The sequence below is a fragment of the Schistocerca piceifrons genome, chromosome X (genome assembly GCF_021461385.2).
Source record: "Schistocerca piceifrons isolate TAMUIC-IGC-003096 chromosome X, iqSchPice1.1, whole genome shotgun sequence".
NCBI classification, from domain to species: domain Eukaryota; kingdom Metazoa; phylum Arthropoda; class Insecta; order Orthoptera; family Acrididae; genus Schistocerca; species Schistocerca piceifrons.
Window position 1 is genome coordinate 953020640 of NC_060149.1, and position 72089 is coordinate 953092728.

At 39.9% G+C, this 72089-nt stretch overlaps 1 protein-coding gene and 1 pseudogene across 1 annotated transcript; one reads left to right on the forward strand and one right to left on the reverse strand.

Annotated features, from left to right (window-relative positions):
* The first annotated feature begins 22567 nt into the window (after positions 1–22567).
* On the forward strand, positions 22568–48058 carry LOC124721687 (annotated as a pseudogene).
* Positions 48059–51930: 3872 nt separating this feature from the next.
* On the reverse strand, positions 51931–52765 carry LOC124722802 (piggyBac transposable element-derived protein 2-like). The gene is made up of 2 exons (XM_047247933.1): positions 52359–52765; positions 51931–52291 (listed from the first exon to the last, which is right to left on the reverse strand). The coding sequence occupies exons 1-2, from the start codon at positions 52763–52765 to the stop codon at positions 51931–51933; spliced, it is 768 nt and encodes a 255-aa protein (XP_047103889.1).
* Between the last annotated feature and the right edge of the window lie 19324 nt (positions 52766–72089).

The window sequence follows — 72089 nt, forward strand, 5'->3', positions numbered from 1 at the left end:
GCATCAAACCAGTCTCAGGACTGAAGACCACAACAACAACAACAACAACATGTCAGCATACGACACTCACATTCTCTGTTTTCCAGTAACACTTTAGCGTCCATTTCCTTTGTTCAAACGATAACGCCATGTTCGCTGACAATCCTGAAACAGAAGAAATCATTGTTATGTTTTTCACCGCCTTCTTAATTATTACCCATAAAAATTGTATTTCTGTCTCCTTTAATTAAAGATATTCTCTGTTTCAAAGAGCGTATAAATTATTTTGGGACACCCTGTATATTGAGTGGTAGCTAAAAAGCTCAAAATACGTGGACAATCCTATAAAGGACAGCCTGTAATCAAAGTGTTGGTGCAGAGGATACCTTACTATGTCAAGAAAGATATATAATATTTTAGCAGATGACGGCAATCTGTTTATTGACATTTATCAAAGGTATTGATATACTGAACAAAGAATGAGGAGACTACGCACAAGGTGACAACTGCCAACCAGACAATAATGAAGAGAAAGGTATCCACACACATTTTAACGAAAAAGTAATACGAATTATTGTGAAGTAAGGATGTGGAATAATAATAGGAGAAATAATCAAGGAAGTAACGAGGCATAGACAATTCATTCTAGTAATGTAAACAACATCATCCGAAACTAGGTTGACACTTAGTGTGGTGGCTGATGTGAAGGTGGCTGATGTGAAGGTATGTCCAGCAGCTGTCGCTCTCATCAGCCACCGTGCCAAGTGTCAGCTTGTTGCGTGAACAGTAATGTAAGTACTAATATGCTGATTGACTGGAGAACACCTTGCAGTTTTTATTGATCAGATGAACACGAGCTCAATGCAACTCACTTTGCTTATGTTGCACAATAGACAGGGCATCACACAGTTGAGTACCATCAGCTTACAGTCATGTGATGCCTTTTGATACCACTGGAAAGTTGGCGTTGTTTTGTAAACTCACGTCACCAGTTTTGTAAAGGGCTCGTCGATACTGCTGTGGAGGCCGAGTTGCCACCGTGTTACGGCAGGCTGAGTTTGAGAGTTTGTGGAATGGCTTCTGGTGCAGTACACCACTAAGACAATTTGTCCCTGCCACTATTACACAACTGTGCCCCAGGGTCAGGTGACAGGATAGGTGAATGAAGGTTCAACAACACTCCAACAAATTAGCAACAAAGTCACACAAATTAGTTAAAAAGGTTTACTTGTCTTTGTGACTTGTTGAATGATTAAGTCTGCAATACTGCATATAATATAAGACAAATGAGGCCCTCAATGGCTAAGTGCAAATGATTGAAGGTAAACTTCACAATACATAGCAAATGAAATTTTTACAAGAACTGTCTGTTCACTTTTAAGAGTTCACTAAATGACGTTCCCTGTCCGAGTCAGCCCTGGACAATGATCTATAAACAAGTGGGCGAGAGCTGCTCTTCTATCGTCCGAGCAGGCTTCTTTCCGTTGTCGTCTGGTCATTGGCGGACTGTAATCGGTCAGCAATTGGCTGAGGCGAGGTCGATATCTTTACCCTCAGCGCCATGGAGGTAAGAATAAGGGGAGATGGCGCTACGTATCCCAGCCGTACTACGTTTTGAAGCCATGGGGGCGTGGCTCGCTGCCATGTCACTCTGACCAAAACATTGTCAGTGTGCTATAGCGCTGCGTGTATTACAGTGGCTAATTGCACCATATACGCTTGTAACGTCATCAGACTGGTTGTTTCAAAGTTTTTGTTTAAAATAAAATCTCGTAAAGGCGAAATTCCGCATGTCTTCTGATTAAAAATAGTTTTTAATGTAATATTACGTACAATGTTGTTAATTCAGTAATATACGTGTATCACAAACTAAATAATAGAAACTGAAAACTAAGTTAGCTATACCCTCCCTCCAAAGCCCCATAAATACATCTTGTTTGTAATACGTACTGGGACATTTCAGTTACGTTACACTACTGGGAAACACTCTTCATTACCACCAATATTTACTGAAATGTGGTACATAGAATGGCAAATCTACACAGTGTCCTGTTTAGGCCAGTTAATGTAGTGTTAGCTTTTAATTTGGTACATGATGAAGACAAAGTGAGTTACTCAACACTTCGATTATCGACGATACGTACATATTATACTGAAACGTGAACTTGAAAACTAAGAATTTAATTCTTTGAATTAACATACCTTTTGCAAATGTTTTGGGTGTGTAGGGAAAACTGATGGTACAGCATTTTCTCGGAGCCTTACTGTTGAAACGGAAGTTCGGTCTATGTCCTCTTCTCGGAAATGCTGAGGACATATAGTGCTCCATTTAGACGCACACCAATTCTTCCTCCTCACGGCATTCTCCCACAGAGCTTTCCGACTTTCATTTTTAGGAAATCTACAGGAGAAAAACACGCTATAGTACAAGTACCGATGCAGCACACGTTCATTCACAATGAAGTTGTAAAATCACACTTAACGAGACAACTTACACATGAAATGTTATTCCCTTCGATTTCGCATCACAATCAGAAAGATTCGTACATCAGAACACCACGCAAGTCACCATAATAGCGCAAAATCCTTCCAAAAGTGAGCGACAAGCCTATGCACACAAGCTTACAGCAGCAATGTTTCGGTCGGATTGAGATGGCTACCCTCAGCTTCACATAGCTTCACAGCTGTGACGTCACGGCGTATCCCTCTATTCTTACCTCCATGCTCAGCGCCGACAGTGGCGCAGGTGGAACTCGCGCAAGTGGAGAGTCTCTATGGCACTGGCACCAGCTCCCATCTTTGCACCTGTGTCTTGTTCGGACGACACAGCGCGTTGATGTATGTCAAGTTTAGAGACAACGTATCTGTAAAGAACTCTTTCGCAGTTCTGATAGCACTTTATTAATCACTATCAGGCTCAGAAAAGATCGTCTTGTTTTGGTGTAATAGGTACAGTAATACTCAACAACATTAACCCAAGAACCTCATTGTGTAAGTACAAGCTGAGGGGGAAATGGAGGGAAGCTCCTGTTCTATAACTTTTGTACTCTTAGTGGAGCTTTCACATAGATTATCTTGCTAGAGGAGATCGGTTGACTCACATCAGTGCAATTTAATTTCACCTCTTCTACAGCTCTGTACAATGCGTGTGCAAGGCAAGTGATGTGTGCCACACTGGGATAGAGACTCTGAAGTCTGTAGGCTGCTACAGCCATGTATGAAGCACCATTTATTGGTCTCTATTCACACCAACTAGCGACAGTAGCTTCATTGAGTTGTCAAACGCAAAGGCAGTTGTCGAGCTGTTTATTCTGCTGAGAGCTTCACACCCTTAGGAGAAACATTTCTCCAGGTCCGTCAACTTTAAGAACACCAACAAAAGTATTTACAATTTAACCCCTATCCAAATTGGTGATTTCCGATAGACGCCCTAATCTCTTGGTCAACAACTTTAGTTCGTATTTTATCGAGCACTTCCTCGTAGCACACAGATAAATAGTCGTTTCTCAGCGTAGCTTCATCTGGAACTGGATTTATTTTGTACTTCAAGAACTGTCTGAAGCGGGGATTCTTCAGCTTCTCCAATAGGACATTGCAAGACACCACCATCTTAAACAAGTTCTTGCACCTCTGAAGATGGACATGTCTACTCAAATAACAGCGTTCGTCTGCTGTCCTTTTCAGCACTTATCTTCGTGCAGCTACTGTGTTTGGAGGTGTTGCAGTGTTTTTACACGATAAAGCCGTTTCCCCCATTAACCTTAACTTCATATAGTTTATAAAATAATATTTCCTTGTCATTGCTGAAGAATTTCTCCCCTGGTTTCGTCGAATAGGACTAAGTTTGTATTCAAACTGAATGGGGCGACTACTTGTGCTACGTTTATTACGCCAGAAGCCACCCTTGTTGGCTTCGAGAATGTTTTGTAGACTCTGTGCAACAATCTTTACATCAGTGAACGGACTACATAATGTGTTACACTGCTTGTCTACTATAAACCCGATAAATAAATCTTTGTAGTAATTGTGTTTAATTGTGACAACATTGCCTCAAACATTGTCATGTGAGCAAAATTTTCGTGTTTATATTCTTGTGTACTTAAAAATACGACAAATATTTGGATTTCTGGAAAAAAATTTGGTCGAAATATGATTCATTATGGAAAAAGTTGTCCGAAATTTGACCTATTACTAAAAAAGATATAAACATAATTTTTGCTACATTAAAGCTTTGTGGATGAATTGTTGTAAAATTCACCCTAAAGTTCAGGAGAAAGATTTGACACTAAGATCCATGCCAAACTAATAATAGAATAGTAGGCCCTCATTCAGAGAAGACAGTAATCCTCACATGGCTGAGACCTATTCTTGAGTAGTTGTTTAAAGAAGGAAAAGTAACAGCTAAGGAAGAACATTGTAAACCAATAGTAGTGAGTGACATTTTTGGAAAGAAAGTTGATGTTCACCTATATTCTGTGCATAAAATATCATTAATCTTACATCATGGCTAGCGCTAATGAGGAAGAAATATTGTTGCCTCCTAGTACCAGTAATGGGAGTGTGTGTTACTAGAACCACCTGTAATAAAGGGAAGCAAATTAAAAAAGAAATATGACTACCAGTTACGATTAAAAAGTGGAACTTCGATCAAACATTGTTGCTGGTGCCATAGATATCCTGTTAGGATAAGATTGGTTACTTGATAATTATTATCGATTGGATTTCAACCAGAAAATATTTGTGTGGAAAATAGGTAAAAAGGTAGCTAGCATAGCTTTCCAAAGTAATCCATTGAAATCTAAGTAAGGCCCATCATCAGAGGAGCATATTCATTTAGTTGTGTTTACTGATATTATTGCAACAGATGAAAATAAACAAGAAAAAGAAGGGAAGTATTAAATCAAGAGGAGTTGGCATTTAATCGATAGCAAGAGAATCACCTGTAGTGCCAGAAGAACAGAAATTTTAATTAGAAGGTATTCTGTTAAAACGTAAAGATGTGGTCACAGATAACTTGGGACTAATGAACGAATACTTCTGTAACTTTAAAGTAAAAGATGACACAGTTTTTTTCCTTTTGCAAGTCATATCCACTACCAATAAACCTTCGAATTGCAGTGAGAGATGAAATACGAAAGGAGATAGACAGCAATATAACTCAATGTATTTTTAGGGTCTGTTGTGGGTACTTAAGAGACTTGTGGTAGGTGTTCATTTAGTTTTAGATTCATGATCACTCCATAAACACAAAGAGACAGAAAGGGTTAGAACCCTGAGTACAGAAGAGATGTTATCTAACTTTGATGAAGCTGAATTTCATATTTCCATAGATTTCATGGAAGGATACTGGCAGGTAGCATTACATGAACACTCAAGGCCATACACAGCCTTCTTATTTGAAAGAAAATCTTTACAGTTTAAAGTAAATGCCATGGAAGTATTACAATTCGCCTTGGGTTGTGAGCTGTACCAAGGAGAATGGAATCCAGGAGAGGGTGATCACAGAACAATAGCTTTCATTAGTTGAAGTCTTGGCAAGCATGATTAAATTACTCCATTACCGAATTGGACATTCCTGTGTCGGTTTTCATTCCTGCTCAATATTTATTAGGGAGGGAATTAGTGCAAGAATTAATAATGTATGTCAATGATTTATTAATAGTCTACAAGACTTGGGAAGACTGTTGACAATTATTGATATATATTTTGAGGTAACTGGAAGAAAAAGGGTTACTAATAAAAGTTTCTAAAACATACTTTTGGTGACAAGAGTTGACTTTTTGGGACACAGTGTGGGAATAATGGGAATACAACCACGTCCAGAAAGAATGCAAGTTATAAAAGACTGTCCAGAGACTAGAAATATTAAGCATCTATGATCACTTTTAGATTTGGCTGGATTCTATAGGAGCTTTGTAAGAGGCTAGGCTGTGAAAGATGCTCATTTATCGAACTTATTGAAATAGAAAACTATCTGGAACTGTGATGAAAGTACAAAAGAAGACTTTAGCAATATTAACCAAGCTACAGCAAAAGCATCATCCTAAAGTGAATCAGGTGTTCAAACTAGCCATTGATGTATAATAATTCAACTTGGGTTGTGAGCTGTACCAAGGAGAATGGAATCCAGGATAGGGTGATCACAGAACAATAGCTTTCATTAGTTGAAGTCTTGGCAAGCATGATTGAATTACTCCATTACCGAATTGGACATTCCTGTGTCGGTTTTCATTCCTGCTCAATATTTATTAGGAAGGGAATTAGTGCAAGAATTAATAATGTATGTCAATGATTTATTAATAGTCTACAAGACTTGGGAGGACTGTTGACAATTATTGATATATATTTTGAGGTGACTGGAAGAAAAAGGGTTACTAATAAAAGTTTCTAAAACATACTTTTGGTGACAAGAGTTGACTTTTTGGGACACAGTGTGGGAATAATGGGAATACAACCATGTCCAGAAAGAATGCAAGTTATAAAAGTCTGTCCAGAGACTAGAAATATTAAGCATCTATGATCACTTTTAGATTTGGCTGGATTCTATAGGAGCTTTGTAAGAGGCTAGGCTGTGAAAGATGCTCATTTATCGAACTTATTGAAATAGAAAACTATCTGGAACTGTGATGAAAGTACAAAAGAAGACTTTAGCAATATTAACCAAGCTACAGCAAAAGCATCATCCTAAAGTGAATCAGGTGTTCAAACTAGCCATTGATGTATAATAATTCAACTTGGGTTGTGAGCTGTACCAAGGAGAATCGAATCCAGGAGAGGGAGCTCAAAGAAAAACAGCTTTCATTACCTGAAATATTGGCAAGCATGAGTTGAATTACTCAATTACCGAACAATTTGGAAGCAAGACAAGTCACTATTTCACACTGACTATGAACTTCGCTACATAATAGATGAGAATAAATATTTTGTGAGTAATATCTAGATAAGTATGCATTAGAAGATAGCATTTACTATTAAGGAATTACTCATTACTCACAGAAGTCACCATAATTTACCACAGCTCACATTTAAAAAGAACAAGAGATCAGAAGAGACATCAGAACTGAATAGATTCTCTCTTACATGCATAGCCATCACCACATAGAGAGATGGTAATAAATGGCAAGAATATCCAGATTACATTCTAAGTCCAAAAAGGCTACTCTGTAAAAGGAACAACATATATTTTGTCAAGGACAACCTTGTTCTGTAAGTTCTAAGCTTTTCGATCTCTGATAGTGGCAGGAGCTGAAGTGGTGTAATAAATGAAGAAAATCTTAATATCGGTCTAGATGACTTTACTCAAAATAATGTTTCTTGTTCATGCTGAGTTGAACAAAGAGTAGTATATTTAAGAGACAGTCGTATATTTAAGAGACAGTAGTATATTTAAGAGGAAACTCAGTAATAAGGTGTGAGTTCAAAATACAATAGAATTAAGGTAACTAAAGTTATAAGAGGGAAGACGAGAAAGTAGTGGTTTAATGGGAGTGATGTAATAATGAACAGGCTATGATACGCATATATACATGAATTATATTATGAATAGTGCAGGTGGGATAAAGGGATTATTACTTAAGTTTAAATGGAGGAAAAATGGAGGCATATATATATAGGGCCAATACAGCTATAAAATTTGAATGGTCTTTATGAAGGATTTTTCTGTAGGAGGAGGAGTATTTATGGGTTTCTGCAGAAGTAGGATACTATTAGCTTTGAGGATTACTCCAAAGTTGCCAAATATAGGAACGAACCTGAGTTTTGTGGTCTAATTCTTATACTCATTTCAGAAATGGATAACTAGGACAGAATTGTCTTAACTTTGTGTGCTGCTCTTAACACAGAAAGTAGGAAGTTAACGAGTTTACTACACTAGTTGTTCTCAACATTTATTACATTTGATTGTTTGGAATTGACAGATTAATATATAAACTCCGAAAAGCTCGAAGTGTCTATGGAAAACTATAATTTGCTGTCAGAACTGAATGGATACATCCAACGACTTGGGATGTTTGCGTGTTTCACAACTATTCCTTAGAATGTTTCGTACTTTTCTTATGGTTAGCAGTACCTTTGTTTGCTAGGAGCTTTTTACGAGGGGAAGTTTTACTTATTTTGGATGGTTAAATCACATGATTTAGTTTATACACATTTTTAGGGAATGTTAGCTTAACTTAGAATAAGTAGGTTAACTGCCTGCTTACCTTATCCTACTTGAAGGAAGTGTAGAGGAAATAAGAAATGAGGCTCCTAAGCCTATGTTTCCTCACAAGTTTAGTTGGTAATCCAGATGAAGATACAACTATGATCAATTCATAATAGGAATTAATAATTACTCCATGTCCAGTCAGCATGACTAGGCTACGAATACTCACTGTGTCTGAATAGACCATTGATAATTAAAACAGAGGTACAGCTGGTTTACCAGCCACCATTGTGGCTGGTCCACATACATAAATAGAGACAATGAAAAAATAATATATGGTCATAACATTTTAAGACTATAACTTACTTCAAGAATTCAAATTCCTATTGAAGAATGGTTACTTTGCACCAGTGTTTATCCGACCTCAAGCATAGTATTTGAGATCAGATACATTGAAATGATAAATTTTTACTGAGTCTTTGTAAGTAATCCACAAGTAATCATTAAGTAAGGTTAGGGCTATATCATGAGTAAAGATGTTTTGAAATGGAATTATATGAAATATTACTTAGTTCAAATACCATAAGTAAAGGGTTTTTATTTTACAAAGTTTTAACAATTTTCGTTTCTGAAGACAAATGTACAATCTGAACTAGCAGTATTATTTATTTCTCTATGTCCTGTGGTTGTGATGACATCATTTACATACACAAAAAGGTGACATACAGTATAACATACCACTTGGGTAAGGTAATGTGTTGCACAATGTCTACCAGGCCGACAAATGATGAGTATCATAGTGAGCATACCGGTTTTTTATAAGTATGTTGTTCTAGAATAGCATGTTGTTTGGAAGTTTATGACTGTCTGTGCATGTACATGGGTAAGGATGGGCGCCACATGTCTGCAAGGTGGAATGACGGCAGCTGCTTTACTTTACTTTTGTGGTACTTGCTGGTTCGGCTGTTTATTCCATCGGAGATGTGACTTGCCATGAAACTGCATACTCTGTGACAATATGAATTATTGCACGCAGAGAAAAAGACAAAACAAACATTTTTTATATGTCAAAATGGATTAAGATAACTTTCATTAAGGTTAAGCAGAATGCATGTAACGTTACAGCTCATATTTGAAAACAAACCTTTATCAAGTGTTTTTGCATCATATATGAATGGTCAGTACAATTGTACTTCCAAAGAAATGCTATCTCCTAATTAGCACAAAGTTACTAATTTGAGAAAAATATACAGCTTACAGCACCAGAAAAGTTACAGTGAAGAGAAATCCATATTAACAAATAATTACACAGACCAACAATGGAAAACTTTTTGGTGAAAATACCTTATTCTTTTTATTGTTAGGATGGGAAATCTAAATATGATACTTCAAAAACTGTATCACCCACCATTTCTTCACACTTTACAGTTAAATTCATTAAATTAAGCGATTTTTTAAAGAATTTAACAGCTTTTGTATAGTTAAAATAATTTAAAATGAGGTGTAATAAATGTAGATGAGAAACATTTGCTGGCACAAAAGGTCAATTCTATTTTTGTGTTAACAGATGGTGGTTTGTATACTGTCAATCTAACTTCACTTTCTCGTTTCCTGTACATGTGCTCAATACAGTGTTTAATCGTGGTTGTAAAAACTCTGCTGACAGTTTTTGTTATATTTGTGCTGAATTTGTGATTAAAAACACCAAAGAAACATTGTTGACTTTTTGAAAAAGGTTTATCTATCATACTTTCGATCTAAACTTGGTGATCAAGATAAATTTTAGGCGCCACACAAGGTATATTGTGTGTGTGTTGGAGACCTGAGAAAATGGTTCAAAAAGGAGAGAAAAGCCTTTAGATTTGCTGTTCCCATGATATGGAGGAAGCCAAGAAATCATTCCGATGATTGCTACTTTTGCAGTGTTGATATTACTGGTCATTATGCAGAAAACAAAAAAGGTAATAAGCTACTATAACCTTTCATCTGCCATCCGACCAGTAAGGTATGGTGTAGATTTGCTGTTTCGTGACCCACCAGATGATTTAAATTCTGTTCTAACAGAAGTATTTTCTGATGCACAATGTGATTTAGATGAACCAGATGATGATGAATTCCAATGTAATACAGAAAGTCTAGAGCCCAAATTGTTTACTGAGACCGAGCTTAACGATTTGGTTAGGGATCTGGGCTTAATGAAAGAAAAAGTTGAATTGCTTGGCTTTAGATTAAAAGAAAAGAACTTATTGGCAGTTGAAACCAGCATATACATGCATAGAAAGAGTGAGCAGCAATTTTCCAACTTTTTTCAACAAGAAGGTGATTTAGTGCACTGCTCAGACATTCCAGGTCTGATGAATGAGTTTGGTATTGAATACAGCAAGGAAGACTGGAGGATGTTTATTGATTCATCTAAAACTAGTTTTAAGGCTGTTTTATTAGACAATTGTAACATGTATGCATCTATACCTGTTGGACAATCTGTACACATGAAAAAAAGCTATGAAAATCTAGAAATAATGTTAAATAAAATAGGCTATTCAGCTCATGGTTGGATGATATGTGGCGATCTAAAAGTAACATGCATGCTCCTTGGTCAGCAAGGTGGCTTTACCAAATTTCCATGTTTCTTGTGTGAATGGGACAGTAGGGCTAGGGATGAACACTGGTACAGAAAGAACTCGTCTGTGAGGAAGTCTTTAAACCCTGGTGAGAAGAACATTCTACACAAAACCTTGTAGATCCAAATAACGTCCTCCTGCCACCTCTACATATAAAGTTAGGCATAATGAAATAGTTTGTAAAGGCTTTGCCTAAAGATGGACTACTTCTTTTTTTCGATCAGTCGATAATAGCTGACGTCGAGAGATTGTCAATAAGATATTGGCCACGCCTTCTTTGCCAGCCTCCTCCACTTTCGTCTCGCACGCCGCTGCTATGTAAGACCACCTTCGTTTTACAACTTATTGTTAAACCTAAATCGCACTACACTGACTTGTGACCGCTTTGAGTTTCCCGTCATTTCGCCTCAGACAAAACTCACACACAGGAGTGGGTATGATGACAGTTTTTCATACCGGATATTATCAGATTTCTAAATTACCACGATTAGTCGTAATTTTTTCTTCATACTTGGTGTTTATTCACTCATGCCGTAACTACGGCTATAATGGTTCTGCAAACAAATATGCTGCATGAGTGTGGAAAACCACAGGATGGTTGTTATTTGTCATGATTAACATTTTTTTAAAAACTTTCGAGAAATCGTGTTTTCACTAATAGAAGCAATAGATTTCTTTTATGTTGCCTCATTTGGTAAGAGGGTTTGAGTTGATTTGGGGTGAGGGGACCAAATAGCGAGATCATCGGTGGTCGCATCGGATTAGGGAAGGACAGGGGAGGTAGTCGGCCGTGCCCTTTCAAAGCTGTCACCCCGGCATTTGCCTGAAACGATTTAGGGAGATCACAGAAACTTCAATCAGGAAGGCCGAACGCGGGTTTAAACCGTCGTCCTCCCAAATGCGAGTACAGTGAGCTAACCAATGCGTCAGCTTGCCCAGTCGTATGGCAAGAGTACTGCACAAAAGAAACAGGAAGAACAAAGTCCTGTAAGCTGCCGTCATTCCGTCGGTCACGTGGTGACGTGCTGACACGGGATTGGCTGCCTTGAAGTGGCGTGATACTCTCATAGCAGTACAGAGCAGGGTGTGGTCGCATCCACGTCATCTCAGCACACAGATCGTTGGAAAGAGTGATATTGTATTTCTCTAAATACAATTTTAATAACATTCTCGGATTAACACATCAATTCAAAAATGCAAAATTAGCCTCTCAGACAGTGCAATCTTTATGGTTAAAGCCTAACACAACTGTGAAGCTAGTAGCGGTATCCATTCCCTTTGTTTCTAGCGTCTCAAGCATAGCAATAAGGAAAATATAATAATAATAATGCTACCAATAAAACGTGATGTAGTTGTTGATGTGGTCTTGAATCAAAGACTGGTTTGTGCAGCTCTCCACCTTACTGTATCCTGTGCAAGCCTCCTCATGTTGGCTAAATACAGCAACCTCTAATTGAAACTGCTTAACTGTATTCATTGCTTGGCCTCCCTCTACAATTTTTACTCAGCACACTTCCCTCTACTATCAAATTACCGCTACCTTCATGCCTTGGGACATGTAGTACCAAATGGTCCCTTCTTCTAGTCAAATCCTTCTATAAATTTCTTTTCTCCCCAATTAGATTCAGTACCACCTCATTAGACACTCGATCTACCTATCTAATTTTCAGCATTATTCTGTAGTACCACATTTGGAAAACTTCTATTCTCTTCTTATTTGAACTGCTTGTAATGCACATTTCATTTCTGTAGAAGGCTACACTCCACACAAATAGCTTCAGAGAACACTTCCTGACACTGAAATTTGTATTAGATGTTAACAAATTCTGCTTCTTGAGAAATGTGTTTCTAGCTACAACCAGTCTGCATTTTATATCCTCTCTGCTTCCGCCATCCTCAGTTACTTTGCTGTCAAAACAGCAAAAATCAACTAAAACTTTTACGCGCCTCATCAGTAAACCCATCACCTGATTCTTTAAAGATTCAAACTCATATGTATGAAACACCTTCAAACGTCTGATTAATATGCGAATGAGGTAAGGTGTTAAATATTCGACACTAACCATGTAATGGAGAAAAAATTTAACGAAGATTTAAAATTACGTTTAAAGTTATGTTTCATGCTCTTCGATTTCATAACTGCAATACGGTCTGTTCGCTAGAAGTACATAACCTTCTGCTCTCTGTATTTTATCCCAGCTACCTTTAGAATTTAAAAGACTGTATTCCAATCAACATTGTTGAAAGCTTTCTGTGGGTCTACAAAATTATAAATGTAGGTTTATCTTCATTTAAACTGTCTTCTAAGATAATTCGTAGTCTCAGTATTGCTTTGTGTGTACCTTCATACTCCAGAACCCAAACACATATTCCCCAATATCAGCTTTAATGGTTTTTTCCATTCTTCTGTGAATATTAGTGTCTGTATTTTGCAACCATGACTAAATAATTGATGGTTCGGTAATATTCGGACTTATCTGCAGCTGCCTCTTTTGAAACTGGAATTAATACATTCTTCTTGAATTCTCAAGGTATTTCGCCTGTCTCTTACATCTTGCACATCAGGTAAAATAGTTTGTCATGGTTGGCTCTCTACAGCGTCTAATAATCCACACTGAATATTGTCCACTACAAGGCCCTTGTTTCCACTTAAGTCCTCAGTGTTCTGCCAAAATTCTTCTTCCAGTGTTATATTTTCAGCTCATCTTCATCTAATTTCTTTTCCCTTTCCATAACATTACCTTCAACATAATTTACACTGCATTGCTCTTCTGTGTATATCTTCCACCTCTCAAGTTTGCCTTCTTTGATTAGTACTGGCTTGCCATTGAAGTTCTTGACATTTATACAGCAGCTTCCCTTTCTCCAAAGGACTCTTTAACTTTCTGTGGGCGGAATTTATCTTGGCCTAGTTATACATGCTTCTTAATCCTTGCATTTCTCATATAGCAGGTCCTGTTTAGCCATTTTGCACTTGCTGTCAATCTCTCTTTTTGGACATCTGTATTTCCTTTTCACGGCTGCAGTTGCCGTATTTTTATATTTTCTTCTTTGTCAATCATTTCAATATCTCGTGCATTATCCAGCTATTTCTACTGGTCCTTTTCTTTTTACTTGTTTGATACTCTACTATCTTCACCATTTTATTTCTCAGTGTTACCCATTTGCCTTCTGTTGGGTTTCTTAAGCTTCTTTCAGTCGATAGTTGCCTACTTCTTCCTAGATATTCTCATCAACCTCTGCTTTTTTCGACTTATCTGTGTCCCATCACGTTAATTTCTTACCTTTCTGCAGTTTCCTTTGTTTTAATGTACAATTCATAACCAATAAAAATATTTGCAGAATCCATATCTGCACCTGGAAATTTTTTGAGTTTAATATCTGGTTTCGAGATCTCTGTCCTACCATCCGGTAATGTATTTGAAATCTTTCTTGTGTCTGCAGGACTTTGCCATGTGTACAGCCATATTTCATGATTTTTAAACCATCTATTAGTGATGATTAAATTATGATCCATGCAGAATCTACCAGAATTTTTCATTCTTTCCCCCAGTCCTTGTCCTACTACTCTTTTCCCTTCTTTTCGTTTTCCTGCTACCTAATTCCAATCCTCATCAAAGTTAAATTTTACTCTCCCTCAACTATCAGAATAATTTATTTTATCTCATCATAAATTCTTTCAATCTGTACGTCATGTGCAAAGCTAGTTGGGATATAAACATGTAATTTTGTAGTGGATGTTGGCTTCATTTTTTTCTTGACTACGATAATGTGTTCACTATACTGTTCATAGAAACTTAACCTACACCCTTATTTTCTTCTTCATCATTAGACATATCCCAGCATTATCCCCAATTGATTTCGTATTTATAACCCCGTACAGACCTGACCAGAAGTCCTGTTCTTTCTGCCACTGCACTTCACTAATTTCAAATATATCAATCTTCAAGCTATTCATTTCCCTTTTTAAATTCTCCAAACTACCTGCTCGATGCACCCCACTTGCAAACAGCACTTGGCAGACAGGGACAGTGACACATCCGAGTGCTAGCCAAGCTCTACAGCGCTTAACTTGGGTCATCCAATGGGGATCGGTGTTACCACTGTGGCAAAACCATTGCCTACATGTAGCTATAGAGTTATGAACCCTGAAGTGCAGTAGGCATGTTGCACAATATTGTGACAACCTGGGGTTAGAGTATCATCTTGTTTCTTCAGTTCTAGGCTGTTAAGTCAGTTCTACTGGTTAACTTGAGTTTTTTGGGAGCTTAGAATGCTGACTGTGGGTTGCACATTATCCAAACAAACCAAAAAAGAAGCTTCATTTTACTTTAATTATGCAGGTCAGCCCGAAACACTGGATGGTGTGAAAATAATCTAATAAATCCATTCACATGATCAGACTTTACATTTTGTAAGCCAGATGACTTCAAATTTACTATTTTAATCAGTCACTTTTTATTGTTATTTTTGTGATATTCAACAAGGTTTATGTAGCCTGTCTGACTTTTTCGTTCTATTGCCGTATTCAGTGACAATCTAAACATTATAACTATATGAACGAAAATATCTTTAGTGAATATTGTCTGCCATAATTTCCCGATTTGTTGAATCATATGCAGATGTCATTTTCGATCGTTTAATTGAAAAGAATGTATCCATATTCATTATTACTAGTACAAAAAGATTTACTTTGCATTTATTTATGAAATATGCTTGCCTTTTGGGTTATGAAAGTAGTGTGTTCTTCAAAATATACAGAGTCAACTACCAATGCTTTGAGATACAATAAAACTGATAATACCATGTTACAATTTATTCTTAGGGTATAATTGTCTGCTGAGGGCCATATCAAATACGAAAATTTTAAAACCTTGACCACTCCTGAATAAATTTCTGCAAACATCCACGTTTGTTGCATTTAAATATGGCTGCCATCAATGTTTGCACCATATCATAGCTCAGAAAAGAAAATACACACTGTCATCTGAAGCTGTCAAACCAAACAAATGTGTCCCTTATTAGTTGGTTAGTAGATAACTGCCTATAACAGCTAATTTTACAATGGTGATGTGTAATGTCGTTCTTATGGCGTCAGGTTATAATTACACGATGACTTTTCAATCAAATTATCGTTTAAACAATTTCAAAGACAACCAAAATGATGTTCAGGTATCCTTACACTCTGTCTCTGTCGTTTGGAGGCAAATCGTGTTTGTAATATATTGACTAAACTGGTTTGGTGTGGGGACAGAAGGGCTAAAAGTTACGAAAACAATAATTACTACAAAACCAAAATTGTACATAATTTAATTGGTATATTAAAAGACTGTATCTGATTAGCACATTACGTATTAGACGTCGGATTTTGTAAGGTTGAGTTATCTCGAAATTTGCTGCTACATCCTTATTTCTGTTTTAGTTAATTAATAATGACTAAAACATCTTCTTTTAGATTAATCAGATCACTTCCATCACGGCATTTTGACCTCACAGTTTGATCAATCTATCTCATATGCTTAAAAACTATATTTAACAAAAGTACCAAAAAGCAAAGTGAAACACACTTTCGTATCAGAGTTAGTGGGATTAGTCCATAGAATCCATCCTCCACACACATAATGTTACTGTGGGTGGTTCTGATTTCCACTAAGTGTTAGTAATTCTGATGATAGTTTCTAAATAAGAAAACTTAAATTACAAAGTGAAAGCTGATAAAGTAGATATAAGTGAAAAGATTTATATGAAAAGACACAATAACTTGATAGCATTTTTATGTTGTATTAGGGACTGTTTCTTATGCTATGAGTGACTGAAATCAGGAAGTACCACAGTGTGTGACTGGCATTTGCATGAAATCAGACTGTGACATGATGTCTTTCTCCCACAGTGTAATGTGCTCTTTGTCTTGACTACCACATTTATGAAAGCGCTGCTAAAGATTCGATCATAACTAAATATTTATGACAAAACGTTCAAATATGTGTGAAATCTTATGGGACTTAACTGCTAACGTCATCAGTCCCTAAGCTTACACACTACTTAACTTAAATTATCCTAAGGACAAACACACACACCCATGCCCGAGGGAGGACTCGAACCTCCGCCGGGATCAGCCGCACAGTCCATGACTGCAGCGCCTTAGACCGCTCGGCTAATCCCAAGCAGCATTTATGACAAGCAAAACTATAAATATGGTTGCTGCTCATTTCATTTGCACCAATTTAAGCTGTGCTCTTTGGTTTGTGTATAACCACACTCTCAAAAATCGTGGCTTATTTCAAAGAAACCACAAAGTATTGGTAACAAGCAAGACTATACATATGATTGCTGCTCGTTTCACTCGCAGTAACTTAAGCTTTACTTGTAGGTTCCCACCTAACCACACCCTCAAGAATCACGACATATTAAAAAAAAGTCAAGTATTTGTGATAAGAAAAAATATAAATTTCATATGATGTAAATGTCTTTACTGCTTGTTTCACTAGCAGCAGTTTCATCGTTCATTTTTTAAGCTTGAAGCCATGAAAGAGAAGAAACTCATTTCATGTAAATAACATCGAATATTGTGGGACATGCTTCTATTACATAAATAAGAAGACCCAGAATGTGTTACAAAAGCAAAGCTGGAGAGAAAAGGTATTAGTGTGTTCTAGGATATTATCCTACTTCTTTCAGTTCTGTAACAATACGTCTGTAACCACAGTGAATGCATTTCATCTTGAAATCTCTTAAGGACTGATGTGTCTAAGAGATATTTAATTATAACAAATCGTATATAGAGTGATGTGTTTGTGATAAATCTTCTATTTGACGTTGCCTTCAAATTGCATACTGTCAAAAAATCCAAGTTATAACATGGAAATTAGTGAGTGAGGAATGTCACATGACCGATTTCTGATTTCAACCAAACACTAGCCACTAATTTCTGATTTCAGCCAAATGCCAGCCACATAACATAATACTTCCTAATTTTAGTGACTAACGATACGTTATGTCATAACCAGTGATTAGTATGTGAAAATTTATGTTATGATGGTACCACTTTTGTTCCAGCTGGTAAAAATTGAGGAGCATTAAAGCAGTAAAGTAGGGATCATTTCAGTGCAGCCAGTAAGTGGTTCCATCTCACTGAATTTTGTATTAATACTGACAAACTGTAAATATTCTCTTTACCTTATCAATTAAAGAGGATGAAAATAACTGCTTCAGCTAAACTTCTTGACTTCTGTCTTCACACGAAATTAACATGGAAGAATTATACCAAATATATCTCTACTAACTTAGTATGTGTTACATATTTGTTAGGTAAACTAAGGTCATGTGTTAATGATAAGCTATTGCTAAATGCATACTATACCTTTTTCCAAGCACAATTGACATGCCATTGTGTTATTGAGAAATTTCCCTGGAGCAAAAAAAGATCACATTTGGCAAAAATAAGGAGTTCAGATGCATCTGTGGGGCTATAAATAATGAGTCTTGGAAACCCTATTTAAAAAAAAATTAAAATACCAACAGCTACATTCCTCTTCATATTAAGTTGTCTAATACATACAAAAGAAAACTAGCATTATTACAAACTAAACACTCTACCCATTGATGTTATTTTGGAAATTTGTGGTACGTTCCTATTGGGACAAACTGCTGAGGTCATGAGGTCATTGGTTTACACACTACTTAATCTAAAACTATCTCACGCTAAGGATAACACACCCATCCATGCCCGAGGGAGGATCCGAACCTCTGATGGGGGGGGGGGGGGGAGCTGCAGGAACTGTGGCAAGGTGCCTCGACCCCGCGGTGGTGTAGCCACGTGGCCCGTCAATATAATACACACCTAAAACAGAAGACAGACATCACAGTCGCTAGACTTAAGGAAACAGTTACAAATACATGAGGGTAAAACAGTTTAATATGTTGTCACTACAGGTACACAATGTGTCACCAATATGTTTAAAGACGTCGCACAGATGTGGCTTTGAGAGAAAAAGCATTTTATACAATAGAGGAGTTCGAAATAGGCTTTAAAAATTATCTCAGACAGTAATATAGTTTCATTACATTAAACTTATGTATGTGATTCTACAGAATACATCATACGCAGTATGATGGACAATTTAATGTCGAATAGTAATTACGTAAAATATTTTTTAGTCTGTGCTTGTTATTTATGTAATTGTATTGCTATGTCTGTGTACACAAAAGATTATGTTGGTTGCATTTTTAAAGGTGTATAATAAATAAATAAATGAAACATCCTTCATCTGAAGCACTTGATTAGATAGAAAGTGTGTATTTGTAATTGACCTTGATCTTTTTTCCTTTCAGATGATTTTGCAGTTACAGTCATTTCGAATACAGGCTGCTGTGGCAGACTTATATCCATTTATGGAATTTACCAAACTATTCTATTCGTTATGTTTGGCTGACGTAGAGACCCATAAATCTTCCTGTCTATTCCAGAAATTGGGAATCTAGCACTTTCTGCAGTGTTTGCTTATTTTTACATGACATCCATCTTCTCACTGTCGTTTCTTGGGGTGGTAGGTTTCATATTTCCACAATATTATTTTCCAACTAATGAGAACTAATCAAGTAGATATATATGCAAAACAGAACTAACAGCCCCTTGGTTTCCAGAGCTCCTACTTCCATAACATAAGGTGTGCAAAGTTAACGTATCTATAGAAATACCAGTAACTTGATGTTTTTAATTTCTGGATCTGCGTCGTTTACCAGTCATGATTGGACAGACTGTGTGAAGATTAAATATGCAAGAGTTATTTATCATTTTTCATATATATAAGGAAATATGTATGATACACACACTGAAGAGCCAAAGAAACTGGTACACCTGCCTAATATCGGGTAGGGCCCCCGCGAGTATGCAGAAGTTTTGCAGCATGACGTGGCATGGACTCAACTAATGTCTAAAGTAGTCATGGAAGGAATGACACCATGAATCCTGCGGTGCTGCCCATAAGTCTGCTAGAGTAGAAGGGGGTCGAATCTGTTCTGAACAGCTTGTTGCAAGGCATCCCAGGTATGCCCAAACATGTTCATGTCTGGAGAGTTTGGAGGCCAGTGGAAGTGCTGGACGTGTGGGGTGTCGGATTGACCTGCTGGATTTTTCCAAGTCCGTCGGAATGCACAATGGACATGAATGGAGGCAGGTAGACATGATGTTTACATATATGTCACCTGTCAGAATCGTATCTAGAAGTATAAGGGGTCCCATTTAATTCCAACTGCACACGTCCCACACCATTACAGAGCCTCCACCAGGTCGAACAGTCGCCTGCTGACATGCAGGGTCCATGAATTCATGAGGTTGTCTCCATACTCATACATGTCCATCCGTTCGATACAATTTGAAAAGAGGCAACATGGTATCAGTCATTGTTGACGGGCCCTGGCGAGGTGTAAATCTTTGTGTTGTGCAGTTGTCAATGATACACAAGTGGGCCTTCGACTGCGAAAGCCCATATTGATGCTGTTTCATTGAATGGTTTGCACACTGATGGCCCAGCATTGAAATCTGCAGCAATTTGCAGAGGGGTTACACTTCTGTCACACTGAATGCTTCTCTTCAGTCGTCGTTTCTCCCATTCTTGTAAGATTTTTTCCAGCTACAGCGATGTCGTAAATTTGATGTTTTACTGGATTTCTTATATTCACCATATGCTCGAGAAATGGTCATATGGGGAAATCACCACTTCATCGCTACCTCAGATCTGCTGTATTCCATCTCTCTTGCACTGACTATAACATCATGTTCAAACTCACTTAACTCTTGATAAGCTGCCATTGTAGCAGTAGGTACCGATCTGACAACTGCTCCAGACACTTCTTGTCTTACATAGGCATTGCCATATTCTGTCTGTTTATATATCTCTGTATTTGAAATCACATGCCTATGCCAGTTTCCTTGGCGCTTCGGTGTATGTGTGTGTGTGTGTGTGTGTGTGTGTGTGTGTGTGTGTGTGAGAGAGAGAGAGAGAGAGAAGATTACTCTTTCATATCTTGTGCAGTTGTCCTTTTGAATGGTCCTGGTGACAGGAACTGCACTTCTGGGGCAATGAGTTGAATATTTTTAAAGCAACCATTGTATCAATGTTCCTTTCATGATTATGCATGTCCTGCCTCATGCAGATAACACCTTGGTTTTCTTTTACTCTGATGTGGTATAAAAACACGTAATGGATGTAGATTTCATTATTCCTAATTGGGTGAACATAGGCCTGCAGTGCTGCAGTCTTTAGCTTGATGCAAAGATTCTGACTGCTTTTTTTATGTAGCACTGCCACATTCTTGCAGCCTTCAGAATATCCCCATAACAGTAGGCCATGATTGATGCGGCTATTAAATATTGCATAATGCACTGTTATAAGGTATGGGTCAGCTAATACACCTTCTGTTCTCCTCAGAAGGTATATTACTGTACACACAAACTAAGTTGACACTCGGCGCGGTGGCTGAAGCGAGTGACAGTGGAGGCATCTCCCATTTACAGTCATTCCCATAAGCCACGGCGCCGAGTGTCAACTTACTTTCTGCAGACAGTACATCGGAGAGCTGGGAGCACACATACACTGTTTGTTCATTCATTATTAATTTGCTGTCAACCAGGAATCCCAGCAGTTTGATAGCCTCCATATTATCGGGGTATGCAACATTCGTAAGGCTACATGTAAGATTTTGTTGTGTTATTTCTCCATTCGTTTTCATTTTATTGTCGAAGAACCATTGTTTGATGTTTTGTAAGATCACATTTGTTGTTTGCAGAGCTTGTGCAGCAGTTTTTGTTTTCGCAGATACTAACAGTGCACTGGCAAAAAAATAAGTTAAAATCTATGTGAATGATTGGTGCTGTACAAACAAAACACAGAAGGAAACGTATACTGGAGACTGCCCAACCGAATGAACTGCTGGACAAGGAAATATGCATGTGTGGTTGGACATTTAAAAAAGTAAAATTCGTAATGTCCTGTCGGTGCCGAATTCACTGAAGACATGATACATGCACGGATTGGAGAAGGATAGAACTGTCTCTGTTATTTTCCTTGAGTTATTTAGTGAGATTACAGAATGCATAAATCTGGCAAATGAGTCGAGGATTATACACTTCAGAAAAGTTGCAGTAATATTTTCAGTGATCAGACCACCGCTACGATCGCAAGTTCGAATCCTGCCTCGAGCACGGGTGTGTGTGATGTCCTTAGGTTAGTTAGGTTTAAGTAGTTCTAGGGGACTGATGACCTCAGAAGTTAAGTCCCATAGTGCTCAGAGCCTTTTGAACCATTTTTTGAAACTAGTAAAGAGTATAGGAAGGTGTTTTGTACTGAGTGACTAAAACAGTTAAACAACACTTCGAAAATGTGCCTCTGTTTAATGGTTTTGTTCAAATTTAAATAAGAAACTCTCGTGTTACAATGAGCCAATAATAGCAACCAAAGCATTAAGCCGTAAAAATCATATGCAAAATTTACTATAAAGATAGTGACATTTATAATAAGTATCCTTTACTTCCAAAGCAATTCGTATTTTCTCCTTGAGTTTCATTCTTCTACACATTTTTCTAACGCACACTGTGGACATTTTTATAAGCGGAGGTAAGTTTCTGGAAATTTCTTGTTTAGTTATTAGTGTAAGATCTACGGTCTCTATTGGATTGGATTGGCTTTGTCAATAATGATTTTTAATTCTGTCATCAAATGCCCCCACTTTCGAAGTCAGTACTTTAATCTAAAAAGCCATGGATTCATGTCAGCAAATAACAACTCTGCTTTTTCCTTCACATTTTAAATTAATCAAATAAACTGGCTTGTTCTAGTGCGTAGTTCTGTTGCTTTGTTGTCTTTGGTTGTCGGTATTATTAAAATCCACTGCTCCGGTATGTCTTCATTTATTAAAATACAATCTCTGAAAAGTAGTTTGTTTGGAGGCGTACGAAATCCAGTGCTGTGTTTATCTAGGTTTGTTATTTGGAGTATGCGTATGGTGTCCATTGTCATGTTATCGTATCGGGTTAAGAAGTTATTTGTGTGTTCTAAGTTTGGTTGCGCGTTGCGCGATTACTTGCTAGTTGCAAGCAGTTATTTTTATCGGTGTACTGCTACAAATTATTCGATTGTTATAAAAGACGTCTCCAGGGCTATTACGAGTCATAACATCTCAAAATTGATGAAAATACGTCCTAAAATAATCTCCCTTCGTTGTCTCATACCATTATTATATATACTGTCTGATGTTTTGGAGCATTAGTAACATCCAGTACTGGTATGTAATTTCACTGATAAAATAAAACCATTACCGTCGCACCCCTCCAGTTCTGTAGGACTACGGTTTTGTTGAATACAGATTTTTTAGTATTGAACTGTATTAATCATCCCTTTTATGTGTAATCATGCTTATTTCTAGACCTCGGTATATTTATTTTATTATGCATTGTATCGCAGTCATGTTTTACGTGAAGTTTCATTGCTCACATCGAAATAATTGTGACGCATTGGCATTATTTCACCTAAACCAAGTATGTAAAGATCTGTATTTACGAATACCGGTACATGAAATGTGTAGATATTGTAATTGGAATTGTGAATAAGTTTTGTTTTAATTGTAGCGTAACTATGACTGTGTAGCTAATATCTAAACCCCAGAAAGCACCAAGCTGGTATTCTGAAGGGGGTGTGGAATCTGAGAAACAACCAGTATTCAAGAATATTGCTATCAAAAAGATGTTTTTGGGAGTTAATTTGACAAACTTAACCATGATAGCCTCATGATACTTATTCAAGAAACTGGACTAAGCAATAAATGCTTGTGTGTGAAAAAATAAACGTGTTTGGAGTCCAGTGAACAACATGAGCCATAGGTAGTCTATATGAACTGTGATGTCATATGGCATCTATGATATTTTGTTTGTTTCAGTGAAATATTTTGAGTGTGTGTTTTGATCATAATATGAAGTTTATTTTTTGTGGCTGGTAGCTTAGACTGTATTGTTTGCTAGGTGTACTTTAAGTCTAGGCCTACTGGAGATGGTGTTCGACTGGGGGAATGCTTGTGGCATACAAGATGTATATATGTGTTCATTTACATTGACAGGCTGATCTGTAGACTAGTGTAAACATATATCTAGGATAGGTTGGGTTGGTAGGTCATTCCACAGATACATTTAAGGTAGGTCATTCCATAGATACATTTAAGTACCTATGTGAGGCTCCATTTTCGAATTGTGGTCTGGTATTTTCAAGTTTTTAATATATTTGAAGGACTAATAGAAAGAACATCATGGGCCCAAAACTACCTTTTCTCACAGAGATCCTGTTAGTCTCTAGCATTTTATTTCGCTAATGTTTTCGTGTTATTAGTTATGTGAGCAGTTGATCAGTTCTGTGTCTTATATCTCCACCACGTTAAGGGTGTTGTCGTTCATAAGCTTGGTATCACATTTTTAACTAATCCTGTTGCTGGCATTTCAAAGATTGATTTGGACACAACAGTTCATAACCAGTTCTTTGTCTTGCCTTTCTCCAACCAGTCAGTTATAGAGAGGTCTGTGGTTTAACATGAACTCTAAAAACAGTGCAGTTTTTATATTAACAGATTGTTGCCAGAGGTTAAAGAGTGGTAAATGACAGAAGAAAGGGGTTGCGACATTTTGAAAACTTAAAGTAAGTGCAATTTTAGGGTATGCCTTCTTAGTCACTGTCCACGTTCTCAGACTAACATGTAAAAATCTTTTTATGTACCGTGATATCATGTCTTGGAGTTGAAGTTCGTTGTCTAGATAACAATAGGGGGAACAACCTTACACGTGAGGTGATATCAGTGCAAGAATCCAAATATTAAACAATGAAGTTATTAAGGAATTGTTTTATAAAGAAACAGTATGGCTGGTCACTACTGATAGTCAAGGAAGCAAGATCCCAGGAGGCCCTACTGCTGATTAACACTTTTAAAAGTGAAACACTAATCTTATTTTTTCAGAACTATTCATTCTTGTCCTCACATCCTGTCTGTCTGCGTGAGGTAGGAACTAAGTTAAGGGGCCATTGGAAGTGTTCTATTCCACCTGTCTCCTTTGACCCATGAGATAATGGTGTTGTGTGTGTGTTTTTGAATTGGTTTGTGTTTGTTGAGTTTAACATGTGATATTGGGTTCATTATCACTATGGTAACATTGGTTTATTTGAGTCTGGGTAGCCAGTGCTGCAATGTGGATTTGGAAATCTTCATTTTTCAGTGATGGTTATTTATGTGTGTGGCATTTTGTTAGGTTTGATTAGTTTTGTGTGTGTGTGTGTGTGTGTGTGTGTGTGTGTAGCGGCAGTCAACCTAGGTGATTTTGTTGCATGCTTTTGTTGGTAATAAACTTTTATTTTTGTTTTAATCTGTAGTAATTCTGATGTTCTGTCTGTTTTACATTTATCGTACTTTGGTTGGTTTTAATTGATCTGGTGTATATACAAGTTTTTGCGTTTTCGAGTTGTTGAAGGTTTTGGTTTTTGTGGTGTTTTTTGTTATGTTGGTGTGTGAAGTTTACATTGTTTTCATTATTATTATTATTATTATTATTGCTGGTAGGTATTGAGAGCTGCATTTGAGCTACATAGGTCAAGGGCAATGTCTGATTCCACTCTTCGGGTTGTAGCTATTGGTTCCTTGGTATCTGGGCTTCCTTTCAGCTGTATTGGTTCCTTGCTATCTGGGCTTCCTTTCAGCTGTATAGGTTGAGGGAAACATCTGATTCTGCTTTTCGTGGCACTTATGCAGTCTAGGGAGTACATGCGCTGATCACGAGAAAAGTACCTATTTTTGAAGGAAACACGTGTTTCTGAAGATATAAGCATATATATGCGCTGAATACCAAAAATTTTTTTATTTCAAAACTTGAGTGTTACAGTCATATCTGACGCGCTCTTCACCAAAAAAGTACTTATTTTTCATTTGGATGCAAAAAAAAAAATCAGTTAACTGTCTCAAAATTTTTTTTGTATCAAAAATGACATATTGCATATGTATGCACGGAATTTAATTTTTTTTTTTTTTCCTCTCTCTCTCTCTCTCTCTTCAAGAAAGGTGGAATTAATAACAAAATTGTGGAATGGATTTTCCCAAAACATTGACGCCAGAGAAATTCCGCCAGGTAGTTATTCAGCATAGCACGGTGAGTTCTGAAAGGCGTTATAGGATTTTTTTCTTTAGCTTTTTGCCAGACTGACTTCATGTGATTTGTGGTTGCGTTTGTAAAGGGATCGAGAAAATAAAGCGAATGATTAACAGCCAGATTATTGTAGCCCAAGTTACCTATGGTGTTGTAAGTTGCCACAAATCAGAAACTGCTGTGGTTCCAGTAGCAAAACATACTGTTGCAAAATTGGCAGCAAATGGGTAGCATCACGTTGTGGCACAGCAACCATAAAGCTTTGCTTTGTCTCAACGTCATAACCACCAAAGACCCATTGCTCTCGCACCTATGACTTCGATGGTGCTGACGAAGCAGCTCTCGTCTATTTCAACAGTATGGCCAGGGCTGCCCAAAACTATTGGCTCAATTAAGAAATATTCATGGCAGATATCTCTACAAAATTGGCACCAATTGACCACAGTGTGCTCACTGCCAATTTTGAGCTCCCTCATTAAAAACTTTTGCCTATTGTGTTCGAAAACCCACATGTAAGACAGTTGCAAAATTTTAGAAATGTCTAAATGACTGCCAGCAAAAAATGACATTTTCCTGATTGAACATTTCTTTCTACAGTCCCTGCCAATGGAGCAGCTCCAAATTTCGCCATCTTTCCCTGTAGTTTTCTCCAGCTTCATCTCGTTGTATCCAACACAATACCCATTTTCACACACCATATCGTTCTTCATAAGATCTTGTTGCCTAGCCCATTGTATTGAGCTTCGGGTGTTCTCCATAACATGGTATAAATCTTCCATTACAAAGTCGCTCAAATCTGGAAAATTTCTCGCCATTTTGGCACACGCAGTAATATACGATACTTCAAAACGGACAGCCTCAACAGAAAAATATAGGTTGTTGGGCGCACTGATCAAGATGCATAACTGTGAGCAACAGGGACATGTACCATATGCAACAATATGCAAAGCCAACAATAGCTATCATGGTTAGGATGTATGAAACTGTAAGCATTACCTATGGCTAAAGAACTCTGTGAAGAAATATATTAAAGTGTCTGCAGCATATTGGCATAGCAACATGAATAAGCTGGTGAAAGCAGACAGTTAATTAATCTTTTTTTTCCCCCACCTCCATATGAAAATAAGTACTTTTTTGGTATTCCGCGCATATATATGCTTATATCTTCAGAAATATGTTTGCTTCAAAAATAGGTATTTTTCTCATGATCAGCGCATGTACCCCCTAAACTGCGTAAGTGCCATTTTTGTTATTGCAGATGTTGGTTTTTTGGTATTGTGGGCTTGGTTTGAGCTATATAGGTCGAGTGAACTGTATGATTCCTGCTGGCTTTGTGGCTGTAGCATTATGTCGTAGGTTGAGACTTTTTTAGGGGTGATGTGATGTGATGTTTTGTATTGTTAAAATTAGGTTGTCCTTGCCCTAGACCCCCTATTTCCCGCAGTTGCTCTGTAGTTTCATTTTATCATTGAAGTAAGATTACTTTCACTGTTTCTGTTTTCCTGCAGGTTTGTTGGCATGTGTACATAGTGACAATATTGACGACATTTTGTATACTCTGGACGTAGGCGTTTCTGTCATATGGATGACGTCATGGGTCAAAGCAGATGGATTAAATCGGATGCTTCCCTAATGCCGAGTTCCGAAGGTTTGATTGGATCTACTGACACTGCCTTTGACTGGTAGCATGCTACTGATGATGTGGTGTGTGTGATATCCATGCACAAAACTTCCACACAAACACATGGGTCGTTTCACAATGCCGTAATTAGTTTCAACCAGTCAGTGGTAGTCTTCAGACGAAAGGCATATGCTGAAGCTGACGGTAGACAGAGATTAGTTTCTGTTGTGTTCAATGTTGTTGAGAACAGAATGGAAACCAGTATGTGCCTTTACCCTAAAGGCGCTAGCTGGCTTGTCAAAATTGGATACAGCGTTGTGAAATGCTTGTGAGATTATGTCAAAAAATATATAAAAGAATTTTAGATCCCTTATCTCTAAAACAGTATGTCATTTTTTTCCATATTTATATTGCTTCTGCATTATTTTTAAATGCAAGTTGGGGAGCCTATGATTGTTTCGTTATGAGAATAGATAAAATTGTCGTTGCAGTGTGTGGCTGATTTCGATGAGTGATTTATGTCCAGCATTTTGATTATGTGATAGGTGAAAGCAGACGGTTGGTATTGATAAAAATCAAAATTTCTGTTATGTAAGCTAGGACTAGTGGGCCAGGGAAAAAACTAACTAGTCGCTCGGTCATTTCAGAAAAAAATTGATATTTGCTGGATGAATTCCCGAATGTTTAATGGGTTTAAAGACATTTTTTAAAAAAATTTATTCTCAACATTTAGAAACAGTGGCTATTTTTTGCTTTTACAGGCATCTGTTTTTCTTTTTTTTTTTTAAATTATTCAGTACTGAGTTGAAGAATCATTAACTGGACTATAAATTAAAAACCATGATAACCATGCTGAATGTATTCCTTAATATAGGCCCTACTTTTAATGGCTCAAACTTGTTGATTGCAAGCTAAAAAAGCGTATTCTTTAAACTATTTAATTGGATAGATAAAAATTCTACTCATCAAGCAGCGGCAGAACACATACATAAAAGACAGCTGTAATTGGCAAGCTTTTGGAGCCAGTGGCTCCTTCTTCAGGCAGAAGGGTGGAAGGGGAAGTAATCGAGTGAAGGAGAAAGACTGGAGAGGTCTAGGAAAAGGGGTAGATATTGGTTAAGTCACCCAGAACCGCGGGTCAGAGGAGACTTACCGTACGGGATGAGAAGGAAAGACATTACTTACGGTAAGTCTCCTCTGACCCGCTGTTCTGGGTGACTTTCCCGATATCTACCAATTTTCCTAGACCTCTCCAGTTCTCTTCCTTCACCCCTCTTCCGTCTTTTATGTGCGAGTTCTGCTGCCACTTGGTGAGTAGATTTTTTATCAATCCTAATTGTATTTTTCCAAAGTAAGAGTAATTTCTCAGCCTTAATATTTATTGTGCTATTACACTATACAGTATAACTACTTCTTATAGTGAGAAGCTTACACAAAATGTACACTATTTTAAAAAATTGATTTTTTGAATTTTTTCGTTCTTTGACCTACAATATCTTTGTAAGGAGAGCAGATAAAAGTCTGAAAATTACACACTTAATGGATCTTCATGATATCAAACTTAAATTGGAAGTAACAAACAGAAAATATTGTGGGGAAGGCTAACCAAAGACTGCAATTTATTGGCAGTACTAAGGAGATTGCCTACACTACGCTTGTCCGTCCTCTTTTAGAATTCTGTTGCGCGGTGTGGGATCCTTGCCACATAGGACTGACAGAAGTACATTGAAAAAGTTCAAAGAAGGGCAGCACATTTTGTATTATTGCGAAATATGAGAAAGAGTGTCACAGAAATGATAATGGATTTGGGCTGGACATCATTAAAAAGAAGGCATTTTTTGTTGCAACAGAATCTTCTCATAGAATTCCAATCACCAACTTTCTCCTCTGAATGTGAAAATATTTTGTTGACACTGACCTACATAGGGAGAAACGATCACCGCAATAGAATAAGGGAAATCAGAGCTCGAATGGAAAGATATAGGTGTTCCTTCTTTCTGCGCTCTATACGAGATTGGAATAATAGAGAACTGCGAAGGTGGTTCGATGAACCCTCTGCTAGGCACTTAAATGTGATTTGCAGAGTATCCATGTAGATGTAGACAAGCCTGTACAAATCTGTGTGTTGTCATCCCCCTTCCACCAACATCTGTTCACTAACACTTAGTTAATAATGAGCCCTTGAAGTGTGCAGTTGAGCAATGGAGTCTCAAAATAACGAGAATAGTTTTTCTAAGTGTTGGTTACTAACCTTGAAAACTCAATAGTGTGTCATTTAATTGCCAAAGTCAGGATAAATTTCTGAAGGGCAAAAGCAAACCTTGGCAGTTGATGAATGTATAGTTCTTGCTGACTTTTCTGAAAACTATTCCTTTGTTGTTCAAGTGAAATACAAGGGCGCCACTGGGTAAACAAACAGGCCACAGTTTGTCCATTTGTGTTCTGTTATAAAGATCCAGATAGACTAGAGTTATAGTTTTTGTGTTGCAAATGATTACTTTGAGCACAAAGCTACAGCAGTGCATGCTTTTCACCTGCAGTTAACAAACTACGTAAAACAGCACGACAGTTCCATAAACAAACTGATGAACTTCTCTGATGGTGCTGCAGGCCAATATAAAAGCAAACAAATATTAATATCTCCTTTCTCAAAGAAAAAAAGACTGTTGGCTCGGTGCAGAATAGCACTTTTTTGCATCATGTCCTGGGAAGAATGAGTGTGATGGCATAAAGGGTACAACAAAGCGAGCTGTCACAAAAGCTAGTCTGCAACGGACCTATGAGAACCAAATCTGGACACGTCAAGAAATGTCCAAATTCTGTAAAGAATAGGTAAAAGGGATTACGTATGTTTCATTAAATGTGAGGAAATATGAGAACTCTATGCCAATGTCTTGGAGGAAAGATTCAAAACTTGTCAGAAGATTAAAGGCACCCGATCTTTTCATTGTTTTATACCTCAGTCATACAACTTGCTCAACTGTAAGTTCACATCAACATCCTCTGATAGTGAATGTCATCACTGTGGAAAACTTGTACCACTGACACTTCAAAGTAAGGACATAGTGGCTTGTGTCTATGACGAACAGTGGTGGATTGCCAAAGTTGGTAACATTGCTCGTCAAAACCAAGATGTGGATGTTACATTTTACCAGCACCAAGAACCCCATTTAAAAAATTTGAAAAGGATCAACACGAGAGGCCCGTTAAAAATGCATTAAAGGAGTTGTCTTCTCCCCTGGAATTTATGACTGTGACTAGGCGAACATTTAACTCTGTGCCCAACATGAGTGAAGAAATATCTCTGTTGTTCAATAAACAACGTAGCAAAAACAAACAAGTTGAGAATGGGATAATTATTGAATTGTCTCATTTTTTAAAGAGTTATCCTAGATATTTTTAAATTATGTAATTTATACAGTGTTTCCATCAGCCCAGATATTGCAAACAGTAAGAAACATATTTTTGACTCATATTTGAAATTTTTTTTGTCCATGGAATCTCAAGGTTGAAATTTATACAGAAGTTTGATATCATAAAGGTCTATTAAATGTGTAATTTTCAGATTTATATCTGGTCCATTAACAAAGATTTGCAGACCAAAGAATGAAAAAATTCAAAAGATTTGTTTTTAAAGTGTTTCTAAGTATAAGCTTGTCATAATTGTTTCTCTAAAAAAAAAAAAAAAGGTATCTGTACTGAGTATTGTAATACCACAAAATGTATTAAGGCTAAGAAACTACTCTTTGGAAAGATAGTATTAAAAATGGGTTTTTTAAATTTACAACCAACAACTTTGAGACATTAAAAGTGTATTCCCTAATACATTCAGCAGGGTGATCATGGTTTAAATTTATAGTCCAGTGTCTGCTGAAATAAATACCTCTTATATGAAAGGTCTGGGGCAATCCATTACTGAATAATTTAAAACACCACAGACGCTTATAAAAGTGTAAGAAAGCCTGAAACAAAAATGGCTGCTCTTTCTAAACGATAACCAATAAATGTTTTTAAAAAATATTTTTGAGTCCACCAAACATGAAGGAATTCACCCAGCGAATTCTTTCTACGAGAATGCAGTTGTCTCTCTTTGTAATTTTATGGCTTTCTCAAGTATGTTTCCCTTTGGATACAATTAATTGATAGTTTTATGGTTTGGATGGTGTACGATCTTCCACGGAATGCTTGTATTTACTTAATAGGCACACGTTTCAAAATCCAAATATTAGATCATTATTTCTCTGAAGGAAACATTGTTTCCAGTATAAATCCTAGATGCAGAATTGTATTGTTTACATTGTGACTGCAGCACTATTCTTCTCTCACCTGTTGTATATAAATATTTCTGGAATAATTTTAACATCTGTTTAACAGGACACTAATGACAGCAGCAGAGAAGCTTGCCGCTGTTCCTGATGTGGATATCGACCCAGAAGGAACATTTAAGTATGTTCTAATATGTGTCTTTGGTCCAGAGGGTCCTGATGGCAAAGAACCGAGCAAATTAGTGGTCAGTAACTGGTAAACTAATATTTGGTCAACTTTGTGATACATTGTTATTTGAGAGACAGTCATTAGCATCATTTTTCAATTTTCTCAGTTGAATTTTTCTTCTGATGTCGGTGACTTGCAATGGGGAATTGTAGCCTAAGGTTGGTTGTTATCTGCATAATATAGTGTTTCAGTGTTTACTGTTAAATTGGAAGTGAGATGGTGGATGGCGATACAACTGAAAACGCACAAAAGATTTTCACTGAAACACTGTTGAACTACAGTTATGGCCCTGTGTGCTATGGTATCTTTGCCAGATAGTGTTGACAGAGGACATAAAAAAGCATTCAAAGAAGAGCAACGTATGTTGTTTTATAGCTAAGAAGGGGGAGTGCGCCATGGACATGCAGGGTGTATACGACCCGGAAGATCCGGGGAAAAACCCAGGAAATTTTTCATTGTTTTTGTTTTCAGTTAAATTTTTGTAATTTTGATTGGTAAGAACCGATACTCTAACAAAGGATATTACTGTGTCTCAATACTGCAGCAATAAAACATGAACAAGAGAAAAAACGAAAATAAAACTTAAATTTCAAGGGAAATGCACCATATACAGCAACAAAACAGTGCTCATACAAGTGTCCGCCAACAGTAAAATGTGTCAAAGGCTTTAGGAAGACTGTGCAATGCTTCGTAACAGCAAATTGCCTCCGCTGAGCGTGACGTCACAACTGTTTACATTAAATTCATTTTAGCAGTTATGAGCTCGATCATGCGCATGCACAGTTGAGTAGTACCTTCTCCCGCATCTGGCTACAGAAATTGTTGGCTGTGTAAGCAGTCGCAGCAAGCAGCTAGATGCTACCGGGAAAAATTTTACTGGAGCGCCCAAGCTGCCTTGAGGGGGGGGGGGGGGGGAAACCTTGTTTCACAAAGCGACTCGCATCCAGCGCACGTTAGTTCGTTAGTTTATCGATTATTCATATTACTTTGAAACTCATCCCTGTCGGTTTTTGAACATTTTTAACACATTCTAAGTTGATTTTGAATGAATCTTAAGTTGATTTGTGAATGCGTGCGTAGTGTACATGTTTCCTCTGTCAGTGGAATCTGACAGAGCTGAGCGAAGTAAGGCTGAACGGATGAATACCAACCGCTGTCTGATTGTGTGGTTGATTGTGTTTGCAAATGATGAGCGTTGTTGTAATTACTAGCGGAATCCATAGATTCAGACTACAGGAGTGGAAATAAACAAATAACACGTAAGAATGATTACGTATTACCTTTGCGGCGTATACAAGAAAATGAAATTTTGACAAAAAATTTTTGGGCAGATCGCTATACTAGTAAGGGCGAGTTGTACAGTCCCCAGCTAGCAGCTACTTTAAGTTCTGTTCTGGAAGAAGCACGGAAAATGTGTTGTACGACCATGTAACAACGCCTAACCGGAGAATAATCACGGGATAGCTAAACCGGTGATTCTGGTAGAGTTAATGAAGTTAACCTGCAAATAAGCTTTGGCATTGGCAGGAATAGTTACAGAATTAGCGATAACAAGACTGTTTGTTAGAATGATGAAGGAGAAGAAATGGGGGCATCACACAAATTATGGAACAATATGACGATTCCAAGTTCGTATAAAAATTTCATACTACTACTTTTCGATCTCGTGCTTGAGGAACTGGAGTGTATGAATGAAGTGTGAAACTATTTCCTAACGTAAAGCTTTTTGCTTGTAGTTGGCTTAATAGGCATTTGATATTGGTACTTTGTGAATTATTTTCTGTCCTTACAAAACAGACCGTTTGTGCCAAAACAGTCTCATTTATTTTGTGTGTATTACAATTGTTGTAGTATTAGAAAGGCCTATTTTGTATTATCTAGCAGACAGTGACAAAATAGGTGTAATCAGATCGGGAAACAACACCAGTCTTGGGTCCTATTTGTATTAACAGCTTTTTCAGTATTAGACGACGACATTTCGACTTTTCGTGTAGCAAAATGTTTGACGAACTTTGATGAGGTAATAGATTCTTTCACAGAAGGAAAGCACTCCATGTAAAGCTGTACCAAGATTATAGAGGGTAAAAAATTCTAGGAGCTAAGGATTGAAGAAACATGTATTGTCTTGCTTGTCTCATGTCTTTACTGGGTTTATATATCCTATATTTAATTTTATGTCACACAAAGCAGCAAGTTGTTAGCTGATAGGGAACAAAGAGTGCACATTTTCTGAAGAGTTCTTTTTTTTAAAAAAAAGAGGGACAGAATGTCAAACCGGCCAACTGTAAACAGGAGAGGCACCACAGGACATTTTAATTTCCACTGTCCTGAATATGGTTTGATGGCATCCATTACAAAATATCAAAATATACACATTTCAATTCCACAGAGCGAAGTACAGTGACGTGCGATAGGAGAATGCTGTGTGAGGAGACGAGACACTGCACTTTGGCACACTTATGACATGTCTTACATTTCCTCAAACACACATGTTGCATGCATCAGACCCTTCAGAAAGACGTGCACTACAAAATGAACATATTTTTGTGTGTGTGTGTGTGTGTGTGTGTGTGTGTGTGTGTGTGTGTGTGTGTGTCTAACACACAAAATTCAAGCTTTCGCAACAAACTGTTGCTTCATCAGGAAAGAGGGAAAGACGAAAGGATGTGGGTTTTAAGGGAGAGGGTAAGGAGTCTTCCAATCCCGGGAGCGGCAAGACTTACCTTAGGGGGAAAAAAGGACGGGTATACACTCGCTCGCACACACACACATATCCATCCACACACATCCATCCACACACATCCATCCACACACATCCATCCACACATATACAGACACAAGCAGACATATTACACGTTTTTTCGAAATTTTCCCGAATTTCTCCGTCCTTTAACGTGTTTTAGCGGCAACACAACCACCTAACCTTGATGCACATCGCTGTCTACCAACCCAAGTTCACCACAGGATCAACTTAACCAACACTTTTTCGCCTTTTTTCATACCAGATCTCCAGTTGCTTTCTAGTTCACCTTTATCTCTCCCCATATATTTTTATCTTTCATTTTCATTTCAACCTCATGTTACATTTTCCACCTTCTAATACCATGTCACCCTCACAACACCCCCACAAAATAGGTCTTTAAATATGTCTGCTTGTGTCTGTATATGTGTGGATGGATATGTGTGTGTGTGCGAGTGTATACCCATCCCTTTTTCCCCCTAGATCCGGGACTGCTGTGCAGAACAGTCTGAATTACGGTTGGGAAGTGGGTAGTCTACACGTGACCCATTTTTACATTTAGTGTTTTTGCTGTTTCCTCTTTATTTACTGCTCCCACATCAAATGAAGACAAAACAGATTTCTGTGGCCGGGAGCTATCAAGTGAATTAAAATACATTCACATAATAATGGAAGGCTAAACTGTGTTATTAGTTGCAGATTTTATTTTATTTCCATCTTTCTGACAGTCAAGCGTTAATTGCCTTTTAGAACAATGAAGTTATTTTTGTTGGTTTGCCAAAGAAATTTTCTTTCATTAATCTTTTCCACTAAGGCAGACAATATATTTGAGACACTGTGTTTGCTGCATTTCAAGTGCACATTTTCAACTTCTAGCACATTTGGCATTACGCCATAATAAAGAACCAAACATGAGACAGGACAGTACTGGTACTCCAAGAAAATTTACATCCCAAAAACCACATAGAAAAGCTTAATAACAGGTCGTGGGATTCTGGACATACAAATTTGCACTTTAAATGTGAACATTTTAGTATGGGTCACGAAATTCCAATTCTCTTGGAGTATCCTCTGATGTCTTGTTTCTTACATAATGTAAGATCTTTTAATGTTTCACACGTACGAACATGCGGGCTCCCTACGACATCGTAGCTGCGCTTGCGCGGTGACGCCTGTCATCTGGCGCTCTCTGGCAACTGCAGGAACGAACCTATTTCTAACAGGTCGTGGGAAAATATTTCGAATGGTGTGTTGAAAATCGTTACCATCAAAGTACCATTCTAGCAGTTACACCAGAACTATGTGAGATAATGTACGATGAATTTCTTAAATCACAAAGTGTTTGACTCTCATTTAAAAATCAACTCTTTGATGATGAGCCATTTAGATGAATTTTGAGCCTGGAAGATCAGACATTTATGTCGTTATTAAAAATTTTACTGGCACCTTTGTGTGATACATCTTAAATTGTAATACGCGTATAAAAGACCAACATTTTATGAGAAAGCTTAGCTTCTCTTGCAGCGGATTAATCTGATAGACCAATATTATATGTGAAGGCTTTGCGTTTCGTTTAGCAACACTATTTACATTAATTTGAGCCATTAACTTTTTCTGTTTGTGTGTTCGCGCTACTTAACAGTGATGTTGCTGTTGGTTGACTACATCACGTGTCCTAAGCTCTGAATACCTGCTGTGATCGGCTGGCGAAATCGCATGAAATGAGCTATGACTAACTTACAAAAGCGCATCCCAATCTCAATTTCAATGCTTTGGAAAGTAACATGCGGTGTTTGGTGGAATTCGAGTTTATACTTTCCTAATACAAAAATATGCAGCATACATGTTGCTGCACATCAAAGATCTTTCCAAAATGCGTGTTTTTTTTTTTCCTAAAGCGCCAGGAAATTCTACGCCCGTGTATAAAACCATAATCAAAGGACTTATAAGGTATACAGTTCCAAGAGAAAATATACCGTCAGTTAACAGGGAAAAAGTATGTTTTCACTTGGGGGAAAGTGTATTTTTGACTGAGAAATCCGGGAATTTTTTTTCCTTGTCCGCATATACCCTGACATGATATACAAGTTGGGGTGACAGTCATTAAAACAAAGGTGTTTTTTGTTATGATGAGATGTTTTCAGGAAATTTCCTCTGAATGGCAAAATATTTTGTTGGCACCCACCTACATAAGGAGAAATTATTATCGTGATAAAGTAAGAGAAATCAGAGCTCCAACAGAAGCTGTTGAAAAGTGGAATGTTACAGAAATAGTCTGAAGGCTTTTCGATGCATCCTCTGCCGAACACTTAAGGATACAGGATACTTATAAATGGTGGAAAAATCAAAATTTTTTAAATGACTTTATTAAATTCTATAGTCTTTCCTGATTACATTGATATATACACTGTAGGGTTTGAAATGAAAAATGACCTATACATACCAAATTTTAAAGTTACGGTCATGTACGAGGTGCGACAATAAAGTAATGAGACTGATTTTCTTTGCAAGATGTGGCACCCCTGCAGGCTTGCGTAGGCACAATATCTGTGACCTTGGTCTATAAGCCGCTTCTAGTTCAAGCGGCATGTTGAAGCAACTGCTCAGTCATTAGTTGTGCTGTAATAAGTTAACATGTGTTAGTGTCTCTCATCACAGAAATGGAACTGCATAATATTGCGCAACAGTATGCCATTTCTTTTTGCGTTAAATTGAGTGAAAACGCGATGACAACTTTTACGGTAAGCTTAAGAAGGCTTTTGGAGAGGAGGTTATGTCAAAAGCTCAAGTTTTTGATTGGCATAAAATGTTTAGTGAAGGCAGAACAAATGTTGAAGATGAAGACTGCAGTGGACGACTGTCAACCTCACCGACGGATGTCAACTTGGCCAGGGTGCATGAACTCATAAAATCTGATAGAAGGTTATCCATGAAAATGATTGCAGGAGAACTGCACATCAATCGAGGAACGGTTTGTCTAATAATAACATTGCTGATAATTGGATTCTGCATCACGATAATGCACCATCCCATACTGCTCTGTCAGTACAGTAATTTTTTACCTCAAAACAAATTTCGGTACTGCCAGAGCCACCTTATTCACCAAATATTGCTCCGTGCAACTTTTTTCTCTGTCCAAGAATCAAAATGGCGGTCAAGGACACCATTTTCAAACAACGCAAGATGTCCCAAAAGCTGTGACGAAGGTCTTGGAGGATATTACAGAAGATGAGTTCCAGAAATGTTACCATCAATGGCAGAAGTGCTAAAAAAAGTGTGTGCAATCAGAAGGGAACTTTGAAGGAGACAACACGAAAATTGACTAAAACTGTAAGCAACATTTTTTTTCACATCAGTGTCATTACTTTACATTCGCACCTTGTATACTGCCATGCCCCCTTTATTTCTGTTACAGAAACCAGTATTATTTTGAAAAGAACTGTGCACTTTCTTTCTGTTTCCAGCGATTATATGTATGATACATTGTATATGTTGGTAACAGTGCAGGTTTCTAGCGTCTGTAAATGATTATCTTTGCAAGTATTTACTTTTGTGTTCTGAAGCAGTTTGTTCACATGTTAATAAACGTTTGTTTCCCAAGCGCTACATATATTTGTGAAAATACATATTTTTTAGTGTGCCACACATCAAGAAATTCAATAAAAGGAAATTCTGTGGTAACCAGTTCACAAACAAAACAAGCCACACTGTTGAAAGTAACCTATGTGTCAGTTCTTCAGTGAAGAAATTCGCACATGGCACGCCTCATGGTGATTCAAATTTTTGTGTTAAAAATGACGCTGTTTGTAGTGGATTTGTTGTTGTTGGTGTGGGTATCTTATCTTCTTTGATAAAGGAAGTGGAAAAATGTAAACAATGTGATGGTGTAGGCTGTCTGGAAATAACTGAACAACAAAGTAGCAGGAAGGGTTTAGCGTCAAAATTAGTTGGTCTGTGTAGATCCTGCAATAAATCTACCTCGAAAATGACTTTGAACATTGTGCATAATTCATATGATGTGAATTTGAGGTTAGTGTACGCAATGCGTGCAATAGAAAAAGGAAGAAAAGGCTGCACAAACGTTTTGTCATTTGCTTGACCTTCCTCCTCCCAGTAGGTTCAGCAAGTACATAAGAATACTTTTAGGTGCCTTGACGGTTGTGTCTAAAGCATCTATGAAATGTGCAGTAGAAAAAACTGTTAATATTAGTGAAACAAGGGACATTGCTGTTGCACTTGATGGGACATGGCAACATCGAGGACATCGTTCCTTGAATGGTGTTTTAAGTGCTACTTCTGTGGAGAATGGAAAAGTTGTTGATGTTGAGTGCTTATCTAATTATTGCCACATCTGACATAGTAACACTGAAGGACATATTGAACATCAGTGTTATAATAATTATGATGGTTACAGTAGAGGTATTGAGTGTGATGGAGCTCTAAAATTATTTCAGAGGTCAGTGCCCGTTTATAACGTTAGATATACAAAGTACCTAGGTGATGGGTACTCTAAAGCTTTCAATAAAATAAATGAGTTCAATGTTTATGGTGATAGCTTCGTAACAAAACTGGAGTGTTGTGGACATGTGCAAAAGAGGATGGGTGCTAGATTGAGGAAGCTAAGAAGAAAAATGAAAGGAAAATTGCTATCTGATTGAAAATCTCTGTCTGCTGAGACAGATTGACAGAAACTGAAACAGACCTCCTTCAGAGGTATTAAGGACTGGCCATTAGACAAAATGCACCTCTGAATGATGATACAGCAATGAGGAAAGCTGTATGGGCCACCTACTTTCATAAGTTGTCCACAGATGACCACACTGTTCATGGACTTTGCCCTAAAGGAGCAGATTCTTAGGTGTGGTTACCAAAAAGCAAAGGAAAGTGGTCAAATATACTATCAAAATATCATAAGCATTATCTTCTTGAGCCTGTTATGAATGAAATAAAACCAATTTTTAGAGATCTGAGTGGACCCTGTTTTGCTTAGTACCACATTTACTCGAATCTAAGACGCACCTGAAAAATGAGACTCGAAATCCAGGAAAAAAAATTTTCCCGAATCTAAGCCGCACCTGAAATTTGAGACTTGAAATTCAAGGGGAGAGAAAAGTTTTAGGCCGCACCTCCAAATCGAAACAAACTTGGTCCATTGTAATATGAGACACAATTTAGGTCAAATGAATGACGATACAGCTACAGTAGTTTGGTTCGAGTCGTAAGCTCAGTAGTTAAGCTTTACCAGGTAGCCATTGCTATGCGTCAGGCGCTCCGTCCGTATTATACGGGTACCCTTCCTCTTTCGCGTACTTCGTTAGCGAAACAATAGCAAGAGACTGCTATTTGTTGTTACCTACACTCCTGCTTTCTTTGAGAATGATCAACAAGAACCAAATAATAGACAGCGTATGATAGAAGATATTCTGAACGGGAGTTTAGCGAAAATTTTTCTCCGTTTGAAAATCTTTGCAGGCACCTCTTTAGTACATTACATTCTGCACTGAAATTAGTCATCTTAGATTTAAAAATCTAGTCAATTGCCGTGCTTCATTTCTGACTGTATCACTATTAGGCATAAGAATAATACAAATATAAACATGGGATGATATCTACATTTTTCCGCGTTTGCTGTTGTCTCACTCTAGTTTCGTAGTTCATTAGGCAGACAGGATTTAAATGAGTTAGCAGCAAACATGAAAGAATACATGGCAAAATGTTTATATTCTAATTATTCTTATGTGAAGAGAATACTGCATGCTATTCACAATTCATAAAAGTTCCTATAAGGAACCATCTCTTCTCACAGTTAGGAAAAAATTCAGAACGTAAAGTTGGCCATATTGACAAACATCCCAAACAGTCTTGCCAGTCGGATTTTCGTAGTGCATTGAAATGCTGCTACATTCAAAGGTGCACAATACGGAATTTGTATTTACTTCGTTGGATAATGTATGAAAATGCAGTGGTCGAAACTCAAGACGGAGGAAAAACTTGTCTGCCACCCCCCCCTCCCCCCCCTTTTTTTTTTTTAATGCACTCATGCAGAGGGTTTGGCGCCAGTATTTATCTTTGTGCCTGCAAAGCATGCCTGTGTAGCGCTACATATATTCGACAGCAGAAGTTAGTTGTGGCGGCACCTACCAACATTTTCCAGAACTTCCGCTTACTTTGCACTCGATTCTAAGCCGCAGGCTGTTTTTTGGATTACAAAAACCGGAAAAGAAGTGCGGTTCAGATTCGAGTAAATACGGTAAATGTCTTCATGGGGGCACTCAGAAAACAAATGAAAGTTTCAACCATTCCATACGGGAAAGATTACTCAAGAATGTTTTTGTAGGACTAAATACATTAAAAGTTGGTGTACTAGATGGTGTGCTATGTTTCAATGACGGAGTGATAGGAAGGTAGGAAGTCCTGAGAAATTTAGGTATAAAATGTGGCTCTAATATGAAAGATCAATTTCTTCTGTGTGACAGACAATGGGTGCATGAAGCTGAAAGATTTGCTCTTCAAGTTACCAAAGAAGCAAGAAGTGCTAAAAGGAATGCCAAGAGGAAGCTTGAAGATGAAGAAAGGCTGCAGGATGTAGACTATGCTTCAGGAATGTTCTGAGGCACAGTTTAATTGGACTCATATGTTCATTCGCAATTTCCCGCTAGTTGTTTTCTTCAGAATTCAGGTACAAATATTTCCTAAAGTTTATAAAGCATTGCTCTAATTTTTTCTGTAACTTTTGGTAGTCCATACTTATGTAGTAGACCTAAGCTTTATTGCAGAATCAGCTAAATCATAGAAAAAATAACATTTTTATTTGGAAAAAATTATAAATATTAAAATGTAAGATGTGATACTTTTTTATCCTTGTAATATACGTAATAGGTGGAATTAAATAGGTCTAGTATCTCAGCCATGTCATGCATGTCTGGTAAAAATTTGGTCTCCTTCAAATGTATAACATTGGATTAAATGGTACCTCAGTTTGAGGAAGAATTTCCTTGTTACTTTTTTTAAATAACTCTAAGCAGGTTCAAAAATATCAAAAATACTTCTAATTTGTTTAGAAAGTGTGCTCTATTACCTGATATCAACAAAAAATCTTAAAACATATACATTATAAACAGTGCCTGAAAGAAATATAATATTGAGCTGGAAAAATGCCCTGTATCCTTAAGTGTGAACTGCCAGATAGCCGTGTAGATTTACACGAGAAATATCGTCTGGTTTGCACTGATGATGTAATGATGTGAGGGGGCTGAATGCAATTTTTTTTTTTACGCCTGCTTTGGTGACGGAAGCAATGCATTCAACTTCCAGAAAGAAATTATCTCACAAAACAGGCCTTTGACTAAACTTCATAAACTGCCGTACTGTGCTGGTTTATGGTATAGAGCAGATGTTACCAACAAGTATTCCATTGGTTCTCCATCATTTGAAAAAACGTCGTTTTCACTAAAACACAGCTACATTTACAACTCCATTTTTCCTGTACAGTGTTCTATAATACATACAATTGTGACTTTAAATGACAGCTTTGAATTATCAAGGGCATCAGTTTTTTTTCCAAATTTAATGTGCCATTATCAACAGAATGATTGCATGCAGATCATTATATTGGCGTGTGAGGTTTTGGGATTGACATTTATTTTTTTTATCGCGTATCTTGAGACTTTGAGCCAAAGCTCGTGGGATGAGGTGGTACCTAGTTTACAGAAAGCTGAATATAAAATTTATAAACAAAAAATTACAGAATTAATAAAATATGAAATTAAGAGAAATTAGGATAAATTACATGTTGCATAGAGAAGTTCTCATGTATTGTGAGGGTCTCTTGTGCAGAATTGTAGCATACCACAAGGTAACCTTTGTGTGTGGATTTGAATACTTACTTGTATCACTCTTTTTTTCTGCCCTGCTGGGAAATTTGGAAAAAAAACCTGGAGAAATCTTGTTTTTTGTCTCAGTAGATGAAACAGTTTGTTTACTGGGATTTCCTGCATCGTCGCTGGCTGGATGCAGCTTAATACATGCACCGCTTCCCTACTCCCTCATTCTTACTGCTTCTCCACTTCCTACCACTCCCCTCAGCTTGCAGTCAGTGCTGCCACCACTTCTTGCCACTAGCCTAGTAGCTGCCGATGGGAGGCGTGAGTAGTGGTTTGTTTTGATATGATTCTTGGAGATTGTTGACCCAGTGGCTGGAGACAACGGTCATATGTGCACGAGTTGTGTCGATTTTTTTTTTTTTGTGTGTGTGTGTGTGTGTGTGTGTGTGTGTGTGTGTGTGTGTGTGTGTGTGTGTGTGTGTTATTTTCTAAGAAAGGCTATGGCCGAAAATTTAGTTGTGAGAGTGTGATTGTCTTTTCTACGTGTCTGTCCATGGTTCAGCAATCATCTTTACGGTGAGTTGCTACCTATCTTCATTAGCATTAATTCTCAGAGTATTTGCACAAATTGATGGATTTATCACCACCATCTCATTTCGTCAACACAATGTCAGTGACTTGTGTAAAGCTGGCCACATGAATGGACTTCCATGATGGGCCAAAACCGCAGGCCGTTTCTGTGGGTCTCTCTAACGGATTGGGGCTGCCGATTTGAAGCCCATCGTTTCCCAATAATGTGCAAGCCCTGCCCATCGGATCTAGTCTCGCCGATCTGCTCCCAGGCCGGCTCTGTTTGTGTGTGGTATAATGCAGTGGGTTTTCGTGATTTATCCGAGGACTCAGGACTGTGGTGCTCCTCGGCAGGCCAGAGGCCACGGGCGATGGAGTTCAGGAATTGTGACTTTCTCACTGCAAGTACATTGTGCGGTACATTGTTTTATAAACATTTTATTTATTCTAGTACATTTTGGGGCTTAGAAAATAATTTATACAGGATGTACATATCTTTTTTTTTTTTTTACGAACATTCAGTATGCGAAACATGAGTGTCCCGGCAGACATCAATACAGTAATCGAATTCGTGTCATACCTGTCCCAGCATGGCATCGTCAATTGCGATATTTGTTTCTCGTATTCTCTCCCGGAGCTCTGCTACATCACGTGGTAGAGACCATACATACACCGGATCTTTAATGTGTCCCCACAGAAAAAAAGTCACACGGAGTGAGATCTGGTGATCAGGGAGGCCATTTCATGAAACAGCTGTTCCCTTCTGTAGCACGGCCAGTTCATCGATGCGGCAGCTCCGTATTCAGCTACCCACAAACTTCACGATGAAAATGGGGTGGAGCCCCATCCTGCTAAAAGATGAACGGAGAGCCCAATTGCATCTGAGGCATCAGCCATTGCTGCAACATATCCGAGTAGGAATATCCAGTGACAATGCTCTTGGCGAAGAAGAATGGCCCGTACAGTTTTCGACACGACAAAGCACAAAAAAACATTTACATTTAGCGAATCACACCCAAATTCAATGCATTCGTGTGGATGCTTTGTACCCCAGATTCGACAATTATGCCTGTACACTTTCCCATTAGTGTCAAAAGTGGCTTTATTGCTAAAACTTAAGCGATCAAAATTCCATCCCCGTCCTTATTCAATTGTTGCAACTGTGAACAAAACTCAAAACACTTGTCTTTGTCGTCGTTATTGACCTTCTACCCTAGCTCCAATTTGAATGGTTTCATAGACAACTTCTGTCGCATGACTTGCCACAGTCAGTGGAGCCATTTCGAGTTCATGGGATGCACGACGCACCAATTTCTTTGGACTCCTTATGAATGTCTCTCGTATGCAATCCAAATTCACTTCACTCACACTGGGATGTCTGCTTCTCTGTGCTGGGCAGAAGCAACCCATCATAATAAATTTGTTGTGCCTTCCTTGTTGGTGGTTTCTTACCGTACTTTGTTCTAAACATCCATTGAACAGCTGTAGCACACACTTTTTTTGTTGAACTCCAACACACAGAAAGTTCTCTCCGCACCTGAACTTGCCATATTTATGACTGGTGCTATTGGCAAATCACCAAAGTATGCTGTGGTGGTATACATGAAAAAGAACTTTCAGGGTTTCTCTTCAAAATGACATATGTGTGATATCTGTGCTATGTTTGGTTCTTGTGCAACAAATAATTGAAAGTGTTCCCAGATGTAATGTACACCCTGTATATTAGAAAGTATGAGCGATAGGAAGAACAACTTGTGGCAGTCACAGGCGGTTTGTATGCTATGTACCTGTATATTTTGGCCTGCCTTATATACTTCTTTCAATAGGCCTACTTTTTTCTGAGGTTATTTCTGAAATCAGTGTAGGTATTTTAAATCTGTCTTGTGACTCCAAGGAAATGCGTATTTGTGTCACCAAATATGTTTAGTTTTATTGAGATAAAATAACATCAGTGGTCTTAATGAAATATTATATACCATTGTCTTTCTTTCTCCATCTAAAAACTGTTCCTTACAAAAGATGCTGAAATTAGTACTTAAGATTTTTGCTCATGAGGGGAAGAAATACAGAAGTCCTTACATATAATTTTTTTTTTTTGTGAACTTGTCTTTACTTGCCCTTGAGACCTCGAAATTTGTCAGGGAAAAATGCTAAAACTTACTGGAAATCGGGGAACGTCACTTGGGGGAACTTGCGGCAACCCTGAATGTTCACAAGCTGGCACTGCAGAGCTTGCTGACTGCATTTTTCAGGGATGAGAATATTCTTGCCAAGTGCACAGAATTGGCCCAAACTATAACACCATATGAGATAACAGAGCAAAAGTAAACAAGCTTTTGTGTTTGTGTCCAAGACATAGTGTATAGTGAAGACAGAAGTGTTCATTTTCTGCTTAAGGTGTTGAACATGATACTTCTGAGAGAGCTTTTCATCTATCTTCAGTCTTAAGAATTTAAAATGTCTGTTCGACCAGCTCAGGACAAGACTATTTCTATTTTACAAGAGTTCAGTTGTTGGCAGTGAAGTATTAATCCGTTCTCCAAAAGCCATGTGCTGATGTTGCCAACTACCTTGTCAGCTAGATGATTTACGTTATGTTCAGTGTTTTCCGAGAGAACACATGTCTGAATATACAAAAGCTTTCATTTGCATTTGCAGCAGGTATGGGGAAAAAAAAAAAAAAAAAAAAAAAAAAAAAAAAAAAAACAGAAGCTCCTGTGTGTGTTTCCTATAGATAGTGGATATAACAACAGCTCCTTTAAGTTATGTTTTCAGATTATTTTTGATGCCACAATTTCCACTCACGTTGCTACTTTTGTGTTTTTTTCTTGCTTAGTACTCTTGATACATTTTGTTCAAAGTTTGACTATGGTTCCTGTTACTAGGTGCGAGGATACAAGTGAGTTGGCTTCCATTCGGACGTCTATGATGAGACGATGGACAGGGTGAATGGCCTCGGCGTTGATACAGAGTGCACTGGTGGTGGCAGAATACAGCACGACCCCAGTGCCAAGGTCATCAAAGTGTACAGCTACTCACAGGTAGTACCAAAAGCAGTGAGTTGTAGGAATGACAGTATGTGTCATCTTGAGCTGTTATTCAACTTAATTTTTTACTGTGTGACTGGTTTCAGTTGAAGACCATAATGGTTTCAGTTGAAGACCATTTTCAGGCACCTGTTGTATATACAGCGCGGATATGGGAAAATTTGGGATGAAAAGAATGTTTGAAAATTATAGTAACAATACAAGCAACACTTACAGAATTTGATTACCAGCAAAAACTATATATATCAAAAGAATACAATGTCAGAAATATAAATTAAATATCCACAAGCATTGTATGTATTGTTACTACAATTTTGAAATATCCTTTTTGCCTGAATTTTTCCTGTTTCTATGCTGTGGGAACAACAGGTGCTCGAAAATGGTCTTGACCAAAACTGGTTGCATCGTAAAAAAAAATTATCAGCAGCTTAAAGTGTTACATGATGTCATTTCTACAATTCGTATAAGCTGCAGACCACAGTTAACAAAAGATATTTTAAGAACAGTGAAGTTTCTGTTCTTATGTTGTGTGCCCTATAATTCAAGTATTTTTAAAGCTTTTAAGAATGTTATACGCCAAGCTCCTCCATGGGAAAGCAGTTTCTGCTTTGGTTACATGGCACAAATTATAGAATACCTTGTTAGATGGTCAGAAGTAAATGTCACCAGATGTTAATACCTGTAAATCATCATCATGCTTCTTACAACCGTGTACAATAATTTGGGTGTGGTGTTGTGGACAAGTGTTATGGTTGAAATGGCTACTGTTGTTCTGGGTAGCAGCCATGATTATGAAACTTCCTGACAAATTAAAACTATGTGCCGGGCCAGGACTACATCCTGAAACCTTGCCTTCCGTGGACAATGCTGATACCAACTGTGCTGTTCAATCTGATTCAGGATTTTTTCTTACACCTTTCAGATTACTTTTGAGGCCACAATCCTTGCTTCCACTTGTATATTTAGTGAGAGAGAGTTGTATATGTAGCGAGAGAGAGAGAGAGAGAGAGAGAGAGAGAGAGAGAGAGAGAGAGAGAGAGAGAGAGAGGATCTTCTGTCCCATAATTTTATAACATTATTATTATTAATATTATTATTGTTATTATTATTATTATTATTATTATTATTATTATCAGCTTCTGTATCTTTTGATTGAGTATAGTTACGGCAGCACATGAATTGTGGTGAGCCTGGTGTTTTTACAAGACTTTTTCCAGTTGCCAGGACAGTTGTCATAATTACTCAAATCAACAATTCCTTGCACTTGGAGCAGACCAAATGATTCCTCTGTTCCCCTCGCACCTATTTTATACTTTTCAGACTGTGTTTCACACATTTTGTGACCTACCTGTTTCATTTAACACAGTTAATACAGTTGCAGATTGTGGGTACGTGTTTAATTTTTTTGCACGGTTACTGCTGCTTGTGTTTCAGTGTTGTGTACAATGCCAGACCCATCAATAGAAAAATTAATTCTGGTGCTGCATCTTGCACATCTGTTCTGAAGGTCTTTACACACTCCCTTTTTCTGCTGCTTTTGTGTTGTGATGTGTGGTGTAGAAAATTTCAGATTGCTTTACGGTTTCATGTGCTCTGTATTAGATGCAGTTTTAGTGTACGTACAAGCACATTGTTTACTTATGATGTAGTTGTAGTTAAGAGTTCTCGTTTTAGTGTTTAATTATTATTGTGATATGTAGCACACTGTTTAATTGTACTTTAGTTTTAAAATACCCAAGGACTGCTTCATTTCAGGGGTTTGGGAAGGCAGACCACAGCAAGACTGTAGAAATTCTGAAGACTGCATATCCTGTTTACAACATTACTTGGAGTGATGAAGGATACTGATCTGCTCAGGTAATTAAATTTACATATGTGTGATACATTCAAAATGTCTCTGACATTACGACAACCTTCATAATGAATGAAGGTGACATTTTTTTTCCATTTAAGCTGTTGTATTTTAATAAGACCTCTCCTTAATTATACAGGGTGATTCAAAAAGAATACCACAACTTTAGGAATTTAAAACTCTGCAACGACAAAAGGCAGAGCTAAGCACTATCTGTCGGCGAATTAAGGGAGCTATAAAGTTTCATTTAATTGTACATTTGTTCGCTTGAGGCGCTGTTGACTAGGCGTCAGCGTCAGTTGATGCTAAGATGGCGACCGCTCAACAGAAAACTTTTTGTGTTATTGAGTACGGCAGAAGTGAATCGACGACAGTTGTTCAGCGTGCATTTCGAACGAAGTATGGTGTTAAACCTCCTGATAGGTGGTGTATTAAACGTTTGTATAAACAGTTTACAGAGAATGGGTGTTTGTACAAAGGGAAAAGTTCTGGACGGCCGAGAATGAGTGATGAAAATGTAGCACGCATCCAGCAAGCATTTGTTCGCAGCCCAGGAAAATAGACTCACAGAGCTAGCAGAGAGCTGCAAATTCCACATTCAACTGTATGGAAAGTCCTACGAAAAAGGTTAGTTATGAAACCTTATCGTCTGAAATTGGTTCAAGCACTGTCTGCAGCTGATAAGATTAAAAGAATCGATTTCTGTGATTTTATCCTTGCTCAAATGGAAACAGATGAATCTTTCGTTTCAAAGATTGTGTTTAGTGATGAAGCAACTTTCCACACTAACGGGAAAGTCAACCGTCACAATGTCTGTATATGGGGCACTGAGAATGCGCGGGAAACAACTCAGTATGAACGTGACTCGCCTAAGGTGAACGTTTTCTGTGCCATTTCAGCCAATAAAGATTTTGGTCCCTTTTTCTTCGAAGGTGCTACTGTAACTGGGCTACAGTATCTGGAGATGTTAGAGAATTGGCTGTTCCCTCAGCTCGAACAAGAAGCACAATAATTCGTATTTCAGCAGGATGGAGCGCCACCACATTGGCACTTATCTGTCCGTAACTACCTGAATGTCAACTACCCGAGGCGATGGATCGGCCGCCAGGCAGCCCGTGACAGAGCACTTCATCACTGGCCTCCAAGAAGCGCTGATCTTACCCCCTGCGATTTTTTTTTTATGGGGGTATGTTAAGGATATGGTGTTTCGGCCACTTCTCCCAGCCACCATTGATGATTTGAAACGAGAAATAACAGCAGCTATCCAAACTGTTACGCCTGATATGCTACAGAGAGTGTGGAACGAGTTGGAGTATCGGGTTGATATTGCTCGAGTGTCTGGAGGGGGCCATATTGAACATCTCTGAACTCGTTTTTGAGTGAAAAAAAACCTTTTTAAATACTCTTTGTAATGATGTATAACAGAAGGTTATATTATGTTTCTTTCATTAAATACACATTTTTAAAGTTGTGGTATTCTTTTTGAATCACCCTGTACAGTTAGTTCTGGCCCAAAAAGCCATTTTAAATGTTTTTAAAGTACAACAAACAGTAGCATTTCTACTGTAATTTGTAAGCCATGATGAACAGTAGCACATAGTGTGAGTTTGCTGCCTTTTTATTTCTGTGAGACCTCGCTATGTGTGTAAACCGAAAAATGGCTTTTCGAGCTGAAACTAGTTGCTTAACTAAAAATATTTTTAGTAACTATATTATCTTAAGTTGAAAAGTATCGTTTTCATCCAGTGACATTAATAATTTTTGTGTCCTCTTTTTCACTTTTGCCATGTGGGTGTGTTCTGAGAAGGTCTATCACATGTTTGTTTCTAAGATTGGTACAGTTGTTTTCTGTCATTAGTTATTGTATGCTGCTTTTGACCACTGAGAATCAAATTTTTCAACTGTTTAATATCAGGATTTAGCAGCAAGTTTTTTTACTCAAGTGTTAAAAGGTGTTGTATCTAACAACTATTTTTCTGATCTGAAGATTGCCATGCAGGAACTCAACAAACTAGTTCTGATCTGATTCAAAGATTGCATTCATTTTGTTGGTAGAGACAGTGGGAAGCTGTCCTCTTCAGTCATCATTATCCAGAGGTGAAGCTAGTTTCCTTCAGTAGTGGCTGTCATTATTGACTTCAGTCTTCAAGAGTGTGTCTCAGAAATCATTAAATCAGCAGCAGACTGTTGGTTTATTGCATGAAGAGATTCCAAATACTGCTTTAAATTCACTTCTATCTTAAATTCAGTGCCATGTATGAATGTCTTCTTTTAAACTCCATTGCTACCTCAGTCTAACTGATGTGTGTACAAAAGGAGTGAACAAGTGGCCCGTGTAATATGCCTAGTGTGTTAACAGTGTACACCACTACACTGTCTATTTTAGAAAATGAATCACTCTGCAGCAACCCAGAATGTCTCAGAATTCCCACACTATGCAGTACAGTATCCAAAGATTGTTATTCTGTGAAAAGAAATCCATTGGTGTTAATTAGATGTGTACTGTACTCTCCATTTAATGTACAAAAGCAGTTGTCCAGTAGCAATCCATTGCAAGAGGAGGGACAATTTCCAGTTTTGTTATTTATTTTATTTACCCATTTAAATAAAGCTGACTTAGGAATTTTCCCTTATGTGGGGACCGTTTGTACTAGATCATGTGTCTATTTGGAGTTCTATATTAGTATATTTTGCTGTTCATGTCACTTCTGCATAATTTTTCATTGATTGTATTGATACTTGTTTGAATTCTGATATGTTGTGAAATTTCAAACATTTGGGAATCCCGTGATAAACTAGTACTATTAGCGTCAATTGTAGGCTTAAACTAAATTGTGCTCTTTCAAAATTTTTTAGAACAGTATGCCTATCATCCTCATTCAAAATAGTCTGTCTCTTATTTTGTTGTCCAATTATGTGAGAAATAGTTTAGTTTCAGAATTTTGAGATGCCTGCAAAACTATACTTTGTAAGTTAGTGCTACCAGTGTTTTGTATACGTAATTTACGTAGCAAATCAATGCTTTGTGGTTCACAGCTCAGCCAAAGTATACATCACCCCTGAATTTCATTGTATATCAATGCAAATAAATGTGTATTTTTGAGAATTTTCGGAAGTTACCATTGTCCTTTGCATAATCTGTGAGCAGTCGGGGTTTGTGATGTAGTTCCTGTAGCAGATTTTCTGCCAGACATTTTGTGTTACATCTGGTTTTCCCTTAACGCTCTACCGGCCAGAACTCTATTGGATCTTTTTTTTGCAAACTTTTATACATAAATATGTTACATTGAGTGATAAATTGAATAAAAAGTTGTTTTGAAAAGTTTCAGTTTATTAGAACAAAAACTACAGACGTCCCATTTTTGGGACATTGGCCAAATGCGCTATCCAAATTCACAATCCTATTCTCCATGCATAATATTGTAAGAAGCAACACAAACATTAAATAAAGAATATTTTAATATTATGGAATGTATATTCAGTATGAAATGAAGCAAAACACTTGTCATGTACACCAACATTGCACCTATCACAAATTTTTGTTGTTTTTTTCTTGCAGTAAGCACATCTCTTCTGTGTTTTACTTGGCACAAAGAAATGATTTCCTGGATCTAGTCGTACATCTGTGCTCACCCGTCCTCCCATCAATTTGCTGTCCGCCCTCGTAGCTGAGTGGTCAGCGTGACAGACTGTCAATCCTAAGGGCCCGGGTTCGATTCCCGGCTGGGTCGGAAATTTTCTCCGCTCAGGGACTGGGTGTTGTGTTGTCCTAATCATCATCATTTCATCCCCATCGACGCGCAGGTCGCCGAAGTGGCGTCAAATCGAAAGACCTGCACTAGGCGAACGGTCTACCCGACGGGAGGCCCTAGCCACACGACATTTCCATTTCCATCAATTTGCTTCCTTGTGGTCCTCTTTGTTTTGGTACTGATCCTTTTTTCTTTGATAGAAAAAACATCACTATTCTCTGTCGGACATCCAAAAGTAAGAGCTTCTCATTAGAGTTAGCAATTTGGTATGCACGCCATGTGTTTACTACGCAGATATATATCATCTGTGTGAATAATGGCCACCACCATTTCTTTGACCTTATCCTCGTCCTATAAAGTGATATCTGCTTGTCCAGTAGATATATGCCACCCATATGGGCATTGTATTCTTCAATGATATGTGGCAGTGTCACAGATATTTCCTTTTTCTTTGCCCGTGAGTATCTTTTAGTAGAACTCGAGGAATAATAGTACTGTTATTTGTCACTACACATACTGGTTTGTTGTCACTCCATTTCACAACCAGAAATTCATTCTCTTTGTCAAATATGTAGTCATAGAATCCTCGTTCCTTCCTTTTGCCATTCTTTTTGAGTCAATCAAAGGACATGCATTAGTTCGGATCTCTGTTATTGTTCCTGCAGCTTTCATTTTACTCTTTCCGAGTGTGATCAGTGTGTCAACACTGGTGAAAAAGTCGTCAAAGAAAAGCTTATAATTCGGATACTCTGATTCTGGAATCATGCTGGTTAGTTCATTTATTACCCTTGCACCTAAAGGCTCCTGTTTGTTGTCAGTCTTGCCACAGTATGGTGAAAAATTATAAAGAAAGCCATTGGAACTTGTAAGACACCAAATTTTATATCCAAATTTCATAGGCTTTCCCCTCAGAAACATTTTAGCTGAATGTTTGCCATAATAATGTACCATTATTTCATCAGTTGAGAGTTCTGAATGAAATACGCCAAATTTACCAAATTCCTATTTCAGCATTTCAAATTATAACCTCAGTTTGTACATCTTGTCGTTTCTGTCTATTTTGGAGTTGTCATTGAGATGAATGAATCTCTTTATTTCCCAAAACCTATTTCTTGACCCGGAGTTGAAGACTAAAGGAACACCGACATCAGGAACCTGTTCCCAGTACTTATTCTTGTGGGGAAGCTTATGATAACCACTCAGAAGTAGTACGCCAATAAATAATTTTAGTTCTTCTTCGGTTAGCAGAAAATTTATTCTGTTATGTTGGCAAGCATAAATTTCGCTTTGTTCAATAATAGTATCCATTAGTTTCTCAGAAAAAAAAAAAAAAAATCCTCAAACACCTGGGGCACTGTGTTACTTGCTAGACATTCCGCATCATAATGTTTGTTGCTCTTCCCTGGTTCACTATTGTTTGTGTACATTGGTTGACATTTATACCACTTACATATATATTTTTTTGTAGATAACATACCACTTTCTCCTCCACCTCCCAATGCTTTCCTTCTTTTGGCTTCTGGATGTACAACTGTAGCATTAACTTCATCTCAGCTGGTTGTGAGCTCTAAAGTACCGGCGTCATCTTGTACAACAGTACATTTTCGTCAGTGTCTTCTTCATCTGTTATTACATCTGCATCGGGTGGAATAATCGCCAATTCTATATATCATCTTCATCGTCACTCTCTTGATGGTTCTCTAGTTCTGCTAGAATTTCTTCAAATATAAGTTCACACGGCATATATATATATATATATATATATATATATATATATATATGAAAGTGCTGGCAGGTCAACAGACACACAAACATACACACGAAATTCAAGCTTTCGCAACAAACTGTTGCCTCATCAGGAAAGAGGGAAGGAGAGGGAAAGACGAAAGGATGTGGGTTTTAAGGGAGAGGGTAAGGAGTCATTCCAATCCCGGGAGTGGAAAGACTTACCTTAGGGGGAAAAAAGAACAGGTATACACTTGCACACACACCCATATCCAACCACACATACACAGACACAAGCACATTTCTAAAGGCAAAGAGATTCGGCAGAGATGTCAGTCGAGGCAGAAGTACAGAGGGAAAAATGATGTTGAAAGACAGGTGAGGTACGAGTGGCGGCAACTTGAAATTAGCGGAGGTTGAGGCCTGGCGGATAACGAGAAGAGAGGATATACTGAAGGGCAAGTTCCTATCTCCGGAGTTCTGACAGGTTGGTGTTAGTGGGAAGTATCCAGATAACCCGGACGGTGTAACACTGTGCCAAGATGTGCTGGCCGTGCACCAAGGCATGTTTAGCCACAGGGTGATCCTCATTACCAACAATCACTGTCTGCCTGTGTCCATTTCCACCATGCGGGTTCAGGGGTTAGAATAGGCCCGCGGTATTCCTGCCTGTCGTAAGAGGCGACTAAAAGGAGTCTCAACTGTTTCGGCCTTTAATGTGATGGTCCCCATTAGGGTTTGACCTCCATTTTTCCAAATTCAACAGAAGTAAGGCCTTTTGGGGAAGGACCCCTTACATGGTGCACCATCAGTCCTCTGTGCCCTAAGACCTTGGCACTCTTTATCGTCTGGGTGTCGTAACTGCACCCTCCATCCCTCATTTTGGGCATACACACCTGATGGATTGTGTAAGTTACGCCCTTAGTGCATCATAATCTGCACCCACGATCACTATGGACTACCCATGGCACCCAAAATCCAGCACGGTAGCCAGCCCGTTGTGGTGGGGTCGTCATGTACCCTCTAGGTTGTAGCCCCCTGACAACACAGGGATCTTACTGCCGATGCCTGCGCTGCCGCCTCCCCACGTAAGCCAAGGAGTAGATGCCCGTCTCTCCGGGGCATCAGGACTCCCGGCAACGGCCATCCTGCTAGGTGGCCTTTGCTGTGGCTGGATGGCACCCGTGGGGAGAGCCCCTGGTCGGAGTGGGTGGCATCGGGGCGGATACCCCGCAATGAAGTGGGTACAATCTCCATCCGGTGGTCGCACGACCACCAACGTCTCTAAGCGCGGTAAAATAGACTTTAATGCTGTGGCATATAACCCCAAATCGTTCCCTTCCCTAGCCACGCCCTGGGAGGGACGCAGGGCTGCGGACAGACAGGAGCCATATTCACCGCGATATCTTGTGTGCAGCAGAACTGATGGGGATTCATTTTTGGGGACTAAGCCTCTGTTCTTTGTGACCCATCTTGAAGATAAGTTCGGGGAAGTGGCCTCTCTTTCCAAAATGCAGAGCGGGGCCATTTTGATACAAGCACCTTCCTCTGCACAGTCAAGGGCGTTGCTCGCCTGTGAGAAGCTTGGTGACATACCTGTTAACGTCACTCCCCATAAGTCACTAAATTTGGTCCAGGGGATTATCTTTCATAAAGATCTTCTGCTACCGTCTGATGACGAGCTACGGGAGAACCTGGCACGACGAGGTGCACACTTCGTTCGTCGTGTCTTTAGGGGACCCAAGGATAATAGGATCGCTACCGGTGCTTTCATCCTGGCCTTCGAGGGCGACTGCTTGCCTGAGAAGGTCAAGGTCATGATCTACCGGTGCGATTTCAAGCCCTATGTCCCGCCCCCTATGCGATGCTTCCAGTGCTGGAAATTCGGACACGTGTCCTCCAGATGCACTGCCAGCCCCACGTGTCGTGATTGTGGACGACCTTCGCATCCAAATGCTCCGTGTGCTCCACCTCCCACCTGCGTTAACTGTGGGGAGCATCATTCTCCCTGCTCGCCAGACTGTGCAGCCTACCAACGAGAGCGGAAGATACAAGAAATTAAGACCCTGGACCGTTTAACTTACCAAGAGGCGAGGAAGAAATTAGAATGGCTCAACCCCACACCTATGTTGAAGAGTTATGCTGCTGTAACACTGCAGCCACCAGTTCCTGCAAAGACTCCTTTCACAGTTGGCCCACCGAACAGTCACGTTTCGCCTGCCCCACCACCGGTGGGGGCCACTCTCTCTTCCACTGCTCCCAAAACACCCAGTTTGGGAGCAGTGCACCCCAAGCAACCGGGGACGTCGGTCCCCACCTCTCAGCCGGAGTGGCGACAGCCCTCTCCGGCTCCTCAGCCGGGGAAGCGACAGCTCTCTCTGGCTGCTCAGCCGGAGACGCAACAGCCTCCTCCGGCCTCACTTGTTCGGAAGGGATCCCTTGGGGGAGTCCCTTCCATGGACTTCCCCAGTGTCTCACAAGACACTAGCCAGTGGCTGAAGAAGCCACCAGCTGCTGGTCGAAGGGCTTCATGCTCTTCCTCTGTTCCTGATAATGCGTCAGGAAAGCCCTCCCAGCATGCCAACCCTCCTCCCAAAGACAAGAGAGAGAAGAGGAAGCTCTCCAAGAAGGATAAGGACCCAGTGGTTCCCGCACCAACGCTTCCTGTCAGCTTAGCCTCTGAGGATGAGGTCGAGCTCTTTGCGTCCCCTGATGACCATGGGTCTCGCCGTCTCCTCAGAAACGATGGCCGTAGCGACGTCCGTCACTCAGTCGGTGGCAGCATGTGACCCTGCCCAGTAATTTGCATTTTCGGTGCCTGAATGCCTCTACAGGACACACTTTGTACAATCCTCCAGTGGAATTGTGGTGGTTATTTTAGCCATCTACCTGAGCTACGTCAGCTTGTAAGCGTGACACCTGCTTTATGCATTGCTCTCCAGGAAACCTGGTTCCCGGCAATGCGGACCCCTGTCCTCTGTGGATACGGGGGTTATTACTGCAACCGTAGCACTTACAATAGTGTGTCAGGTGGAGCCTGCGTGTATGTCCTTACCTCTGTATATAGTGCTCCTGTGCCCCTTCAAACATCTTTGGAAGCTGTGGCTGTCCGCATAAGGACTACCCAGGACATAACCGTCTGCAGTGTCTATCTCCCTCCAGGTGGTACAGTCTCTCTGACCGAATTGGCTGCACTTGTCGCCCAACTTTCCACGCCTTTTCTTCTCCTTGGGGATTTTAACGCCCACAATCCCCTGTGGGGTGGATCGAAGATTACTGGCCGAGGCAGAGATGTCGAGAATCTCATCTCCCAACTCGACCTCTGCCTCTTAAACACTGGTGCTGCCACGCATTTCAGTGTGGCGCATGGCACGTTCTAGGCCATAGATCTGTCGTTGGGCAGCCCAGGGCTTGTACCATCGGTCCACTGGAGAGTCCATGACGACTTTTTTGTGGTAGTGACCATTTTCCCATCTTCCTTTCACTATCCCAGTGTCGATCCCATGAATGCCTGCCTAGATGGGCATTTAGCAAGGCAAACTGGGAAACATTCTCTGCTGCCACTGTTGCATCTCTCCCCCACGGTACCATCGATGTGGCGGTTGAGACACTGACTGCAGCGATTGTTTCCGCTGCGGAACGTACCATTCCTCGTTTGTTAGGGTGCCCCCGGCGAAAGGCAGTGCCTTGGTGTTCTCTGGAGGTCGCTGAAGCCATTAAAGAACGTCGGCGGGCTCTTCAGCGACATAAGCGGCACCCGTCTTTGGAGAACCTCATTTTCTTCAAACGTCTCCGTGCTCAGGCACGGCGGCTCATCAAGAGGCGGAAACAGGAGTGCTGGGAGAGGTACGTTTCCACCATTGGTTCCCGTACTTCACCCTCCCAGGTGTGGATGAAGATTCGGTGCACCTTTGGAGTGCAGCACTCTACAGGTGTCCCAGGGCTTACCATCAACGGGGCGGTATCCACCGATGCTGATGCAATCGCCGAGCATTTCGCACAGCACTATGTTCGGGCCTCTGCGTCGGGGAATTACCCGCCTGCGTTTCACGTGCTTAAACGCCGGGAGGAAGGCAAACGGCTTTCTTTTGCTTCTCGCCACCCTGAGACGTATAACGCCCCATTTAGTTTGTGGGAACTCCAAAGTGCCCTGGCACAGTGCCCCGATACAGCCTCTGGGCCAGATGGCGTCAACAATCAGATGCTCAAACACCTGTCCCCGGACTGTCAGCGATGTGTTCTTGTCATCTTCAACCGCATATGGAGCGATGGTGTCTTTCCGTCGCAGTGGCGAGAAAGTACCATCATTCCGGTGCTGAAGCCTGGTAAGGACCCGCTTACTGTGGATAGCTATCGGCCCATCAGCTTGACAAATACTCTGTGCAAGCTACTGGAACGTATGGTGAGTCGACGGCTGTGTTGGCTGCTCGAGTCTCGGGTCTTCTGGCTCAGTGCCAGAGCGGCTTCCGTCAGGGCCGTTCCACCGCCAATACTTTGGTCTTTCTTGAGTCTGCAATCCGCACTGCTATTTCCAGGCGCCAACACCTTGTCTCCAGAACATATGACACGACGTGGCGGCACCATATACTCGCCACGTTGCACGGGTGGGGTCTCCGGGGCTCTCTCCCCATTTTTATTCAGAATTTATTATCTGTTCGGACATTCCGCGTTTTAATTGGCACATCCCATAGTTCACTTCATATCCAGGAGAACGGCGTTCCACAGGGCTCAGTATTGAGCGTGCCCCTTTTCCTTGTGGCCATTAATGGCCTTGCAGCAGCAGTAGGGTCGTCTGTCTCACCCACGTTATATGCTGATGATTTCTGCATCTTGTTCAGCTCCTCCACCATTAGTGTTGCAGAACGTAGGTTGCAGGGAGCCATACGCAAGGTGCAGGCATGGGCCCTAGCTCATGGGTTTCAATTTTCTCCTGCGAAGACTTGTTTTATGCACTTTTGTTGGTGTCGAACTGTCCATCCCCACCCTGAGCTCTATCTTCAGGATGCCATGCTCAGGGTTGTTGACACTTACCATTTTCTGGGATTGCTGTTTGATGCCCGGCTTACTTGGCTTCCACATATTCGTCAGCTCAAGCGTCAGTGCTGGCAGCATCTGAATGCCCTTCGCTGCCTCAGCAACACAACTTGGGGTGCCGATCGTAATACGCTGCTGCAGCTCTACAAAGCCCTTGTGCTGTCCCGGCTTGATTATGGGAGTGTGGCGTATGGCTCAGCGTCGCCCTCAGTGTTGCAACTGCTGGACCCCGTTCACCACTGTGGGGTTCGACAGGCGACAGGAGCATTCCGCACCAGCCCTGTGGACAGCATACTTGTGGAGGCAGGTGTCCCTCCACTGCGATTGAGGCGCCAACATTTACTGGTCTCTTATGCTGCCCATGTTTTTAGCTTGCCCGGGCATCCAAACTATCGTCTCCTGTTCCCGCAATCGGTTGTCAATCTTCCTGAACATCGGCCCCGGTCAGGTTGTACGATCGCGGTCCGCGTCAAAGAGCTTCTCTCCGGGCTTAGGGTTTTTACAGTTCCACCTCCTTTCCGGGCCACTTTGCGGACACCCCCATGGTGTGTTCCTCGCCCTTGCCTTCGGCTCGACTTGGCACAGGGCCCAAAGGACTCCGTCCCTCCAGAGGCCTTCCGCCGCCGTTTTTATTCCATCTTGGCCACGTATCAGGGCTCTGGCGTTGTATACACTGATGGTTCGATGGTTGCTGGTCGTGTCGGATATGCGCTTACTCTAGGGGACCATTCTGAACAACGTTCCTTGCTGGATGGCTGCAGCGTTTACACAGCTGAGCTGGTCGCCATCTTTTGTGCCCTAGAGTATATCCGCTCCTGCTCAGGTGAGTCCTTCGTTATCTGTAGCAATTCCCTGAGCAGTTTACGAGCTCTCGACCAGTATTTCCCTCGTTTTCGTCTGGTGATGGCTGTCCATGAGTCCCTGCATACTCTCGCATGTAGCGGCCGCTCTGTGGTCTTTGTGTGGACCCCAGGCCATGTTGGGATCCCCGGCAATGAGAATGTTGACCGCCTGGCGAAAGAGGCCACCAGTAAACCACCTCTGGAGATTGGCCTCCCGGCGACTGATTTGCGGGCACTATTACGCCGCAAAGTTTTCGATTTCTGGGACACTGAATGGCGCAACCTGCCCGTGCCAAACAAACTCCGTCGTATCAAGGAGACGACGACTGTTTGGCGGTCATCCCTGCGAGCCACCCACAGGGACTCAGTCGTCGTTTGTCGGCTCCGCATTGGCCACACCCGACTGACGCACAGTTATTTACTGTGTCGTGAGGATCCACCTCTTTGTCGTTGTGGGGCGTCCTTGACGGTGGTCCATATTCTGTTGGAGTGCACCCTTTTAACTGTGCTCAGGCAGACTTTTGCGCTGCCTGATAGGCTCCCTGCGCTTTTAACTGACGACTCTGCCATAGCGGACTTAGTTTTGCGTTTTATTCAGGCAGGGGGATTTCATCGCTTAATATAAATGCGTGTGTTTTATTTGTTGATTTTGGCCTTTGGCCTACGGTTTTAAACTCAGTTTTTAATGTGTTTTCGGTGGTTGACTTTTCCTTTTTTTTGTTCCTATGGTCGGCTGACCACCGTCGCACTCCGTGTGATTTTATTTTGTTTTGTCTGGTCCTTGTCTACGTTTCTTTTGTTCTGTGTCATCTGTCTCCTGTTCTGTTGAACATTTTTTAATCTCTGTGGGTATTTTTAGTATTTTGGAAAAAGGGACCGATGACCTCTGCAGTTTGGTCCCTTTCATCCTTAAACCAACCAACCTGTGTCCATTCATGCGAATGGACAGTTTCGTTGGTAAATCACGTGGGTGCTTTCACACGTGGCTCTGCCTTTGATCGTGTACACCTTCCGGGGTACAGGACTGGAGGAGGTGGTTGTGGGAGGGTGCATGGGACAGGTTTTACACCGGGTGCGGTTACAAGGGTAGGAGCCAGAGGGTAGGGAAGGTGGTTTGGGGATTTCATAGGGATGAACTAAGAGGTTACGAAGGTTAGGTGGACGGCGGAAAGACACGCTTGGTGGAGTGGGGAGGATTTCATGAAGGATGGATCTCATTTCAGGGCGGGATTTGAGGAAGTCGTATCCCTGCTGGAGAGCCACATTCAGAGTCTGATCCAGTCCTGGAAAGTATCCTGTTACAAGTGGGGCACTTTTGTGGTTCTTCTGTGGGAGGTTCTGGGTTTGAGGGGATGAGGAAGTGGCTCTGGTTATTTGCTTCTGTACCAGATCGGGAGGGTAGTTGCGGGATGCGAAAGCTGTTTTCAGGTTGTTGGTGTAATGGTTCAGGGATTCAGGACTGGAGCAGATTCATTTGCCACGAAGACCTAGGCTGTAGGGAAGGGACCGTTCGATGTGGAATGGGTGGCAGCTGTCATAATGGAGGTACTGTTGCTTGTTGGTGGGTTTGATGTGGACGGACGTGTGAAGCTGGCCATTGGACAGATGGAGGTCAATGTCAAGGAAAGTGGCATGGGATTTGGAGTAGGACCAGGTGAATCTGATGAAACCAAAGGAGTTGAGGTTGGAGAGGAAATTCTGTAGTTCTTCACTGTGAGTCCAGATCATGAAGATGTCATCAATAAATCTGTACCAAACTTTGGGTTGGCAGGCCTGGGTAACCAAGAAGGCTTCCTCTAAGCGACCCATGAATAGGTTAGCGTACAAGGGGGCCATCCTGGTACCCATGGCTGTTCCCTTTAATTGTTGGTGTGTCTGGCCTTCAAAAGTGAAGAAGTTGTGTCAGGTTGAAGCTGGCTAAGGTAATGAGGAAAGAGGTTTTAGGTAGGACGGCAGGTGATGGGCGTGAAAGGAAGTGCTCCATCGCAGCGAGGCCCTGGACGTGCGGAATATTTGTGTATAAGGAAGTGGCATCAATGGTTACAAGGATCATCCCAGCCACCCCATTGTAGCTGGTTACCAAGACCCCACAGAACATATCTCTGCATACGTAGATCAACACCTTCAACCCATTACATGCAGTCTCCCATCCTTCATCAAAGACATCAACCACTTTCTCGAACGCATGGAATCCTTACCCAATCTGTTACCCCTGGAAACCATCCTTGTAACCATTGACGCCACTTCCTTATACACAAATATCCCGCACGTCCAGGGCCGCAATGCGATGGAGCACTTCATTTCACGCCGATCACCTGCCGCCCTACCTAAAACCTCTTTCCTCATTACCTTAGCCAGCTTCATCCTGACTCACAACTTCTTCACTTTTGAAGGCCAGACATACTAACAATTAAAGGGAACAGCCATGGGTACCAGGATGGCCCCCCTGTACGCTAACCTGTTCATGGGTCGCTTAGAGGAAGCCTTCTTGGTTACCCAGGCCTGCCAACCCAAAGTTTGGTACAGATTTATTGATGACATCTTCATGATCTGGACTCTCAGTGAAGAACTACAGAATTTCCTCTCCAACCTCAACTCCTTTGGTTCCATCAGATTCACCTGGTCCTACTCCAAATCCCATGCCACTTTCCTTGATGTTGACCTCCATCTGTCCAATGGCCAGCTTCACACGTCAGTCCACATCAAACCCACCAACAAGCAACAGTACCTCCATTATGACAGCTGCCACCCATTCCACATCAAACGGTCCCTTCCCTACAGCCTAGGTCTTCGTGGCAAACGAATCTGCTCCAGTCCGGAATCCCTGAACCATTACACCAACAACCTGAAAACAGCTTTCGCATCCCGCAATACCCTCCCGACCTGGTACAGAAGCAAATAACCAGAGCCACTTCCTCATCCCCTCAAACCCAGAACCTCCCACAGAAGAACCACAAAAGTGCCCCACTTGTAACAGGATACTTTCCAGGACTGGATCAGACTCTGAATGTGGCTCTCCAGCAGGGATACGACTTCCTCAAATCCCGCCCTGAAATGAGATCCATCCTTCATGAAATCCTCCCCACTCCACCAAGAGTGTCTTTCCGCCGTCCACCTAACCTTCGTAACCTCTTAGTTCCCTATGAAATCCCCAAACCACCTTCCCTACCCTCTGGCTCCTACCCTTGTAACAGCCCCCGGTGTAAAACCTGTCCCATGCACCCTCCTACCACCACCTACTCCAGTCCTGTAACCCGAAGGTGTACATGATCAAAGGCAGAGCCACGTGTGAAGGCACCCACGTGATTTACCAACTGACCTGCCTACACTGTGAAGCTTTCTATGTGGGAATGACCAGCAACAAACTGTCCATTCGCATGAATGGACACAGGCAGACAGTGTTTGTTGGTAATGAGGATCACCCTGTGGCTAAACATGCCTTGGTGCACGGCCAGCACATCTTGGCACAGTGTTACACCCTCCGGGTTATCTGGATACTTCCCACTAACACGAACCTGACAGAACACCGGAGATGGGAACTTGCCCTTCAGTATATCCTCTCTTCTCGTTATCCACCAGGCCTCAACCTCTGCTAATTTCAAGTTGCCGCTGCTCATAGCTCACCTGTCATTCAACAACATCTTTGCCGCTGTACTTCTGCCTCGACTGACATCTCTGCCGAATCTCTTTGCCTTTACAAATGTGCTTGTGTCTGTGTATGTGTGGTTGGATATGGGTGTTTGTGCAAGTGTATACCTGTTCTTTTTCCCCCCTAAGGTAAGTCAAGAGGATGTCGTTATCAGGAGAAAGAAAACTGGCGTTCTACGGATCGGAGCATGGAATGTCAGATCCCTTAATCGGGCAGGTAGGTTAGAAAATTTAAAAAGGGAAATGGATAGGTTGAAGTTAGATATAGTGGGAATTAGTGAAGTTCGGTGGCAGGAGGAACAAGACTTCTGGTCAGGTGACTACAGGGTTATAAATACAAAATCAAATAGGGGTAATGCAGGAGTAGGTTTAATAATGAATAGGAAAATAGGAATGCGGGTATGCTACTACAAACAGCATAGTGAACGCATTATTGTGGCCAAGATAGATACGAAGCCCACGCCTACTACAGTAGTACAAGTTTACATGCCAACTAGCTCTCCAGCTGACGAAGAAATTGAAGAAATGTATGATGAAATAAAAGAAATTATTCAGATTGTGAAGGGAGACGAAAATTTAATAGTAATGGGTGACTGGAATTCGAGTGTAGGAAAAGGGAGAGAAGGAAACATAGTAGGTGAATATGGATTGGGGGACAGAAATGAAAGAGGAAGCCGCCTGGTCGAATTTTGCACAGAGCACAACATAATCATAACTAACACTTGGTTTAAGAATCATGAAAGAGGGTTGTATACATGGAAGAACCCTGGAGATACTAAAAGGTATCAGATAGATTATATAATGGTAAGACAGAGATTTAGGAACCAGGTTTTAAATTGTAAGACATTTCCAGGGGCAGATGTGGACTCTGACCACAATCTATTGGTTATGACCTGTAGATTAAAACTGAAGAAACTGCAAAAAGGTGGGAATTTAAGGAGATGGGACCTGGATAAACTAAAAGAACCAGAGGTTGTACAGAGATTCAGGGAGAGCATAAGGGAGCAATTGACAGGAATGGGGGAAACAAATACAGTAGAAGAAGAATGGGTAGCTTTGAGGGATGAAGTAGTGAAGGCAGCAGAGGATCAAGTAGGTAAAAAGACGAGGGCTAGTAGAAATCCTTGGGTAACAGAAGAAATATTGAATTTAATAGATGAAAGGAGAAAATATAAAAATGCAGTAAGTGAAACAGGCAAAAAGGAATACAAAGTCTCAAAAATGAGATCGACAGGAAGTGCAAAATAGCTAAGCAGGGATGGCTAGAGGACAAATGTAAGGATGTAGAGGCCTATCTCACTAGGGGTAAGATAGATACCGCCTACAGGAAAATTAAAGAGACCTTTGGAGATAAGAGAACGACTTGTATGAATATCAAGAGCTCAGATGGAAACCCAGTTCTAAGCAAAGAAGGGAAAGCAGAAAGGTGGAAGGAGTATATAGAGGGTCTATACAAGGGCGATGTACTTGAGGACAATATTATGGAAATGGAAGAGGATGTAGATGAAGATGAAATGGGAGATATGATACTGCGTGAAGAGTTTGATAGAGCACTGAAAGACCTGAGTCGAAACAAGGCCCCCGGAGTAGACAATATTCCATTGGAACTACTGACGGCCGTGGGAGAGCCAGTCCTGACAAAACTCTACCATCTGGTGAGCAAGGTGTATGAAACAGGCGAAATACCCTCAGACTTCAAGAAGAATATAATAATTCCAATCCCAAAGAAAGCAGGTGTTGACAGGTGTGAAAATTACCGAACTATCAGCTTAATAAGTCACAGCTGCAAAATACTAACACGAATTCTTTACAGACGAATGGAAAAACTAGTAGAAGCCAACCTCGGGGAAGATCAGTTTGGATTCCGTAGAAACACTGGAACACGTGAGGCAATACTGACCTTACGACTTATCTTAGAAGAAAGATTAAGGAAAGGCAAACCTACGTTTCTAGCATTTGTAGACTTAGAGAAAGCTTTTGACAATGTTGATTGGAATACTCTCTTTCAAACTCTAAAGGTGGCAGGGGTAAAATACAGGGAGCGAAAGGCTATTTACAATTTGTACAGAAACCAGATGGCAGTTATAAGAGTCGAGGGACATGAAAGGGAAGAAGTGGTTGGGAAGGGAGTAAGACAGGGTTGTAGCCTGTCCCCAATGTTGTTCAATCTGTATATTGAGCAAGCAGTAAAGGAAACAAAAGAAAAATTTGGAGTAGGTATTAAAATTCATGGAGAAGAAATAAAAACTTTGAGGTTCGCCGATGACATTGTAATTCTGTCAGAGACAGCAAAGGACTTGGAAGAGCAGTTGAATGGAATGGACAGTGTCTTGAAAGGAGGATATAAGATGAACATCAACAAAAGCAAAACAAGGATAATGGAATGTAGTCTAATTAAGTCGGGTGATGCTGAGGGAATTAGATTAGGAAATGAGGCACTTAAAGTAGTAAAGGAGTTTTGCTATTTGGGGAGCAAAATAACTGATGATGGTCGAAGTAGAGAGGATATAAAATGTAGGCTGGCAATGGCAAGGAAAGCGTTTCTGAAGAAGAGAAATTTGTAACATCCAGTATTGATTTAAGTGTCAGGAAGTCATTTCTGAAAGTATTCGTATGGAGTGTAGCCATGTATGGAAGTGAAACATGGACGATAAATAGTTTGGACAAGAAGAGAATAGAAGCTTTCGAAATGTGGTGCTACAGAAGAATGCTGAAGATTAGATGGGTAGATCACATAACTAATGAGGAAGTATTGAATAGGATTGGGGAGAAAAGAAGTTTGTGGCACAACTTGACCAGAAGAAGGGATCGGTTGGTAGGACATGTTCTGAGGCATCAAGGGATCACCAATTTAGTATTAGAGGGCAGCGTGGAGGGTAAAAATCGTAGAGGGAGACAAAGAGATGAATACACTAAGCAGATTCAGAAGGATGTAGGTTGCAGTAGGTACTGGGAGATGAAAAAGCTTGCACAGGATAGAGTAGCATGGAGAGCTGCATCAAACCAGTCTCAGGACTGAAGACCACAACAACAACAAGGTAAGTCTTTCCGCTCCCGGGATTGGAATGATTCCTTACCCTCTCCCTTAAAACCCACATCCTTTCGTCTTTCCCTCTTTCCTGATGAAGCAACCGTTGGTTGCGAAAGCTAGAATTTTGTGTGTATGTTTGTGTTTGTTTGTGTGTCTATCGACCTGCCAGCACTTTCGTATGGTAAGTCACATCATTTTTGTTTTTAGATATATTTTCCTGCGTGGAATGTTTCCCTCTTATTATGCGTTCAGTTAACTAAGTAGAAATCAGTAATATCTTATCTCAGTGAGGAACTTGAAACTTTCAGCACAGGTCAGGAGCATGTAGAGGTGCTCTTCCTCTACTTGAAAAGAACAGTTGACCATGCACTGAGTAGATAGGTTCCTAGTAGAACAGTTCATAATGGGATGGAACCTCCGTGGTATACAGTCACTGTAAAGAAAACTTCTAAAGGAACATAGATTACTGCATAATAGGTGTAAAACAAAGTGTAGGATAATAGATTGAGAGACGCTGGATGAAACATGTTTGGCTGTCAAGAGAGCAATGCATGAAGCCTTCAATGACTACTGTAGCAGAATATTGTCAAATAACATTTCACAAAATCCAAATAAATTCTGGTTGTATGTAAGGGCTGTTAGTGGCACAAAAGTTAGTGTCCAGTCGAACTCGATTTTCAAATGTTCCTTTGCAAATAAAAACCCAGAACTGCCCCAATTCAATCCTCGTACACTGAAAAAATGAACGAAATAGGTATTAGTGTCAGTTGTGTTGAGAAACAGTTGAAATCATTAAACAAAGCTCCAGACCCCGATGGAATCGCAGTCAGATTCAATATTGAATTTGTGGCTGAGTTATCCTCTCTTCTCACTGTAATCTATCCAAAAAACCTTACCCAGTTTTTGGAAAAAGTTACAGATCACACCTGTCTGCAAGAAGGGTTGTAGGAGTGACAAAACTACCATCCAGTAGCCTTGACATCGATTTGTTGTAGATTCTTAGAAAATATTTTGAGCTCAAACATAATGAAGTATCTCCAACGGAACTACCTTCTCAATATCAACCAGCATGGTTTTCAAAAACATAGATGATATGAAATCCAACTCTCACTTTTCTCACATAACTTGCTGAAAGCGTTGGATCAAGGCAACAGGTAGATAGTGTTTCTTGATTTCCTAACAGTATTTGATTCTGTTCCACACTTACACTGTCTGTGAAAAGTATGGTCATATGGTGTATCAAGTGAAATTCGTGACTGGATTGAGGACTTTTTGATAGGAAGGACACAGCATGTTACCTTGGACGGAGAGTCATCATCAGATGTAGAAGTAACTTCAGGTGTGCCCCAGGGAAGTGTGTTGGGGCCCTTGCAGTTCTTGTCCATTAATGACCTTGCTGTAAATCAGGATTTTTGCAGATGATGCAGTTATCTGTAATGAAGTGCTATTTCATAGAAGCTGCATATATATATTCAGTCAGATCTTGATGAGATTTCAACATGGTGCAGTGATTGGCAACTTGCTCTGAATGTTTAGAAATGTATAAACTTAGTATCCTGTGACTATAATATTGGTGAGTCACTGTCGGAATCTGCCAACTCGCACAAATACCTGTGTGTAACACTTTGTAGGAATATGAAATGGCATGATCACATAGGTTCAGTTGTGGGTAAAGCAGGTTGTAGACTTTGGTTTATTGGTATAATAATGGGGAAGTGCAATCAGTCTGCTAAAGAGATGCTTACAAGTCATTTGTGTGACCCCCCCCCTAGACTATTCCTAAAGTGTGTGGGACTTGTACCAGATAAGACTAGCAGGAGACATTGAATGTATACAAAGAAAGGCAGCATGGTCACAGGTTTGCTTAATCCATGGGAGAGTGTCACAGAGATACTGAAGGAACTGAAATGGCAGACTGTTGAAGGCAGTTGTAAACTATCCCAAGAAAGTGTATTAGCAAAGTTTCAAGAACTGTCTTTAAATGATTACTCTAGGGATATACTACAACCCCCCCCATATTTTGCTCTCACAGAGGTCGTGAAGATAAGATTAGAATGATTACTGCTCACACAGAGGCATTCAGACAAATTCAGACAATCATTCTTCCACGCTCCATACATGAATGAAACAGCAAGAAACCCTGATAACTGGTACAATGGGACTTACCCTGTACCATGCACCTCCTGGTGGATTGCAGATTATAAACGTAGATGTAAACTGACAGTCTCTTACATGTGCATGAGGGAAACATCTAATCACCTTTATTTTACCAAGACAAAAATTATGATTTACTAAAGTTTCAAACCTTGACAGGAAATAATGGATTAGGCTGTCCATAAATTATAAACTAACATTATTGTGATGATGGAAAATCTCATATAAAGACGTGAAACAAATACTAACAAAGAGATAGAGGGGCTGGCCAGTACATCCAATAGATACACAAAACATAACAGAAAATTTACGTATCCTAGCTTTTGGAACTTTGTTCCTTCATCAGGGAGGAGAGAGGGGAAAGAAGGGGAAGAAGAGAAAGTGGATTCAGTTACTCACAACCCAGGTTATGAAGCAACAGGGTAGAGGTAAACAGGGAGGGTAGCAAAGATGGAGGCATGGGTGTATACTCTACAGTATGTCAACATGTTGCCTTGACCTGTTTGATCACCAGGTCTGGCTCCAATTCGGCGCACACGGGACATCATCGAACAACTCCAGTGTCTCCCAAAAACAGCATTAACCATCCCTGTTTTGATGACAATGTGAAACAGGCATGGAACTTCATCCCACAAACTCATATCCAGCACAATGCATGTACGTTTCCATGCTTACATTCGGGCAGTTACACTGGATTTCAATGTATTAGTGTATCACATTTGCAATGGTGTATCTCGCACTTATATTATCCTGTGATCTTGCAACGTTAATCACTTAAATAAGTTACTTAGACATATATGTTCCTGAAATTTCATTACTCTACGTTAATTACTTTTTGGTGTTGCAAATTTTTTTTTTTTTTTTTTTTTTTCAGTGTACATGATGACTACAATAATACATTATAATGTTTCTCCAGTGGTTCCAACATTAACTTTTTAACAGAAAAGATTTTGCTTACAGTTCATTTTTAAGTTAACATTCTAAACTTTTTAACAATCCATATTAAAGCTAGCAATAGTAACTATATTAATAATTGCTACTGTAAACAGTTACACATATGGACATCAGTTTTGAATAATGGGTTTTGAGTGTAAATAATGTTTTATGTAAGTGTTTGTATTGATACTTAAAATTAAATGTCATGTAATGAATGTCCAGATACTCATATGAAAAGTTTTGTTGGATCAAGTTATTTACGAATGCGATGTACTGTGTTCTTCCATTAGAGAATGAGACTGTATTGTTTATCGGTTTCATTACAAAATGCTAATAAGCTTTTAGTTAGAAAACCTTCTATAACTAGAATTATTAATATGAGAAAAATAGGAACAATGAAAGAACGGAAGATCAGTTGCAGAAACAAGAGTAGCTCTGAGTTGCAAGAGTGGTTGCTTTTCCCACACATGTCATTAACCGGCATTATCGCCACTATTAACTTACCGTGGTTTCACATCTCATCTGTTCATTGTTCCCCATGTCCTGCCCTTCTGTTCCCCCTTCCTATTAGACCATATATGCCTCTGTTACTGTAATCGATATGTAAACAATATTTATCACATGACCTTTTTTTGTTACAGGTTTGCAGCTTTTGAAAATGGAGCAGGATGTTGTGCCCTCTTTCCTATTGGAGTGTTTCTCTGTGATCAGAATTGGAGGCAGACAATTCACTTGAACTTCCAATGCTGTTGTTGATGTCTTTGAATCATGTTGTTTCTTTGTGATTAATAAAAAAATTATACAATCCAATGGTTTCTTCACCTTGTCTTTAAAAATTCCAGACCTATTGTTCAAACACAGATTTTGAGAGTTATGCATCTGAGCATTTTTGTGGAAAGTGCGTTTCACACATACTTTCAAGATAAATTGAATAATGACCCCCATTTTGTGTGTTGGGGAAGATAATTTGATACAGCTAAACGCATATACGGGTACACACATTTGCTCGCGCCTGAGACAAAGTGAGAGTGATTCAAAGGAAGAATTCACTACTTTTTACCTACTTTTTGAATAACTCGTACTTTCGTCAGAAATGTCACACTGCAAAGTTGATTAGATAAAGGGACAAAAATGAGAGTAAAATATAATTTGAATATCAGAAAAAATAACCACTTAGTGTTTGTGTAATACTTTATGGCAAGCCTAAAATTAATTTTTAAGCATTGGGAAATCTGGGATGGAATAACAATAATATGAAATAGGATAGCTTTCTGATCCCCACCTAGAGGAGACACTGAGTGGCAGACTGGCGCATTGAAGGAAGATTTTTAGATATTAGAAAGTATGGGACAGTCCTCATCAAGCAGGTGTGGTGGTGTGAGGCTGGGGTGGGAGCAGGTAAAGGCCTAGATATGTGAGACAGGGAGACTAGCAAAGGTTTAGGTAACGGGGGTTTACAGGAGTGAAGAATATGTCGCAGCTAGAGTTTCTAGGCTTCGTTCCTGTGGCCCCACACCTCAATGCCCTCCCCTGCTCCCATTCCAACCTCACACACTGTTACTGTCCCCCTAGTACACCTCTCTCTGTCTGTCCACCTCCACACTCCCAACCAGCAGAGACTCCCTATGCTGAGGTGGGCTCTGTCCATTAGATTACACTCGTAAGATAAAAATAAACATTATGCAGCATGAAAGAATTATCTGTGTGGGATGGAAATATGTAGATGTGATGTACGTGCACAGACAAAAAAAAAAAAAAAAAAAAAAAAAATTTACAATGTCAGAAAAATTGAATCATTTATTCAAGAGAAAGAGCTTCACAAATTGAGCAAGTTGGTCCACCTCTGACTCTTGAACAAGCTTGGCATTGATAGATTTGTTGGATGTCCTCCTGAGGGACATCAAGCCAAATTCTATCCAAGTGGCGCATTGTATTGTCTAAATCATGAGCTGGTAGGGTGGCCCTGCCCATAATGCCCCAGACATACTCAGTTGGGGAGAGATCCCGTGACCTTGCTGGCAAAGATAACGTGTGGCAAGTATGAAGACGAAGTGTGTGGGCAGGCATTATCTTGCTGAAATGTAAGCAAATGATGGCTTGTCATGAAGAGAAACAAAATGGGGTATATAATATCGTCAACAGATATCTGTGTTGTAATGGTGACACAGATGACAACCAAAGGGGTCCTGTTATGAAAAGAAATGGCACAGTAGACCATCAGTCCTCGTTTGGCTGTATGGCAGCCAGCACCCGGGTTGGTATCGCACTGCTATCTGGTGTGTCCCCAGGCACGTCCCTGGTCTGGAATTGCATTGACTGGAATATAATTGGCTTCAGTGATGAATCCCACTATGAACTGAGCCCCAATGATCAGCACAGATGTGTCTGAAGACGCCCCAGACGGTGGGATACCATCGTGAATGTCACATCCCATACGGTCCAACTACCAGGACTGATGATCTGGGGTGCGATTTCTTTTCGTAACAGATCCCTTTTGGTCAACAGACGATTATGCTGTAGGGGTGACATGGATGTCACCCCTACAGCATAGTCGTCTGTTGACAATACTGTACATCCTATTTTGTTTCCCTTCTTGGCAAGCCATACATTGCTTACATTTCAGCAAGATAATGCCTGTCCGCACACAGCTTGTCCTTGTGCTTGCCAAACCCTACCTTGGCCAGCAAAGTTGCTGGATCTCTCCCCAATTGAGAATGTAAGGAGCATTATGGGCAGGGCCGTTAGACCACCTCGAGATTTTGACTATCTACCGTGACATTTGAATAGAATTTGGCATGATGATCCTCTGTTGGACATCCAACAACTCAATCAGCCAGAGCCAAGCTTGTATAAGGGCCAGAGGTGGACCATCTCATCCAATTTGTGATGCTCTTTCTCTTGAATA

Bases quoted from the DNA above. Each gene is read 5' to 3' on its own strand.
- LOC124722802 (XM_047247933.1), bottom strand. From the start codon at position 52,765: ATGGTACATTATTATGGCAAACATTCAGCTAAAATGTTTCTGAGGGGA. The intron at 52,292-52,358 runs GTTGTGAAATGG...TTATTCCTCGAG, and splicing joins ACAAAGAGAATGAATTTCTG to TTCTACTAAAAGATACTCAC.